At 32.7% G+C, this 72,089-nt stretch overlaps 1 protein-coding gene and 2 non-coding genes across 3 annotated transcripts; 1 reads left to right on the top strand and 2 right to left on the bottom strand.

Annotated features, from left to right (window-relative positions):
- The first annotated feature begins 43,845 nt into the window (after nucleotides 1-43,845).
- TRNAQ-CUG (transfer RNA glutamine (anticodon CUG)) lies at nucleotides 43,846-43,917 on the top strand. Its single transcript has one exon. It is a non-coding gene; the product is annotated as a tRNA-Gln (tRNA).
- Nucleotides 43,918-44,610: 693 nt separating this feature from the next.
- On the bottom strand, nucleotides 44,611-48,392 carry LOC139861706 (PP2A regulatory subunit TAP46). The gene is made up of 9 exons (XM_071850188.1): nucleotides 48,178-48,392; nucleotides 47,973-48,095; nucleotides 46,824-46,910; nucleotides 46,604-46,711; nucleotides 46,235-46,411; nucleotides 45,941-45,976; nucleotides 45,777-45,848; nucleotides 45,295-45,581; nucleotides 44,611-45,136 (listed from the first exon to the last, which is right to left on the bottom strand). The coding sequence occupies exons 1-9, from the start codon at nucleotides 48,271-48,273 to the stop codon at nucleotides 44,872-44,874; spliced, it is 1,251 nt and encodes a 416-aa protein (XP_071706289.1). The 5' UTR covers nucleotides 48,274-48,392; the 3' UTR covers nucleotides 44,611-44,871.
- A 15,460-nt stretch (nucleotides 48,393-63,852) lies between these two features.
- On the bottom strand, nucleotides 63,853-63,959 carry LOC139865066 (small nucleolar RNA R71). The gene has a single exon (XR_011764596.1). It is a non-coding gene; the product is annotated as a small nucleolar RNA R71 (small nucleolar RNA).
- Nucleotides 63,960-72,089: the final 8,130 nt, after the last annotated feature.

Below are 72,089 nucleotides of genomic sequence, written 5' to 3'. Positions count from 1 at the left end.
TCATTTATCTCTTCGCGCTATCTATATTACATCATAAAAGAAACTATTTTAGTTTCTAAATTCTGAAACATTCGAGTTTAAAATAGGAATATTTTTGAAGTAGTGTTGGGAGCTGAAGCATGAGTTAGTATAATATAATGACACTTGATCAACGTGAATATATTACAGTAATTCATGCTGAGTTTCTAAATGGAACGTGATGATTCACAGATCATAACGTCATCATGTGTCATGTTACACGACTTTTATATTCTCTTTAACCTCTAAAATATCAAGAAAATATTTCTTGATGATTCGGTCTTTTCTGAGGTATTCTAGTAATTTGACAAGTCAAGATCGTGCCATTACAATTTCCTTCTTACAACATTAACAATGTTCATTCTGAAATTCATATCTGCGAATTATGGACCATTATAAGCGGTACTTACTCACAAGAAGAAGAAACGAAAGGACAAAAACTCTGAAACAGAAATTGGGGTATAAATCGCATCAAATAAAAGAAAACATTAACTGGAGATAACAATGATTATAGAAGATAGAAACAGGGACATAAAAAATATAAGGGAAGATATAAAACCCAACAACAACCCAGAAACTATAAACCATATATATCGATGCATATAGCAATATAAAGACACGGGAGAACTAAAAACACTATAAAACCAAGTGTATAGTAAAAGTAAATAGATTCTTCCGGAGGCAGGTGAAAAAGAAGAATGACAGATATGAAAGTTAGAAGTATATCAAGAATTAGAACCGGATGGAGCATATTGACGAATAATTCAAAGTATGAATTAAAGAAGAAAGAATAGAAGGTGTGAATTGTAAGGAAACGAAGGAGGTGGATATATAGTAAAATATCCGACAGAGCAATCAAAATAGATTATCGCATTTAATCAAAGCGGATCCTAACTTCCTTAATTACCGAAGAACCAAATCTTATTACGACGATTTCTCTAAATTCCTTGAATTCCGGAAATCAACCGTGACTATGTCATTGGCTAAAAAGAACGTGCATTTACCCATTTCATTCTTTTGTGATAACTTCACTCGTACTCTTCACAAAAATCAAATTGCTTTATCAATATTACTTGACGATAATAAAACTATAATTTCCAACTCGTATACGTCATGAAAACATACTTATTGTCAGCCATGACCATCCCATTCAAATTTCGGGACGAAATTTCTTTAACGGGTAGGTACTGTGACAACCCGGAAATTTCCAACCAAATTTAAACTTTTTCTTTATATTATTCCGACACGATAAGCAAAGTTTGTTAAGTTAAATCTCAAGAATTTTAAATTGTGTTCATACATTCATTATAACCTCGACCAAATTCCGACGATTCACGAACCGTTATATATAAATAAATATGTATATATATATATTATAACTTGAGAATATTAATAAAGTATTAAACGTATAATACTTTATATGAACGTATTTGTTTCAATATGTTTATCGATGGAATTAGAAGATAATATCAAATGATTGAATTATTAGATACATTGAATTTATGGCTACGAGTCCCTGTTAGGAGGTCCACTTTGATTTAGGAAACCTTTCCCTTTTAACCATATTCGGAAAATGGTAAAGTAATTTTACATATAAGAACAAGGTGTCAACTAACGAGAACTAGACAAGAGTTAGTGAAGATTGCTATTTGATTTTCAATTCATACCTTACAACATTTTTCTCGTGATGTTAATAAGATAACTATTATGACTATCATTTTAAAGTTGAAATGTGGAATGTAAATAACTTAGATATTGGGTATCAACATTTTTCATTAAAATGATTTCATACGTTTATTTAACCTTTGAACTTTATCTCATGCTTCACCAATAGACTGTAATTTAAAAACTTGAAACCTATTATGAATGTATATGATTCTACTTTTCTAAAACGTTTTATGATATAACGATTTCCATTATTTTAACCTTTAAACAAAATGATTCTTAAATATATTTAGTTTTGGAAAACAAAATTATCATATTTATTTGATTTAGTTTCAAACGTATAAAAACGTTTTCAGTTTAAAAAGAACTTTATTATTAAAACGTATATAACTTTTATAAATATCTAGAACCACTTTTGACAACTCATTACTTAACCAGTATGATAAAGATAACGATATTTATATTTTATTTTATTAAATATATATAACGATTTAAATTAATATTATATATATACGCGTATTATACGTACATAGTTTTATACTTTTACTATACTTAAACTTTACCTTTACTTTATTTTTACTTTACTTTAACTTTAATAATTCACTTTAATAATTCATACTTTAATAATTCACTTTAATAATTCATACTTTAATAATTCACTTTAATAATTCATACTTTAATAATTCACTTTAATAATTCAAAAATCTATTATAAATAGAATTCAAAAGGTTTCATTATTTTATAGAAACTTGAAAATATTTTTCTCTAAACTCTCTCAATCGATTTACATATATATATTTACTCCGTATTATTTCAAGATATTATTAGTATACATAAAATATTACGACGGAGTGCTGTCCGAGTGATTTCGAAATTGTTTTTCGAGCGGGATAAGGCTAAGGAAATTATGGGTTATAGCTATGGAGGTTATGGGTATGGTTCGGGAGTATTGCTCGTGAGTCAAACTAGTGTTTATCATCTCCGTTGCGTCTACGTACTTTTCCTGCAATATTGAATCTCAATATTGATACGTTCGTGAATCCGAGGCCAACCTTGCACTTGTTCAATGATGTTATATGTATTTTTACAACGAAATACAGTATGGTGAGTTTTCATAGCTCCCTTTTTAAATGCTTTTGCATTATATATTTTTGGGCTGAGAATACATGCATATTTTATAACTGTTTTACGAAATAGGCAGAAGTACTAAAACTAATTCTACGTGGGTTTAAACCAGAAATATCCCCTTAGCTTGGTAACTATAACTACTGGTGTATGAATGGTAGGCGCGAATCCTAAAGATAGATCTATTGGGCCTGACAAACCCCATCCTGACTATGGGATGCTTTAGTACTTCGAGGTTTATATAACACACCTGATTCGGTGTACTTTCAGAGGGTAAAACATGAACGTTAAGGCTTGTTACCAGGTGCCTACAACTTATAGAATGCTTTTTATACACTTGCGAGTGTATGGTTATTTATGAAACTGAAATCTTGTGGTCTATTACAACTATTGAAAATCATTATTTATGATAAAACTATGAACTCACCAACCTTTTGGTTGACACTTTAAAGCATGTTTATTCTCAGGTGTTAAAGAAATCTTCCGCTGTGCATTTGCTCATTTTAAAGATATTACTTGGAGTCATTCATGGCATATTTCAAAAGACGTTGCATTCAAGTCGTTGAGTTCAATAGAGATTATTATTAAGTAAATGACAGATTAGGTCATTTATAGTTGAATCTTATGAAATGGTATGCATGCCTGTCAATTTTTGATGTAAAGAGCGTTTATCTTTTAAAAACGAATGCAATGTTTGAAAAATGTATCATATAGAGGTCAGATACCTCGCGATGTAATCAACTATTGAGAATCGTTTATAATGTATATGAACGGGTCCTTTCATTGAGCAAGATGGGGTAGTGTGGTGTATATGTATATACATATGTGTTAAGTCCTTTCGTTTCGTTGCTTAATCCTTTCCGTTTTATAGTATGAAGACGAGAAACGGACCTGAGAACAATGAAGGGGGTACGAGCGAGGATGTCGAGTTTACGGCCAAGGTTGAGGCCATTATGCAAAGGCGTCATGCGGCCTTCCTAGAGGATGTTAAGAAGATGTTCTTGGATTCGATTGACGAATAAGTAGTCAATCTAGTCAAGGAACAAGTTAAGATTGTTCTTAAAGAGGATAACGCTGGAAGGCGAGACTTCCACTATAAAAACTTCAAAGATGCTCAACCTCCCACCTTTGAAGGTGAGCGAGACCCACTCAAGAGTGCTCGATGGATCTCCGATATGGAGGGGGCTTTTCGTACTAGTGAGTGCCCTCTCGATAAAAAGACGAGGTTTGGTAGTAGCATAATGAGGGGTGATGCCAAGTTGTGGTGGGACGCGAAAATCCGACTTTATGGCAAAGAACAAAGTATGAGTTTAACGTGGGACGAGTTTAAAGAAGAATTTTTCAAGGAGTACCGAACTTCGGCCGATCTTTCAAAACTTAAGGACGAGTTACGTACTTTAAGGCAAGGGTCAATGGATTTGAACACTCTCAAGTCCACTTTCTTATCAAAGACTCAATTTTGCCCGGAGTATGACGAGAATGATCATATGTTGAAAGAAGATTTCTACCGAACCTTGAATGATAACTATCAAGAAAGGATTAGTAGGAACTCAGCGAAGACTTTTGATGAATTGTTTGATATCGCTAAGGGTTTTGAGTCGCTTACTCCAAGAAAGAGTGACTTCACCTTTGGCAAACTAAAATTTGAAGCTACTAGCCACTCGAACAAGAAGAGCAAGAGTGTGACCGAGAGCGTCGGTAGTGTGAAAAAGGGGGCTTCTAGGATTTTTGGGCCCACGTGCTACAATTGTGGTCGATAAGGGCACTTGGCCCGTGATTGTACGAACTCATCTTCCAACAAAATCGTTTGTTTTAATTGTAATAAAGAAGGGCACAAGAGGCCGGAGTGTCCCGATTTGCATAACGATAATGTTAAGCGGCTAGAGAAGGCAGCGGGTACGGCTAGGGGTCGCAATTATTTGATGACCAATGAGAAAGCCAAGCAATCTAACGAAGTTGTCTCAGGTACTTTCATGGTTAATTCTAATCCGGCAAGGATACTCTTTGATAGTGGTGCAAACTTATCGTTTGGGTCACCAAAATTTGTGCCTAAACTTGATAGACCGTTAGCTAAGTTAAGTCGTCCGATAGAAGTTGAAATAGCGGATGGCAAGATGGTGCTAGTGGTTGATGTGTGTAAAAATTGTAATGTTGTGTTTGGTGCCGAAAACTTTAAAATTGATCTCATCCCGATGACTTTGGGTGATTTTGATATCGTTGTTAGTATGGATTGGCTCGATCATAATAGAGCCGATATTGCATGTCATGAAAAATCTATTCGAGTGAAGACTCCTAGTGGGGGAGAGTTAATTATTCACGGTGATAAATGAAGAAGACTTGTACCGATATGCACTTTTGCACCACGTCGTTTTCTTGTTAGTGGTGGCATGGCTTTTCTTGCCCATGTTGTTGATACTCGTGATGAGCCACCACCCATTCGTGAAATTTCGGTGGTTAATGAATTTGAAGACGTTTTTTCGGATGAGTTACTGGGTGTTCCGGCGGAAAGACAAGTTGAATTTCGCATTGAGTTGGTTCCGGGGCTACCCCCATTGCTAAAACTCCTTATCGTTTAGCCCCAACGGAAATGCAAGAGTTGTTAAATTAAACCCAAGAGTTGCTTGAGAAGGGTTTTATTCGACCGAGTGCTTCACCATGGGGCGCTCCGGTTTTATTCGTGAAGAAGAAGGATGGTAGTATGCGGATGTGCATCGATTATCGGGAGTTGAACAAAGTGACGATCAAGAATCGTTATCCGTTGCCTAGGATTGACAATTTGTTTGACCAACTCCAAGGTGCAACGTATTTCTCTAAAATCGACCTACGGTCCGGCTATCACCAAATGCGGGTCCGTGAAGAAGATATTGAGAAAACGGCTTTCCGAACGCGTTATGGGCATTTTGAGTTTGTGGTAATGCCTTTTGGTCTTACGAATGCACCGGCAGCATTCATGGATCTTATGAACCGAGTGTGCCAACCTATGTTGGACAAGTCGGTAATTGTGTTCATTGACGACATACTTGTTTATTCGAAGAGTATGAAGGAACATGAACATCATTTGCGGAGTGTGTTAAAGACGTTGTGGAAGGAAAAGTTGTATGCTAAATTCTTCAAATGTGAATTTTGGCTAAGGGAATTTCAATTCCTTCGTCATATTTTGAACAAAGACGGTATTCAAGTAGACCCGGGGAAGATAGAAACGGTGAAGAGTTGGGGACGACCGACTACGCCTACGAAAATCCGAAGTTTTTTCGGATTGGCCGGTTATTATCGTCGGTTTATCCAAGACTTTTCCAAGATTGCTTCTCCATTGACGAAATTGACGAGAAAGAACGCAAGATTTAATTGGGAGAACGAGCAAGAAATTGCCTTTCAATTGTTAAAAGAGAAGTTATGTCAAGCTCCGGTGTTAGTGTTGCCATAAGGGGTAGAAGACATGACGGTTTATTGTGATGCTTCTTTAAATGGGCCCGGGTGTGTTCTAATGCAAAGGGGTAAAGTCATCGCTTATGCCTCTCGACAATTAAAGGAACACGAAACGAGATATCCGACTCATGATCTTGAGTTGGCGGCGGTTGTGCATGCGTTGAAAATTTGGCACCATTACTTGTATGGTGTCAAGTGTACGATTTATTCAGATCACAAGAGTTTGAAACATCTTTTTGATTAAAGAGATTTGAATTATCGTCAACGTAGATGGATAGATGTGGTGAAAGACTATGATTGTGAGATACTTTATCATCCGGGTAAGGCGAATGTGGTCGCGGATGCGTTAAGTCAAAAGAGTCAACATCCGACGATACGAGTAGGGTCGTTACGCATGATTATTGCTAACGATTTTCTTGTAAAGCTTGGCGAAACTCAAATCGAAGCTTTTGTTAACAATAAGCATGATGAACGAATCGTGGCACAAACGGAGTTTATTACCTTAGGTCCGCATGGTTTGTTATCTTTTCAAAGAAGAGTGTGGGTGCCTAAAATGGGTGATCATCGACGAGTGCTACTTGATGAAGCACATAAGTCAAAGTATTCCATTCATCCGGGCATAACGAAGATGTATCTTGATTTGAGGAAGGATTATTGGTGGCCGGGCATGAAACGTGATGTTGTAAAATATGTTGAACAATGTGTTACATGTTTGCAAGTTAAGGCTGAGCACCAAAAGCCGTATGGTAAGTTACAACCGTTAGAAATCCCGAAATGGAAATGGGAGCACATTACCATGGATTTCATTACAAAGTTACCTAAGATGGCGAGAACCCAATTTGACTCGATTTCGGTAATAGCTGATCGATTGACGAAGAGTGCCTTGTTTTTTCCCATTCAGGAAGCGATATCATCGGAAACTTTGGCTAAGTTGTTTATCAAGGAGGTGATATTGAGACACGGAGTTCCTATATCTATTATTTCGGATCGAGATACCCGTTTCACATCTCGGTTTTGGGAAAAGTTTCATGAAGATATGGGTACACAATTGAAATTGAGCACGGCGTATCATCCTCAAATGGACGGTCAAACAGAACGTACGAATCAAACTTTGGAGGATATGTTACGGGCGTGTATTATTGATTTCGGTGGTAGTTAGAATGAGCACTTACCTTTGGTGGAATTCTCGTACAATAATAGTCATCATACTAGTATTGGGATGCCACCTTACGAGATGCTCTATGGGCGTAGATGTCGAACCCCGATTTGTTGGGGTGAAGTTGGTCAAAGAGAAATCGGGAGTACCGATTTAGTTTTAGAGACGAATAGCAAGATTGATATGATTCGGGATCATTTGAAAAAGGCTCAAGATAGGCAAAATTTGTATGCCGACAAACGTAGGCGAATGATCAAATTCCAAGAAGGTGACATGGTGATGCTTAAGGTTTCGCCATGGAAAGATATTATTCGGTTTCGAAAACGGGGAAAGTTAGCTCCTCGGTTTATTGGGCCATTCAAGGTTTTAGCTCGTGTTGGTGAAGTCGCGTATCGTTTGGAATTACCCGAAGAGCTTGCGGGGATCCATAATACATTTCATGTTTCTCATCTCCGTAAGTGTCTTGATGATTCATCATGGGTGCCATTAGACGAGCTTGAGCTAAACAATAAGTTAGAGTATATTGAGGAGCCGATTGCTATACTCGATGAGAAGGTCAAAAGGTTAAGAAATAAATAAGTGAGAACTTTTAAAGTTCAATGGCGTCGGAGTAAAGGTTTCGAGTTTACTTGGGAGCCCGAAGAATTCGTGTTGGTTTATCTTCCCTCTTGTCATGCGGCTTGGATCGCAAGGACGCGCTCTGATTCTAGTGGGGGAGAGTTGTAAGACCCTAATATTTATTGTACAGAGCTGTAAATAGAGTACATGAAGCATGGGTGACATTGTGTATTAAAACTGAGGTCAGAAGCCGAACTGGGCAAGGTGCGCTCAGCGCACACCTTTTGGTGCGCGTGGCGCACTGTCCACTGTAGCCGGGTTCTGCTTTTTTTATCAGATATTTTGATGGGCTTTTTGGTAATTTCACTTGGGGACGAGTTAAAGGCTATTAGATCAGTTTGGGGTGTCATAACTCCATTATCACCAACCTTATCCTTTTCCACTTCAATTTTAGAGAGAGGGAGAGAGAGAGAGATGCAATCCGTTCAAAGCTTCAATTCTGTGGTCAAGAAATAAGTGATGCTGATATGATCGAAAAAACTTTCTCCACAATGCATTCTGCAAACATAACTGTGCAAGAAAATTTAAGATTGTAAAATTACAAAACTTTTTCCAAACTTCAAACTTATCTCTTAGTTGCAGAGGTGAATAAAGAATTACTGATGAAAAATCAAGAATCTCGTCCTACCGGTGCACTAGCATTTCCTGAAGCTAATGCTATTAACAATAATAATAATAATAATAATAATAATAATAATAATAATAATAATAATAATAATAATAATAATAATAATAATAATAATATTAATAATAATAATAATAATAATAATAATAATAATAATAATAATAATAATAATAATAATAATAATAATAATAATAATAATAGAAGAAATGCACATGGACGAGGCCGTGGACAAGGTCGTGCCCAAAATCATCATCATGGAAATTACCATAACAATAATAAAAATCATAACTATGTTCGAAATCACCCTTATGGTAATGGTCGTGGTGGTGGTCGTGGTCGTAATGGTCGTGGTCATGGACAAAAAAATAATAATCCACAAAATTATAAAATCCAAACACCTTACAATCCCGCAAATCACAATGTTGAAGAAGGCTCTTCAAAGAATGTTGAAAATTCTTGTTACCGATGTGGTAAATTTGGCCACTGGTCTAAAAACTGCCAAACAAATCAGCATACTGTTAATCGGTATCAAGAATCCCTAAGGGAAAAAGGAAAAGAAGCAAACCTTGTAGATGACCTTGATACAAAAATCACTGAGCCAACTTGTGACTACATCAATGAATAAATTTCTAATATCTATATATATAGATATCCTATTATATGTTCGCGTTAAATAAATGGTTGTAGATTTTCAATCTACACCATATCTAGTTTACTACATATTTCCTTATTATGTGCTATCGTTTGTAACATGTTTTGAATGTAATATATTATGTACGCATTATTTGTTTCTCATATTTTTTTGAAGTTCATGATGTATACTGCTGGAGTAAAAAATCAGTCAAATGGTGGAGATATTTGTATTGAAGACAGTGGTGCTACTTACTGTTGGGGTACAAACCCAATCCCACATAGGAGGGAGATAAATTCCAAAGGCAATATATAAGTTAGTGGGCTACTCCCTCTATCACCAATTGGTTTTAGAGTGGAACTTCATTAGCTTATATGATTGTGATACTTGGTGGTTAATTGGGCTAAATAAAAGGATCCTACAAACTGGTATCAGAGCTATGGTGAGCCCAATTATAATGTAGAAGATAAATCCTCGGTCCCTTAATTTGCTAACGATAATGGAGCCATGATGCCTTATATTGAAAGTCTTCCTTCCCAAGGCATGGAAGTGCGGCGTGTCCCGATGGTGAAAGAAAAGTGAAAGAAAGAGATCGACGGTATAAGAGGCGTGTCCCGGTAGTGAATTAAAAGTGAAAGAAAAAGAGACCTGCGATATAAGATGGCGGGAGTATCGTTGAAGGGGAGGCTCGGTGATGTGGTCTTCGGTTTGAGGGGAGGATTGTTGAGGTGCAAACCCAATCCCACATAGGAGGGAGAAAAATTCCAAGGTCAATATATAAGTTAGTGGGCTACTCCCTCTATCACCAATTGGTTTTAGAGTGGAACTTCATTAGCTTATATGATTGTGATACTTGGTAGTTAATTGGGCTCAATAAAAGGATCCTACAGTTTCAATATGGACAAGGCAAAACCATTAAGTACTTCTATGGTTGTTAGATCACTCAATGTTGAAACTGATTCGCTTCATCCATGTGAAGATCATGAAGATATTCTTGGACCAGAAGTACCATATCTTAGCGCAATTGGAGCTCTAATGTATCTTACAAATTATACTAGACCTGATATTTCTTTTGCAATTAATTTGTTGTCAAGGTTTAGCTCAGCTCCTACCAAAAGACACTGGAATGGGATCAAACACATATTTTGATACCTTCGAGAAACTACTGATTTAGGATTATTTTATTCTAACAATTCAAAACAAGATTTGGTTGATTATGCAGATGCAGGTTATTTATCTGATCCACATAAAGCTAAATCTTAAACTGGATATGTATTCCTAAATGGAGGTACCGCAATATCATGGCGTTCTCAAAAACAAACACTTGTTGCAACATCATCAAATCATGCCGAAATGATTGCATTACATGAAGCTACTCGAGAATGTGTTTGGTTGAGATCAATGACACAACTCATCATTGATTCTTGTGGGCTAGAACGCGATAAAAGTCCAACAACTATCTATGAAGATAATGCAGCTTGCATAGCACAGATGAAAGAAAGGTATATCAAAAGTGACCGAACAAAACATATATCTCCCAGATTCTTCTCATATACTCAAAATCTTATTAAGGACAACCAGATTGAAATGAGATATGTTCAGTCAAGCAACAACTCTGCTGATCTTTTCACCAAAGCACTTCCAACTGCTATATTCAGAAAACACGTTCACAATATTGGCTTGAGGCATGCTCAAAGGATGTAAAAACTCAACGATGTCTACTTGAGGGGGAGTCAATTCTATGCTGCACTCTTTTTCCCTTAGCTAAAGTTTTTCCCACTGTGTTTTCTTTAGCAAGGTTTTTAACGAGGCAGTACTAGTTGCTCTTTAATAAAATTATCATTCAAGGGGGAGTGTTATGATAAGTCAATATGAATGATAGAATTTATTGTTAGCTAAAATTTGTACAGTAGAATTTTGTAGTATATATATGAGCACCATGTATGCCTCCAGGAGATGTACATCTCAAGATATAAACTTATCATATATCATATATTCTCTTTTCTTTTAAACATTTGTTGGTAGTCTATAGCCAAAACCAAGCCACTAATATATAAAGGGAGGGGGCTCACTCTTTTATAGTTAATGTCTATGGCCCACACGATGATGCTAACAAGAAAAAATTGTGGTCGAGTCTTGAAAATCTTGTAGGTAGCCGGGATATTGCGTGGGTTCTATGCGGGGATTTCAACGAGGTAAGGAATGATTCGAAAAGGCAAAACTGTGAATATATCGAAAGGCGAGCCAGGTGGTTTAACGAGTTCATAAATAAAACAAAATTGATCGAACGTGCCTATGGGTGGAAGAAGATTTACTAGAATCTGCGATAACGGAATCAAATTTAGCAAACTTGATAGATTCTTAGTTTTGGAAGAGTTTAGTGAAATCTGGGGCGATCTCTCAGTGTTAGCATTGGAACAAAAATTATCGGATCACTGCCCTATCGTCCTTCGAGATAGAACCATCGATTTCGGGCCGTAACCAACAAAGATATTCGACGAATGGCTTGAGTTGGAAGGGTCGGATAAGATAATTTGTGACAACCCGGAAATTTCCGACAAAATTTAAACATAACTTTTGAACAAAAATTCGACGATTCACAAACGCTTATATATAAATATGTGCCTTATAACCTGAAAATGTTAACAAAGTATTAAACATATAATACTTTACATTAAATGTAATAGTATTAATATATGTAAATATTAATATTTAATGCATTATTATATAATCTATGTTATATATTACATAAATATATAATATGTAATATTAATTAAAAGTTAAATTATAGTTATCATTACAAAAATTAAAGATATAATTATTATCACCACTAATATGATTAATATTATTATCATTATTAACATTTTTAATAATAATAATAATTATTATTATTACTACTAATTATAATTAAAATTATCATTTTTATTATTAATATTGTCATCATTATTTTTTTACCATTAATAATAATAATAATATTATTATTATTATTATCATACTTGATATTAATTATTATTATTATCATATTTATAATTATTATTATTATAGATTTATTAATATATTTATAATAATATCAATAAAAAATATAAAGAAGTCAAAAGTAGTACACTAAATAAATATATCTGTTTTTTTTAGATCACGATCCGGTTTTTGATTTAATAATCCCTTGTGATCCAGCATCTTTATCTTCTGATATATATTAGTCTCCTAATTAATTGTTAATTCATCTACTGGTTTTAAATTTGTATCCTATCGATTTTTTCTATAAAACAAGAGATTTCTCTGTGTTATTATCGAAATCTCACAATTCTTAAATCTCCATTATCAATTACATCTTCTGATTTAAATTAAACAGATATATTTTTTTTCTTCTCGTAAACCTCTGTTCTTGAGCTTTTTAGCCAACCCTCGAATTCGATCACCATTTGAAAATGTAAAAATACAGTCTTGTTAGGAATCTTATACCTAATCTACCTGCAAAGTTTCACAATCCAATTCCTTTTATTGAATGAGAATTTTGAAGTCAAAGTTTTTGAAACAAAAAGTCAAACAATATTCTTCAATTAAATTCGAATTTCCTGTTACGATTCAAGTGAAATTGAGGATTGAGAAAGATTCTAGGAAGGTTTTAAAACGTACTTCATGAAGAAATTGTAAGCTAAAACGTTACCAATTGCAAAAATCAAATTTAAAAAAAAAAAAACAGTCGCGATGCTGTGCAGGCAGCTTTGATTTTATTTTGATTTTTTTTTTCAATTGATTTAAAAATTCGTTATTGTTTAGTCATTATTATGTGGAAGTATCTAAATCTTGTTTTGAAAAATTGATATATTTTTTCGATTTCCAAATGAAGAAGATGGAACTTGTTTTATTACGGGTTAAATGGAATTTAAGTTGAGTTTAAATCAGAAAGAAACAGATGGAAGGATGGTTAAGGTGTTTTAGTGTGAGCGAGAGGTCTAGGGTTCGAGCCCCATCGTGGGCATTCTTTTTTTAAAAAAGGGCTTTCTAAGGTAGTCTCACTTTCTTTTATTATTATTATTATTATTATTATTATTATTATTATTATTATTATTATTATTATTATTATTATTATTAGTATTATTATTATTATTATTATTATTATTATTATTATTATTATTATTATTAGTATTATTATTATTATTATTATTATTATTATTATTATTGTTGTTGTTGTTGTTGTTGTTATTATTATTATTATTATTATTATTATTATTATTGTTGTTGTTGTTATTATTATTATCATTCATTTATTATTAATATAATTATTAACATAAGTATTAGTTATTATTATTATTATTTATTATGCTAATACTAAACTCCATATTATAATTATCATTAATATGATTATTATTATCATTACCATTATTATTACTAATAATACTGTTAGTATTACCATTAAAGTTATTAGCTTCATCATTACTAATAAAATTATTATTTTTATTACTAAAAGTATCATTTTCATTATTATTATCATTATTACTATCATTTTTACTAATATTAATTATTATTACTATCAATAATATTATTATCATCCTAAAATTTATTATTATCATTGCTATTATGAAAATTAATATAATATTACCATTATTATTATTATAATTAACATTAGTATTGTTATTATTAAAATTATTATCGTTATTATCATTTATACAAAAATTAGTTAGTTAATCACTAGCACACCTAGTAAATTAGTAAACGGGTGTTAGATGGGTTAGTGGATGACCCGAAATGGGTGTGTTGAATTTAAATTAGTCAAAGGGCTAATGATTGACCTAGTTGGGAAATATGGGTATGAAATACCCTAATTGTGTAATAGTTAGTGTTGTTGGACCTTAATCACTAGCTTTTAAGTGATTAACGATGGTCTTGACCCTTAAGGGGCGGTTTTGGTGAAATTGGGGCATTTAATGCATTTAAGTCATTAAATGCACATGAGTGAAGTGTTGGTATTTAGTCCAACAAGTTTGTTTGTTGATCGAGTACTTATTATATTAGGTACCTTGCTTTGAAGCTTGTGGAGGTATAAATCGTCACCAAATCGTTAAGGTGAGCGGAATGATTATATGCATATGTATGTAATGTATTTATTTTTATGCTATGGTATGAACCAAAGAGCCGGTAGTGCCATAGTATGTGCGTTGTGGTATGATGTGAACCAAAGAGCCGGTAGCGTCATAGTACGTGTGTTGTAGTGTGAACCAAAGCGCCGGTAGCACTACGGCACGAGTTGTTAGAGTGTGAACCAAAGAGCCGGTAGCACTTTAACGCGAGTATGACTCGGGTTGTGATGTGAACCAAAAAGCTGGTAGCATCATAACCGATGCGTATGGTGTGAACCAAAGAGCCGGTAGCACCATGACGCGAGGATGGATAACCATGGTTGTGTATTGTTTTGTAGCATATTGTATTATGTCATTTATATGTTATTGATTACGCTAGTAGCGGTTTGTTAGAGATTATTAGCTTTGTACTTGAGATGGTATGCTAATTGTATTGCTAGCGTGTATGCGGTATATGTGTAAGTGATTGCAAGTAGGTATATTATATATATATCGGTATAATTATTGCATTCACTAAGCTTTGCTTACCCTCTCGTTGTTTATCTTTTTATAGGCTCCGGCGGAGACAAGGGTAAGGGCATTCGTTCGGATTAGAGATCCCATTTGTTTGTTAGGGGACGCTTTTGGATGTTATAGCTTTTGGAGTTCGATCGAGATTTGGGTAGTTTAACCCCAAACACCATGCTCATAGTGTCGTTTGGAATTTAAACTAGTGTGGTCGAAACTCAAACTTTTGTATGAAACTCGTATTACGGCATATGTGGGCCCGGTTTCGTAAAACTTATTTTATTATTGAATCGTGTGAGTTTTAACTATTATATCATGTTGTGAAAAGCGTTTCGTCTAAATATGTCGGGAAGTGGGAGATCTTTATTTGAAAATGAACAAAACCGGACAGAACTGAAATTGGCCTGTGCACGCCGCGTACCCTGAGGTGGTGCGCGTGGCGCACTATTCTGAAATAAATAAAAAAAATATTCTTTCGCGTGTTCAGTTGGTTATTGGTTTGGATTGTTACAAGTGGTATCAGAGCATGGTCTAAGGGATTTAGGCGACATGAGATAGGTGCCTAGACTTAGATTTATTTGTGTATGCGCTTTATGCGGGACTTGTAGGAGACGGGTCGGGCCGGGAGTTGATTAGTGCTTAGGTTTATGTGAGCTAACCTTGCGCTAATTGTTTTGTGTTGTGTTAGCAACCATCAAGCGAGATAGACGTTGTACTAGCAAGTTAATGCGACGTGCTCGCGTAACAATGATTATCTACCATTGTTACGGGTTCAAATCGTGTTAAATAAGCGATGTACGACGATTGTTGAGCAATATGGGGTAGTGTGGTGTATATGTATATACATATGTGTTAAGTCCTTTCGTTTCGTTGCTTAATCCTTTCCGTTTTATAGTATGAAGACGAGAAACGGACCCGAGAACAATGAAGGGGGTACGAGCGAGGATGTCGAGTTTACGGCCAAGGTTGAGGCCATTATGCAAAGGCGTCATGCGGCCTTCCTATAGGATGTTAAGAAGATGTTCTTGGATTCGATTGACGAATAAGTAGTCAATCTAGTCAAGGAACAAGTTAAGATTGTTCTTAAAGAGGATAACGCTGGAAGGCGAGACTTCCACTATAAAAACTTCAAAGATGCTCAACCTCCCACCTTTGAAGGTGAGCGAGACCCACTCAAGAGTGCTCGATGGATCTCCGATATGGAGGGGGCCTTTCGTACTAGTGAGTGCCCTCTCGATAAAAAGACGAGGTTTGGTAGTAGCATAATGAGGGGTGATGCCAAGTTGTGGTGGGACGCGAAAATCCGACTTTATGGCGAAGAACAAAGTATGAGTTTGACGTGGGACGAGTTTAAAGAAGAATTTTTCAAGGAGTACCGAACTTCGGCCGATCTTTCAAAACTTAAGGACGAGTTACGTACTTTAAGGCAAGGGTCAATGGATTTGAACACTCTCAAGTCCACTTTCTTATCAAAGACTCAATTTTGCCCGGAGTATGACGAGAATGATCATATGTTGAAAGAAGATTTCTACCGAACCTTGAATGATAACTATCAAGAAAGGATTAGTAGGAACTCAGCGAAGACTTTTGATGAATTGTTTGATATCGCTAAGGGTTTTGAGTCGCTTGCTCCAAGAAAGAGTGACTTCACCTTTGGCAAACTAAAATTTGAAGCTACTAGCCACTCGAACAAGAAGAGCAAGAGTGTGACCAAGAGCGTCGGTAGTGTGAAAAAGGGGGCTTCTAGGATTTTTGGGCCCACGTGCTACAATTGTGGTCGATAAGGGCACTTGGCCCGTGATTGTACGAACTCATCTTCCAACAAAATCGTTTGTTTTAATTGTAATAAAGAAGGGCACAAGAGGTCGGAGTGTCCCGATTTGCATAATGATAATGTTAAGCGGCTAGAGAAGGCAGCGGGTACGGCTAGGGGTCGCAATTATTTGATGACCAATGAGAAAGCCAAGCAATCTAACGAAGTTGTCTCAGGTACTTTCATGGTTAATTCTAATCCGGCAAGGATACTCTTTGATAGTGGTGCAAACTTATCGTTTGGGTCACCAAAATTTGTGCCTAAACTTGATAGACCGTTAGCTAAGTTAAGTCGTCCGATAGAAGTTGAAATAGCGGATGGCAAGATGGTGCTAGTGGTTGATGTGTGTAAAAATTGTAATGTTGTGTTTGGTGCCGAAAACTTTAAAATTGATCTCATCCCGATGACTTTGGGTGATTTTGATATCGTTGTTAGTATGGATTGGCTCGATCATAATAGAGCCGATATTGCATGTCATGAAAAATCTATTCGAGTGAAGACTCCTAGTGGGGGAGAGTTAATTATTCACGGTGATAAATGAAGAAGACTTGTACCGATATGCACTTTTGCACCACGTCGTTTTCTTGTTAGTGGTGGCATGGCTTTTCTTGCCCATGTTGTTGATACTCGTGATGAGCCACCACCCATTCGTGAAATTTCGGTGGTTAATGAATTTGAAGACGTTTTTTCGGATGAGTTACTGGGTGTTCCGGCGGAAAGACAAGTTGAATTTCGCATTGAGTTGGTTCCGGGGCTACCCCCATTGCTAAAACTCCTTATCGTTTAGCCCCAACGGAAATGCAAGAGTTGTTAAATTAAACCCAAGAGTTGCTTGAGAAGGATTTTATTCGACCGAGTGCTTCACCATGGGGCGCTCCGGTTTTATTCGTGAAGAAGAAGGATGGTAGTATGCGGATGTGCATCGATTATCGGGAGTTGAACAAAGTGACGATCAAGAATCGTTATCCGTTGCCTAGGATTGACAATTTGTTTGACCAACTCCAAGGTGCAACGTATTTCTGTAAAATCGACCTACGGTCCGGCTATCACCAAATGCGGGTCCGTGAAGAAGATATTGAGAAAACGGCTTTCCGAACGCGTTATGGGCATTTTGAGTTTGTGGTAATGCCTTTTGGTCTTACGAATGCACCGGCAGCATTCATGGATCTTATGAACCGAGTGTGCCAACCTATGTTGGACAAGTCGGTAATTGTGTTCATTGACGACATACTTGTTTATTCGAAAAGTATGAAGGAACATGAACATCATTTGCGGAGTGTGTTAAAGACGTTGTGGAAGGAGAAGTTGTATGCTAAATTCTTCAAATGTGAATTTTGGCTAAGGGAATTTCAATTCCTTGGTCATATTTTGAACAAAGACGGTATTCAAGTAGACCCGGGGAAGATAGAAACGGTGAAGAGTTGGGGACGACCGACTACGCCTACGAAAATCCGAAGTTTTCTCGGATTGGCCGGTTATTATCGTCGGTTTATCCAAGACTTTTCCAAGATTGCTTCTCCATTGACGAAATTGACGAGAAAGAACGCAAGATTTAATTGGGAGAACGAGCAAGAAATTGCCTTTCAATTGTTAAAAGAGAAGTTATGTCAAGCTCCGGTGTTAGTGTTGCCATAAGGGGTAGAAGACATGACGGTTTATTGTGATGCTTCTTTAAATGGGCCCGGGTGTGTTCTAATGCAAAGGGGTAAAGTCATCGCTTATGCCTCTCGACAATTAAAGGAACACGAAACGAGATATCCGACTCATGATCTTGAGTTGGCGGCGGTTGTGCATGCGTTGAAAATTTGGCACCATTACTTGTATGGTGTCAAGTCTACGATTTATTCAGATCACAAGAGTTTGAAACATCTTTTTGATTAAAGAGATTTGAATTATCGTCAACGTAGATGGATAGATGTGGTGAAAGACTATGATTGTGAGATACTTTATCATCCGGGTAAGGCGAATGTGGTCGCGGATGCGTTAAGTCAAAAGAGTCAACATCTGACGATACGAGTAGGGTCGTTACGCATGATTATTGCTAACGATTTTCTTGTAAAGCTTGGCGAAACTCAAATCGAAGCTTTTGTTAACAATAAGCATGATGAACGAATCGTGGCACAAACGGAGTTTATTACCTTAGGTCTGCATGGTTTGTTATCTTTTCAAGGAAGAGTGTGGGTGCCTAAAATGGGTGATCATCGACGAGTGCTACTTGATGAAGCACATAAGTCAAAGTATTCCATTCATCCGGGCATAACGAATATGTATCTTGATTTGAGGAAGGATTATTGGTGGCCGGGCATGAAACGTGATGTTGTAAAATATGTTGAACAATGTGTTACATGTTTGCAAGTTAAGGCCGAGCACCTAAATCCGTATGGTAAGTTACAACCGTTAGAAATCCCGAAATGGAAATGGGAGCACATTACCATGGATTTCATTACAAAGTTACCTAAGACGGCGAGAACCCAATTTGACTCGATTTGGGTAATAGCTAATCGATTGACGAAGAGTACCTTGTTTTTTCCCATTCAGGAAGCGATATCATCGGAAACTTTGGCTAAGTTGTTTATCAAGGAGGTGATATTGAGACACGGAGTTCCTATATCTATTATTTCGGATCGAGATACCCGTTTCACATCTCGGTTTTGGGAAAAGTTTCATGAAGATATGGGTACACAATTGAAATTGAACACGGCGTATCATCCTCAAATGGACGGTCAAACAGAACGTACAAATCAAACTTTGGAGGATATGTTACGGGCGTGTATTATTGATTTCGGTGGTAGTTGGAATGAGCACTTACCTTTGGTGGAATTCTCGTACAATAATAGTCATCATACTAGTATTGGGATGCCACCTTACGAGATGCTCTATGGGCGTAGATGTCGAACCCCGATTTGTTGGGGTGAAGTTGGTCAAAGAGAAATCGGGAGTACCGATTTAGTTTTAGAGACGAATAGCAAGATTGATATGATTCGGGATCATTTGAAAAAGGCTCAAGATAGGCAAAATTCGTATGCCGACAAACGTAGGCGAATGATCAAATTCCAAGAAGGTGACATGGTGATGCTTAAGGTTTCGCCATGGAAAGATATTATTCGGTTTCGAAAACGGGGAAAGTTAGCTCCTCGGTTTATTGGGCCATTCAAGGTTTTAGCTCATGTTGGTGAAGTCGCGTATCATTTGGGATTACCCGAAGAGCTTGCGGGGATCCATAATACATTTCATGTTTCTCATCTCCGTAAGTGTCTTGATGATTCATCATGGGTGCCATTAGACGAGCTTGAGCTAAACAATAAGTTAGAGTATATTGAGGAGCCGATTGCTATACTCGATGAGAAGGTCAAAAGGTTAAGAAATAAATAAGTGAGAACTTTTAAAGTTCAATGGCGTCGGAGTAAAGGTTTCGAGTTTACTTGGGAGCCCGAAGAATTCGTGTTGGTTTATCTTCCCTCTTGTCATGAGGCTTAGATCGCAAGGACGCGCTCCGATTCTAGTGGGGGAGAGTTGTAAGACCCTAATATTTATTGTACAGAGCTGTAAATAGAGTACATGAAGCATGGGTGACGTTGTGTATTAAAACTGAGGTCAGAAGCCGAACTGGGCAAGGTGCGCTCAGCGCACACCTTTTGGTGCGCGTGGCGCACTGTCCACTGTAGCCGGGTTCTGCTTTTTTTATCAGATATTTTGATGGGCTTTTTGGTAATTTCACTTGGGGACGAGTTAAAGGCTATTAGATCAGTTTGGGGTGTCATAACTCCATTATCACCAACCTTATCCTTTTCCACTTCAATTTTAGAGAGAGAGAGAGATTCTTGTGTGAGAATGCTCAAGCCAAGGAAGGAGGAGCTAGTTTTGGGTCTTAGCTCGAGTTCTAAAGTTGTCCATCTCCTCTCTAGCTACGTTTTGGTTGTAGTGGTATGTTCTAACTTGGATTTCCTTACTTTGATTTATGTATGGGTTAGGGTTTAGGTAAATGAAGAACATAAAACCCATATTTGGTGATTTTGGGCGTTCTTGGGTAAGATGGAGTCATGAAGACTCAATGGTAATTAACCTAGGGTTTCAAAGTGTTAAATGATGTTTATGAGTCCTAATTGGTTAGTTAATCACTAGCATACCTAGTAAATTAGTAAACGGGTGTTAGATGGGTTAGTGGATGACCCAAAATGGGTGTGTTGACTTTAAATTAGTTAAAGGGCTGATGATTGACCTAGTTAGGAAATATGGGTATGAAATACCCTAATTGTGTAATAGTTAGTGTTGTTGGACCTTAATCACTAGCTTTTAAGTGATTAACGATGGTCTTGACCCTTAAGGGGCGGTTTTGGTGAAATTGGGGCATTTAATGCATTTAAGTCATTAAATGCACATGAGTGAAGTGTTGGTATTTAGTCCAACAAGTTTGTTTGTTGATCGAGTACTTATTATATTAGGTACCTTGCTTTGAAGCTTGTGGAGGTATAAATTGTCACCAAATCATTAAGGTGAGTGGAATGATGATATGCATATGTATGTAATGTATTTATTTGTATGCTATGGTATGAACCAAAGAGCCGGTAGTGCCATAGTATGTGCATTGTGCTATGATGTGAACCAAAGAGCCGGTATCGTCATAGTACGTGTGTTGTAGTGTGAACCAAAGAGCCGGTAGCACTACGGCATGAGTTGTTAGATTGTGAACCAAAGAGCCGGTAGCACTTTAACGTGAGTATGACTCGGGTTGTGATGTGAACCAAAGAGCCGGTAGCATCATAACCGATGCGTATGGTGTGAACCAAAGAGCCGGTAGCACCATGACGCGAGGATGGTTAACCATGGTTGTGTATTGTTTTGTAGCATATTGTATTATGTCGTTTATATGTTATTGATTACGCTAGTAGCGGTTTGTTGGAGATTATTAGCTTTGTACTTGAGATGGTATGCTAATTGTATTGCTAGCGTGTATGCGGTATATGTGTAAGTGATTGCAAGTAGGTATATTATATATATATGGGTATAATTATTGCATTCACTAAGCTTTGCTTACCCTCTCGTTGTTTATCTTTTTATAGTCTCCGGCGGAGACAGGGGTAAGGGCATTCGTTCGGATTAGAGATCCCGTTTGTTTGTTAGGGGACGCTTTTGGATGTTATAGCTTTTGGAGTTCGACCGAGATTTGGGTAGTTTAACTCCAAACACCATGCTGATAGTGTCGTTTGGAATTTAAACTAGTGTGGTCGAAACTCAAACTTTTGTATGAAACTCGTATTACGGCATATGTGTGCCCGGTTTCGTAAAACTTATTTTATTATTGAATCGTGTGAGTTTTAACTATTATATCATGTTGTGAAAAGCATTTCGTCTAAATATGTCGGGAAGTGGGAGATCTTTATTTGAAAATGAACAAAACCGGACAGAACTGAAATTGGCCTGTGCGCGCCGCGCACCCTGAGGTGGTGCGCGTGGCGCACTATTCTGAAATAAAAAAAAAATTCTTTCACGTGTTCGGTTGGTTATTGGTTTGGGTTGTTACATAATGGAGATCTAACCTAGAATTGAAGAGAAGTCGTCTCTCTAACCACAAGTTGGGAAAAATTCTTCACCCACCGAAAGAGAAAGTCATCCTCCTCTCTACTACAGGGTAGAGAGATTGTCTCCGTGAGGACCTCCGACAAAAAAAAGGAAAAAATAGTATTACAAATAAAACCAAAAATAAAAACAGACGCCATGAAAATGGTGAGATTAAATTTTCATGGGTTTTAAAGTCTGCCCAGAATTCAAATTAGGCTCTAAGCGACAGTAAGTTGCCAATAAATCGACACTTGTTGTTGCCTCAATAAATAAAGCCAAAAAGGCATTGAGAACAGAACTCGAAAGGCATGCCACGTGAAAGTTGTTGCGCAAGCAAAAAGCCAACCAACGGTAAAAATCCAAACACAACTCATGCACCCGTACGGTAGACATCTCCAAAACCACATAACTAAGTGAAAACCAACAAACCTCGTAAGCAAAGAAGTTCGTCTTTAGCTATAGTGGCCCCAAGATGCACCGAACGATGCGAGGCACCTAATCATACATACATACATACATACATACATACATACATACATACATACATACATACATACATACATACATACATACATACATACATACAAACATACATTCATACATACATACATACATAAATACATACATACATACATACATACATACATACATACATAAGTATAGATACCTACGTCCATAAATATATACATAAATATATACATACATACATAAATACCATAAATACCTACATAGGCAAACATACATTTTTTAAAAAAAAAAAAATAGACAACACGTGTTCATTGGCCAACTCGACCCAACATGACCCCCCTCTAAACAAGCCCATATATTCACATTTTGAAACTTTACCCAATGAATCCGCCATCTTTGTACCTACTTCCTAATTAGGAGGAGGGATGGGGGTGAGGGTATATGCAAGGCACAATACTCTGAAAACTCATTATTGTAACTCTGTAAGCGATCTGATACACGTGCAATCAGAATGACAACCTATCATAACCATTAAGTTACAAATATAGAAAATTTAACCAAAAGTTCATTGACATCAAGAGCATAATGTCGGTCAAAAGAAACATCTTGAACTGATATTTAATTTTAATTGATATTTATAACGACTACTAAATAAAAGAGTGTGATTTACATTACCTGGATATTATCTCTTCTAGGATGATTTTGTGCACCTTTCTCAGGAACATTGACAACCTAAAATACATGACGCACTTTTACTTTTTATTAATTTCAACATGGCCATAATATTATTAATATATAATAATAATGATATATTAATATTAATCAATGAAAAGAAAAAGACATTTTTGTTATGATAAGTCAATATGAATGATAGAATTTATTGTTAGCCAAAATTTGTACAGTAGAATTTTGTAGTATATATATGAGCACCATGTATGCCTCCGGGAGATGTACATCTCAAGATATAAACTTATCATATATCATATATTCTCTTTTCTTCTAAACATTTGTTGGTAGTCTATAGCCAAAACCAAGCCACTAAAAGGTAGTTATAAACTCCTAAATTATAACATGTTATCAGCACGATTATCTCAACATTTATAATATGGTTGACTCTGCCACCTAAATAATATATGGTCGGTTATACCACCTAAATAATATATGGTCGGTTATACCACCTAAATAATATATGGTCGGTTATACCGCCTAAATAATACATGGTCGACACTGTCGCCTAATTATCTTTTATGTATACTAACATTTATTTCTGTATACTAACATTTACATTTATGTTATCTAACATTTATTTATGGTTACTTACACTTATTTATTGCATGCTAATGTTTATTCTTAAACTAAAGTTATGCATAATACGTTTATTTTTTATAAGTCATATCTTAATCTCCATATCTATATTAAATGTATTTATACTAAAAGTGTATATACTAAATGTATTTATACTAAACGTGTATATACTAAATGTATTTATACAAATCATAATTTATTAAACTTATTTAAAATATAACGGCAACATAACAGTCGTTAACGTCAACTAACGATGTTACAACGGTCGTATACACATAACGGTTGTTAACGTCAACTAACGACGTTAAAATGACTATATTTTTCAAATATAAATTAAACATCCTCGCTTTCACATTTTCACAAATCAATCTTCATTTTCTCAGATTAATACTCTCAAAAGTTTTTAAAATATGATTCATCCGATGATGATTTTCCCTACTGTATTAGTCATACTAAGTGTCATCCTTGTTGCTAATATACCAACGGATGAACCTATATTCTATCCTTCACTTGTGATTTTATCATTTGTAATTCTGCCATTATTCTGTTGTTTGCTACTTATGAATTTAAATTGATTTTAATTTTATGTTATTATTTGTCTATGAATAAAAATTGATTATGATTATGATTTATGTTGTTCATCTTTCTGAAAATAGAAAATGTCAAACTTATCAAAGCTTGAGTTTGATGCCCTAGACGTATCGGGAACAAACTACACATCATGGGTCATGGACGTAGAAATAAATCTTGGATCATTGGGTATTCTAAAAACTTTAAAAGAAAACAATACTTGTTCTGATCAAGATAAATTAAAATCAATTGCTTTTATTCGCAAACACATTGATATCACCTTAAAACATATGTATCTCACTATCAAAGATCTGCATGTTTTATGGGAAAGTATCAAGAGTAGATTCGATAATCAAAAGGAAATATTACTCCCAGCTGCAAGGAAAGAATGGAGAAATCTAAGGTTCCAAGACTTTAAAAAGGTAAGTGAATACAGCTCGGCCATGTTCAAGATCCGTTCAAAGCTTCAATTCTGTGGTCAAGAAATAAGTGATGCTGATATGATCGAAAAAACTTTCTCCACAATGCATTTTGCAAACATAACTGTGCAAGAAAATTTAAGATTGTAAAATTACAAAACTTTTTCCAAACTTCAAACTTATCTCTTAGTTGCAGAGGTGAATAAAGAATTACTGATGAAAAATCAAGAATCTCGTCCTACCGGTGCACTAGCATTTCCTGAAGCTAATGCTATTAACAATAATAATAATAATAATAATAATAATAATAATAATAATAATAATAATAATAATAATAATAATAATAATAATAATAATAATAATAATAATAATAATAATAATAATAATAATAATAATAGAAGAAATGCACATGGACGAGGCCGTGGACAAGGTCGTGCCCAAAATCATCATCATGGAAATTACCATAACAATAATAAAAATCATAACTATGTTCGAAATCACCCTTATGGTAATGGTCGTGGTGGTGGTCGTGGTCGTAATGGTCGTGGTCGTGGACAAAAAAATAATAATCCACAAAATTATAAAATCCAAACACCTTACAATCCCGCAAATCACAATGTTGAAGAAGGCTCTTCAAAGAATGTTGAAAATTCTTGTTACCGATGTGGTAAATTTGGCCACTGGTCTAAAAACTGCCAAACAAATCAGCATACTGTTAATCGGTATCAAGAATCCCTAAGGGAAAAAGGAAAAGAAGCAAACCTTGTAGATGACCTTGATACAAAAATCACTGAGCCAACTTGTGACTACTTCAATGAATAAATTTCTAATATCTATATATATAGATATCCTATTATATGTTCGTGTTAAATAAATGGTTGTAGATTTTCAATCTACACCATATCTAGTTTACTACATATTTCCTTATTATGTGCTATCGTTTGTAACATGTTTTGAATGTAATATATTATGTACGCATTATTTGTTTCTCATATTTTTTTGAAGTTCATGATGTATACTGCTGGAGTAAAAAATCAGTCAAATGGTGGAGATATTTGTATTGAAGACAGTGGTGCTACTTACTGTTGGGGTACAAACCCAATCCCACATAGGAGGGAGATAAATTCCAAAGGCAATATATAAGTTAGTGGGCTACTCCCTCTATCACCAATTGGTTTTAGAGTGGAACTTCATTAGCTTATATGATTGTGATACTTGGTGGTTAATTGGGCTAAATAAAAGGATCCTACAAACTGGTATCAGAGCTATGGTGAGCCCAATTATAATGTAGAAGATAAATCCTCGGTCCCTTAATTTGCCAACGATAATGGAGCCATGATGCCTTATATTGAAAGTCTTCCTTCCCAAGGCATGGAAGTGCGGCGTGTCCCGATGGTGAAAGAAAAGTGAAAGAAAGAGATCGACGGTATAAGAGGCGTGTCCCGGTAGTGAATTAAAAGTGAAAGAAAAAGAGACCGGCGATATAAGATGGCGGGAGTATCGTTGAAGGGGAGGCTCAGTGATGTGGTCTTCAGTTTGAGGGGAGGATTGTTGAGGTGCAAACCCAATCCCACATAGGAGGGAGAAAAATTCCAAGGTCAATATATAAGTTAGTGGGCTACTCCCTCTATCACCAATTGGTTTTAGAGTGGAACTTCATTAGCTTATATGATTGTGATACTTGGTAGTTAATTGGGCTCAATAAAAGGATCCTACAGTTTCAATATGGACAAGGCAAAACCATTAAGTACTTCTATGGTTGTTAGATCACTCAATTTTGAAACTGATTCGTTTCATCCATGTGAAGATCATGAAGATATTCTTGGACCAGAAGTACCATATCTTAGCGCAATTGGAGCTCTAATGTATCTTACAAATTATACTAGACCTGATATTTCTTTTGCAATTAATTTGTTGTCAAGGTTTAGCTCAGCTCCTACCAAAAGACACTGGAATGGGATCAAACACATATTTTGATACCTTCGAGAAACTACTAATTTAGGATTATTTTATTCTAACGATTCAAAACAAGATTTGGTTGATTATACAGATGCAGGTTATTTATCTGATACACATAAAGCTAAATCTTAAACTGGATATGTATTCCTAAATGGAGGTACTGCAATATCATGGCATCCTCAAAAACAAACACTTGTTGCAACATCATCAAATCATGCCGAAATGATTGCATTACATGAAGCTACTCGAGAATGTGTTTGGTTGAGATCAATGACACAACTCATCATTGATTCTTGTGGGCTAGAACGCGATAAAAGTCCAACAACTATCTATGAAGATAATGCAGCTTGCATAGCACAGATGAAAGAAAGGTATATCAAAAGTGACCGAACAAAACATATATCTCCCAGATTCTTCTCATATACTCAAAATCTTATTAAGGACAACCAGATTGAAATGAGATATGTTCAGTCAAGGAACAACTCTGCTGATCTTTTCACCAAAGCACTTCCAACTGCTATATTCAGAAAACACGTTCACAATATTGGCTTGAGTCATGCTCAAAGGATGTAAAAACTCAACGATGTCTACTTGAGGGGGAGTCAATTCTATGCTGCACTCTTTTTCCCTTAGCTAAAGTTTTTCCCACTGAGTTTTCTTTAGCAAGGTTTTTAACGAGGCAGTACTAGTTGCTCTTTAATAAAATTATCATTCAAGGGGGAGTGTTATGATAAGTCAATATGAATGATAGAATTTATTGTTAGCTAAAATTTGTACAGTAGAATTTTGTAGTATATATATGAGCACCATGTATGCCTCCAGGAGATGTACATCTCAAGATATAAACTTATCATATATTCTCTTTTCTTTTAAACATTTGTTGGTAGTCTATAGCCAAAACCAAGCCACTAATATATAAAGGGAGGGGGCTGACTCTTTTATAGTTAATGTCTATGGCCCACACGATGATGCTAACAAGAAAAAATTGTGGTCGAGTCTTGAAAATCTTGTAGGTAGCCGGGATATTGCGTGGGTTCTATGCGGGGATTTCAACGAGGTAAGGAATGATTCGAAAAGGCAAAACTGTGAATATATCGAAAGGCGAGCCAGGTGGTTTAACGAGTTCATAAATAAAACAAAATTGATCGAACGTGCCTATGGGTGGAAGAAGATTTACTAGAATCTGCGATAACGGAATCAAATTTAGCAAACTTGATAGATTCTTAGTTTTGGAAGAGTTTAGTGAAATCTGGGGCGATCTCTCAGTGTTAGCATTGGAACAAAAATTATCGGATCACTGCCCTATCGTCCTTCGAGATAGAACCATCGATTTCGGGCCGTAACCAACAAAGATATTCGACGAATGGCTTGAGTTGGAAGGGTCGGATAAGATAATTTGTGACAACCCGGAAATTTCCGACAAAATTTAAACATAACTTTTGAACAAAAATTCGACGATTCACAAACGCTTATATATAAATATGTGCCTTATAACCTGAAAATGTTAACAAAGTATTAAACATATAATACTTTACATTAAATGTAATAGTATTAATATATGTAAATATTAATATTTAATGCATTATTATATAATCTATGTTATATATTACATAAATATATAATATGTAATATTAATTAAAAGTTAAATTATAGTTATCATTACAAAAATTAAAGATATAATTATTATCACCACTAATATGATTAATATTATTATCATTATTAACATTTTTAATAATAATAATTATTATTATTATTACTACTAATTATAATTAAAATTATCATTTTTATTATTAATATTGTCATCATTATTTTTTTACCATTAATAATAATAATAATAATATTATTATTATTATCATACTTGATATTAATTATTATTATTATCATATTTATAATTATTATTATTATAGATTTATTAATATATTTATAATAATATCAATAAAAAATATAAAGAAGTCAAAAGTAGTACACTAAATAAATATATCTGTTTTTTTAGATCACGATCCGGTTTTTGATTTAATAATCCCTTGTGATCCAGCATCTTTATCTTCTGATATATATTAGTCTCCTAATTAATTGTTAATTCATCTACTGGTTTTAAATTTGTATCCTATCGATTTTTTCTATAAAACAAGAGATTTCTCTGTGTTATTATCGAAATCTCACAATTCTTAAATCTCCATTATCAATTACATCTTCTGATTTAAATTAAACAGATATATTTTTTTTCTTCTCGTAAACCTCTGTTCTTGAGCTTTTTAGCCAACCCTCGAATTCGATCACCATTTGAAAATGTAAAAATACAGTCTTGTTAGGAATCTTATACCTAATCTACCTGCAAAGTTTCACAATCCAATTCCTTTTATTGAATGAGAATTTTGAAGTCAAAGTTTTTGAAACAAAAAGTCAAACAATATTCTTCAATTAAATTCGAATTTCCTGTTACGATTCAAGTGAAATTGAGGATTGAGAAAGATTCTAGGAAGGTTTTAAAACGTACTTCATGAAGAAATTGTAAGCTAAAACGTTACCAATTGCAAAAATCGAATTTAAAAAAAAAAAAACAGTCGCGATGCTGTGCAGGCTGCTTTGATTTTATTTTGATTTTTTTTTTCAATTGATTTAAAAATTCGTTATTGTTTAGTCATTATTATGTGGAAGTATCTAAATCTTGTTTTGAAAAATTGATATATTTTTTCGATTTCCAAATGAAGAAGATGGAACTTGTTTTATTACGGGTTAAATGGAATTTAAGTTGAGTTTAAATCAGAAAGAAACAGATGGAAGGATGGTTAAGGTGTTTTAGTGTGAGCGAGAGGTCTCGGGTTCGAGCCCCATCGTGGGCATTCTTTTTTTAAAAAAGGGCTTTCTAAGGTAGTCTCACTTTCTTTTATTATTATTATTATTATTATTATTATTATTATTATTATTATTATTATTATTATTATTATTATTATATTATTATTATTATTATTATTATTATTATTATTATTATTATTATTATTATTAGTATTATTATTATTATTATTATTATTATTATTATTATTATTATTATTGTTGTTGTTGTTATTATTATTATCATTCATTTATTATTAATATAATTATTAACATAAGTATTAGTTATTATTATTATTATTTATTATGCTAATACTAAACTCCATATTATAATTATCATTAATATGATTATTATTATCATTACCATTATTATTACTAATAATACTGTTAGTATTACCATTAAAGTTATTAGCTTCATCATTACTAATAAAATTATTATTTTTATTACTAAAAGTATCATTTTCATTATTATTATCATTATTACTATCATTTTTACTAATATTAATTATTATTACTATCAATAATATTATTATCATCCTAAAATTTATTATTATCATTGCTATTATGAAAATTAATATAATATTACCATTATTATTATTATAATTAACATTAGTATTGTTATTATTAAAATTATTATCGTTATTATCATTTATACAAAAATTAACATTTTTGCTATCATCAAAACTATATTATTATTATTTTTAAAACCTTATTATGATTATTATCATATTTACTACTAGCATTATTATTGTTTTTACAAAATAATGCAACTATTTATTCATTATCATTATTAAGATCATTTTATCAAACAAATACTTATATATGGAATATATATATATATATATATATATATATATATATATATATATATAGGAATATATATAACAATTGAAATAATATATACAAACTTATTCGATTACAAGTATATGTGTTAATTTATATACTTGATATATGTTCGTGAATCCGAGGACAACTCTGCACTTGTTCGGTGCCATCATACTCGTAAAATACGAAATACAGTATCGTGAGTTTTCATAGCTCCCTTTTTATATATATTTTTGGGCTGAGAATACATGCGCAACTTTTATAACTGTTTTACATTTAGACACAAGTACTCAAACTTTTATGCTATATACATGCTTTGTCATGCTAAATCCCTACCGTAATATCGTTAATTGCTGAGGTATAAGATGCAAACTTAGTTATTGTGAGTAGCGCTACTGAGAGTGACGTCTCTAGTCAGTTAACCGTTGGTCTTTGACTACATAATAATGATTCAACAACACGAATAACAAGTGTCACGGGGTAACTTTTGTTTAGTCGCGATATTACAAATTCAGCATTACTTTTAGATTGATATTTCTATATCAATCAACACTTTATATTGATATTTCTATATCAACTTTATTAAATCTTGTGGTCTAACACTATTATTGAAATCATTATTTATGATAAACCTATGAACTCACCAACCTTTTGGTTGACACTATTTAGCATGTTTATTCTCAGGTCTTACATAATGCTTCCACTGTGTATTTGCTAATTGAAAGCAACATTTCAACGAGTCATTCATGGATAATTTGAAGAACTTGCATTTGCTAATTTGATGATGATTGCTTGCTATGCTTGGAGTCTTCATTACGTATCATATCAATTAAAGACATTTAATGCATTGTTTATTAAATACAATGTAATCTATTTATCTTCCGTTGCAAAACTCAATAAAATGTCTCATATAGATTCGTTCTCATTTATACAACTGTGATTTGATATAATTAGTCACAAATATCTCAGGCCCTATTTGGGGGTGTGACAGATTGGCATCAGAGCAGTTCGTTGTAGAGAACCAGGATTGCATTTTATGTGTGCCTTATACAATTAGGTACCTTAGCAATGTAGGACTACAACTTTCCTTGACTACAGTGCCTTTAATTGTTGCCTTTAACTGTTAAATGCTACACTATACCGTAGTAACTTTACTTATCTTAGAATGTCGAGCCAATCTAAGAACTCTGCTAATTCCCTTCAGTATTATCCAATTACGCCACCGCATCTAAATGCGACACTATGATTTATGAAATTCTTGACATTCTTAAGTCATCTATCATCGTTTGTGTATTACATATGTATTACATGAAATATTATCCATGAATTTTGAAACTCCTATATTTGTTAATACTCATACTCAAACGTATATAACTCCCTGTTATATATCACGTACCTATATGCCTTATGCCTTTATGCATCGGTTTACGAACCGGAAAATGTCATTGGGTTATCACAGTATACGAATTGAAAGTCTTTAAAATCGAAAGATTATCATATTACATACTTATCGTTTTATCTCGACACGTCATACTGCCATTATTGGAGTATAGACAAATCATATTTTATTATATCTTATCATATGTATCTCAATAGATTTTGTCTAACACTTTTTCTAAATTTCCTCCGTAAGTTACGGAAATCTTTTTGCTACATGTACGTATTCAAGGAGAGGAATATATCATTCAGTATTCAACACCCACTCGTATCAAAAATCCTAATTCCAAAGTATTCAACACCCACTCGTATCAAAAATCCTAATTCCAAACACATAATATGGATTTCTCACTTGATTCCTCGAGCTCCACAGACAGCGTAATCGAAATAAACGAACCAATCAGCCATCATCTATTTTGGATGAATTGGGGATGGGTTCGTAGTAAACTTAATCAATGGAGACAAGAAGAAGGTGATCCCTTCCACCAACCGAATTCACCTCTTGGTGAAGAACCTGAAGCACTTACCGGCGAACCCGTTCGGGACACTATTTTCACCCTCATTTCTAGGATATCCAGTCACGAATATATAATATCCAAAATTCTAGATCTTATTCATCCATTTGTCCGAACCACCAATCATCCCGGAATAATAGAAGAAGTCAACGAGCTTCGCACTCGAGTAGTGGCTCTGGAGAATATGGTGTGAAACCTACGAACACCAGCAGTGGCACCAGTAGCATAACCAGTACCACCAGTACCATCAGCATCACCACCAACATCATCAGCTTCACCAACAATAACATCCGCATTTCACGCCTCAACATCACACTCGATACCTCAAACATCAACATCATACGCCCCATAGATACCAAGGAATATTAGTAATAATGATTTAAGATGTATTGACTCATCCTTCCTGAAGAATTATATATGTATACTTTATAGAATGGAACAATAATAAATCTTTTCGTTCTAAGCTATTACGTGTGAATCTTAACTAGTATGTACTACTTGGTTAATTCATATCACTAATATGCTATGATGTACATCCTTCGTTAATAACTTAACAATCGTTAATCACTGCTTCAACACAATAAACTCCATTTCATAATAAACCAAGTGTATTATTCGAATACATGTTTGATTGTATACTTTCATTTTCGATGTACTCGAAACTTTATAGAAAACATTATTCGTGCCTTGTGAATTTCACAAGAATTCCACGAGCACCAACATCATATACCAAGGTATATCAATAACAATGAACAATGAAGCATTGATTTATAACTTCATTAGCGAAATATTCCGCGACAATTATGAAATCTCTAAGGTTTTGGAGATTATTTATTCTCGTTTCACAGCGAATCAAATGAGCTTAATATTATATTAACTCATTAAAATCTATATTATATCTGAAGAATACATATATGAACGTATATCTTCATAAAGATTGTAATTCTTTTGTACAAACTGTTAATTGTGAAAATATTTTAACGGGTAGGTAATACTCGAGAAATATTTTTATATCACATTAATATGTTACATTGTACATCCTTCAAATTTTGATTCAATAATCAGTAACTATACTACTTACATCCACATATGTATCCGTTCACTAAAGAACAACCATTTTCATACAAATTCAATTACATATTCTGATTTTGACATATCAGAATCCAAGTAAAGCTTTAGCAAGTGTTATCTTCCTAAAGATCACTACATTCATGAATTATATTCAATCGTATTCTATGATGAATTATCACATCAAACCACCGAACTTACCATTCCTTACTTTTGAAATTTACAACATGTCTTCGTCAACCGTTAGATCCATTGATGGATACATCTTACGCTTAAACATTTTAAATTCAAAATTCTTGAAAACATCCTTTGTATCTTGACGATCACAATAAGCGTTTAATCATCTAAAAACAAAATTTCTTGAAACCATCTCGGATTGATAACTGATGATTCAAATATGGCTGCATTAAATGCAGAGAAAACATTGTAGAAGGTCTTAAGGGCCAAAAGTTTGATGATAAAGAATGGTATAAACTCAGATTTGGAACTGAAAAACGGATTGAGCAAACTATGAAGAAGGCTGTGGACAAATCACAAGGACTAAACCTATACTCAAGGAATCCAGATTCTGATGGAAATTACAGAAGACATATAATCTCCTTACACATTCTAAATCCTTACAGAAGAAATTTTCTCATTATCATTCGATCTTAGAAACTCTAAGATATCATCATATCTTTCGTTATCAATATCCTCTATATTTCTGAAAATATCTTCATAACAATTCTTGTTCGCAATTAATTATCTCTTTGCGATATCTTTATCATATCATAAAGGAAACTGTTTTGGTTTCTATATTCTGTAAAATTCAAGTTTAAATTATAAATGTTTTGAAGAAATGTTGAGAATTGAAGCATGAGTTAGTATAATATAATGACGTCAGGCCAACGTGATTATATTACAGTAAGTCATGCTAAATTTTTAATGGAAGATGATGATTTATAGACTTTATAATCATCATTTGCCATGTTACACGACTCTTACATTCTATTTAACCTCTAAACATATCAAAAAAATATTTTTCTTGATGATTCGGTCTTTTTCGGATATTCTGGTAATTTGACAAATCAAATCGTGCTATTACCCTTCCTTTCTACTTTATATATTATGATCATTCGAAACTTCATACCTACGAATTCTAAGGAAAAATATAAAGCCCGATAACAACACTGAAATTACAAACCGTGTATATCAATGCGTATAGCAATATAAAGACACGGAAGAACTAAAAACACAATAAATCCTAGAGCATAATAAAAGTAAACAGACTTCTCTGGTGGGAGTCGAAAAAGAAGGAAGATTGTGGCGATAACCAATATAAGGTCAAGAACAAGAACTGGATTGAGCATATTAACAAATCTTTTGGAAGTATGAATTGAGGAATAAAGTATAGAAGTGGTGAAGATAATGAAACGGAAGAAGCTAATTTATAGCAAATTTCCAGACACATCAATCAAGGAAATCCACCACATTTAATTAAAGAAAATCCTAATTTCCTTAATTACCGGAGAATCAAATCTTATAAAGAGTATAAAGATTTCTTTAAATCCCTTAAATTCTGGAAATCAATCATGACTACGTCAAAAGTTAAGGCGAACATTTATTCTTCTCATTCACTCTTTTACGATAGCTTTGTTTATACTATTCCTATAATCGAATCGTTTTATCCATATTATTCAATAGTGATAAAACTTTATTTTTCAACTTATATTCATCATTACAATATTCTTGTTGTAAACAACGACGATCTCTATCAAATTTCATGATTGTGATATTAACGAACTCCTATCTATTTGTCTGCCCTAATATTGCGGCATAAACGCTCAAAGTTTTAAATGAGCTCAATATTATTCATAACACATTTCATGTGTTCAGTTTACTGATATGCTTGTATAGCACCATCATCCCTTTGAGGATAACCTAGTCAAATGACACTCTTGTTATTCCTTTGAATTACCTCTGCATTAATAATAAAATGCACTTTATAGAAGAACCTATAGAAATCATGGTTTATATGATTTAAACGCTTGAAACAAAATAATATACAATCCGTTGGAATTCACGCAAGGCCCCAAGCATACCAGGGAACGTGAAGACCAAATAAAACGAAAATATCCTCCCCTGTTTACAAACAACGTCGATTGATGGCAACAACTAAATTTTGGGACGAAATTTCTATTAACAGAGGGATACTGTGACAACCCGGAAATTTCCGACAAAATTTAAACCTAACTTTTGAACAAAAATTCGACGATTCACAAACGCTTATATATAAATATGTGCCTTATAACCTAAAAACATTAACAAAGTATTAAACATATAATACTTTACATTAAACGTAATTGTATTAATATATGTAAATATTAATATTCAATACATTATTATATAATCTATGTTATATATTACATAAATTTATAATATGTAATATTAATTAAAAGTTAAATTATAGTTATCATTACAAAAATTAAAGATATAATTATTATCACCACTAATATGGTTAATATTATTATCATTATTAACATTTTTAATAATAATAATTATTATTATTATTACTACTAATTATAATTAAAATTATCATTTTTATTATTAATATTGTCATCATTATTTTTTTACCATTAATAATAATAATAATAATAATATTATTATTATTATTATTATTATTATTATTATTATTATCATACTTGATATTAATTATTATTATTATTATTATAGATTTATTAATATATTTATAATAATATCAATAAAATAATATAAAGAATTCAAAAGCAGTACACTAAATAAATATATCTATTTTTTTTAGATCACGATCTGGTTTTTGATTTAATAATCCCTTGTGATCTAGCACCTTTATCTTTTGATATATATTAGTCTCCTAATTAATTGTTAATTCATCTACTGGTTTTAAATTTGTATCCTATCGATTTTTTCTTCTATAAAACAAGAGAGTTCTCTGTGTTATTATCGAAATCTCACAATTCTTAAACCTCCATTATCAGTTACATCTTCTGATTTAAATTAAACAGATATATTTTTTTTCTTCTCGTAAACCTCTGTTCTTGAGCTTTTTAGCCAACCCTCGAATTCGATCACCATTTGAAAATGTAAAAATACAGTCTTGTTAGGAATCTTATACCTAATCTACCTGCAAAGTTTCATAATCCAATTCCTTTTATTGAATGAGAATTTTGAAGTCAAAGTTTTTGAAACAAAAAGTCAAACAATGTTCTTCAATTAAATTTGAATTTCCTGTTATGATTCAAGTGAAATTGAGGATTGAGAAAGATTCTAGGAAGGTTTTAAAACGTACTTCATGAAGAAATTGTAAGCTAAACGTTACCAAATGCAAAAATCGAATTTAAAAAAAAAAAAAAAACAGTCGCGATGCTGTGCAGGCTGTTTTGATTTTATTTTAATTTTTTTTTTTCAATTGATTTAAACATTCGTTATTGTTTAGTCATTATTATGTGGAAGTATCTAAATCTTGTTTTGATAAATTGATATATTTTTTAGATTTCCAAATGAAGAAGATGGAACTTGTTTTATTACGAGTTAAATGGAATTTAAGTTGAGTTTAAATCAGAAAGAAACAGATGGAAGGATGGTTAAGGTGTTTGAATGTGAGCGAGAGGTCTCGGGTTCGAGCCCCATCTTGGGCATTCTATTTTTTAAAAAGGGCTTTCTAAGGTAGTCTCGCTTTCTTTTATTATTATTCTTATTATTATTATTATTATTATTATTATTATTATTATTATTATTATTATTATTATTATTATTATTATTATTATTATTATTGTTGTTGTTGTTGTTGTTATTATTATTATCATTCATTTATTATTAATATAATTATTAACATAAGTATTAGTTATTATTATTATTATTATTTATTATGCTAATACTAAACTCCATATTATAATTATCATTATCATTAATATGATTATTATTATCATTACCATTATTATTACTAATAATATTGTTAGTATTACCATTAAAGTTATTAGTTTCATCATTACTAATAAAATTATTATTTTTATTGCTAAAAGTATCATTTTCATTATTATTATAATTATTACTATCATTTTTACTAGTATTAATTATTATTACTATCAATAATATTATTATCATCCTAAAATTTATTATTATCATTGCTATTATGAAAATTAATATAATATTACCATTATTATTATTATAATTAACATTAGTATTGTTATTATTAAAATTATTATCGTTATTATCATTTATACAAAAATTAACGTTTTTGCTATCATCAAAACTATACTATTATTATTTTTAAAACCTTATTATGATTATTATCATATTTACTACTAGCATTATTATTGTTTTTACAAAATAATACAACTATTTATTCATTATCATTATTAAGATCATTTTATCAAAGAAATACTTATATATGGAATATATATATATATATATATATATATATATATATATATATATATATATATATATATATATATATAGAAATATATATAACAATTGAAATAATATATACAAACTTATTCGATTACAAGTATACGTATTAATTTATATACTTGATATAGGTTCGTGAATCCGAGGACAACTCTGCACTTGTTCGGTGCCATCATACTCGTAAAATACGAAATACAGTATCGTGAGTTTTCATAGCTCCCTTTTTATATATATTTTTGGGCTGAGAATACATGCGCAACTTTTATAACTGTTTTACGTTTAGACACAAGTACTTAAACTTTTATGCTATATACATGCTTTGTCATGCTAAATCCCTACCGTAATATCGTTAATTGCTGAGGTATAAGATGCAAACTTAGTTATTGTGAGTAGCGCTACTGAGAGTGATGTCTCTAGTCAGTTGACCGTTGGTCTTTGACTACATAATAATGATTCAACGACACGAATAACAAGTGTCACGGGGTAACTTTTGTTTAGTCGTGATATTACAAATTCAGCATTACTTTTAGATTGATATTTCTATATCAATCAACACTTTATATTGATATTTCTATATCAACTTTATTAAATCTTGTGGTCTAACACTATTATTGAAATCATTATTTATGATAAACCTATGAACTCACCAACCTTTTCGTTGACACTATTTAGCATGTTTATTCTCAGGTCTTACATAATGCTTCCGCTGTGTATTTGCTAATTGAAAGCAACATTTCAACGAGTTATTCATGGATAATTTGAAGGACTTGCATTTGCTAATTTGATGATGATTGCTTGCTATGCTTGGAGTCTTCATTACGTATCATATCAATTAAAGACATTTAATGCGTTGTTTATTAAATACAATGTAATCTATTTATCTTTCGCTGCAAAACTCAATAAAACGTCTCATATAGAGTTGTTCTCGTTTATACAACTGTGATTTGATATAATTAGTCACAAATATCCCAGGCCCTATTTGGGGGTGTGACATAATTAAAGATACATGGAGCAAAAGTCAGGAGGGTAGACGCTTTGATTGCAATCTGAGAAACAAAATGAAAAGTGTCAAGCTAGCCCTTAAAGATTGGAGCAAACAAACGTTGGGGAAAATCGATGTTGAAATTGAGGAGCTAAATAAAATGGTAGCTGACTGGGAACAAGTGGCCGAAAGCAGAATGCTTTCAAGTGATGAAAGAGACAGTTGGTTAAATGACAGGAAATCGTGGATCGAGAAATGTAATATGAAAACAAACATGATGAGGCAAAAGTTAAGATCCAAATGGGTTATCGAAGGCGACGCCAACACCAAGTTTTTCCACTCTTCGATGAGAAGGAGATATGCAAAACGCAACATCCGAGGGTTATATTTAAATGGTATTTGGAATGAGGATCCGATAGACATCAAGCAAGCAGCAGCAAACCACTTCATGGGGCTCTTCAAAAAGAGAGATGGTAGTACCAGAATGAGGCTGTCAAACGATTTTAACCTGACTCCTTCAAATCTTCTTACGGCTGAACAGTCCGCGACTTTAGAATAGAGATTTACAGAAATTGAAACCTTCGAAGCGATAAAAGATTGTTGTAGCTCGAAAGCTTCGGGGCCGGATGGGTTCAAATTCACTTTTTTCAAACTTCATTGGGATCTTATTAAGGAAGATATTGTCAATGCCCTAAATTGGTTTTGGGAAAATTGTGAAATCTCCAAAGGGTGCAACGCCTCATTCATCACCCTGATTCCGAAGAAAAATGATCCTCTAAATTTGAACGACTTTCGACCGATTAGTTTAATAGGAAGCTATTACAAAATCCTCGCGAAAGTCTTATCAAATAGAGTTAGGAAGGTCATCCCCCAGCTTATCGATGATGAGCAAAGCGCTTTCATAAAGGGTAGATACATTCTTGATGGCGCACTTATCGCAAATGAATCCATCGAGTATCTCAAGAAAAATAGGAGGAAAAGTCTTATGTTCAAAGTAGATTTCGAGAAGGCTTTCGATAGCCTAAGTTGGGATTTTCTTCTTGAAATGATGAGAAAAATGGGGTTCGGCGACAAATGGAGAAAATGGATACTTGCTTGCCTAGAGTCGGCATCAATATCCGTTCTAGTCAACGGATCGCCTAATCATGAGTTTAAACTCGAAAGAGGAGTTCGACAAGGTGACCCGCTAGCACCCTTTCTTTTCATTATTGCAGTGGAAGGCCTAAACCTCCTCACAAAAAAAGCCGTAGATTGTAAACTTTTCAAGGGGGTTGAGATTGGCTCTGATAAGGTGGTGGTATCCCATTTGCAATACGCGGATGACACCCTATTTCTCGGAGAATGCGGTAGACAAAATTTCAACAACTTGATGAAGTTACTTAAATGCTTCGAGAGAGCTTCGGGTCTTAAAATAAATTTCCAAAAAAGCAAAGTATACGGGATCGGGGTGGTAAAGGAAGAGGTAGATCGAATGGCTGATCGTGTTGATTGTAAAGTTGGTGAGTTCCCATGCACATACCTAGGGTTACCTATAGGGCAAAACATGAATCGAGTGGAGAGTTGGAAACCCGTCATTGATAAATTCAACTCTAGGCTTGCGGATTTGAAAACTCGAGCGATCTCATTCGGTGGAAGGTTGACGCTAGTAAATTCGGTTCTAAATAGTTTACCGCTATATTACTTTTCCCTCTTTCGTGCTCCGTCGAGTGTCCTTAAAACCTTAGAGAGTATCAGACGAAATTTTTTTTGGGGCGGGACGGGGGACAACTCAAAAATAACGTGGGTAAAATGGGAGGATACTCTCTTGCCTTATAGTGAGGGAGGTCTAAACATTGGGTCTCTTTGCGGGAAAAACTTAGCCCTCTTGGGAAAATGGTTTTGGCGTGTCAAAATCGAGTCACATTCGCTTTGGGTCAAAGTTTTGAAAAGTATTTACGGGCCTAACGGTCTACTCATTCCTCACGGTTCAAATAGGCCGAGAGGGAAGGGTAGTACATGGCTTAACATTGTGCGTGCAGGGTGCAACATCGAAGAGATTGGGGTCAAACTTAGAGCCTCCTTTGTCAAAGTGATTGGCGATGGCAGCTTAACACAATTTTGGAATGATCCGTGGTGCTCTGATATTCCTTTAAAAGATATCTTCAAACGGCTTTATCACCTTGAAACGGAACCGCAAGTCACTGTTCAGAATCGATTATCTTGGGACAGAAGTACGTGGTCAGCAACGTGGTCTTGGCATCGTGATGTTACGGGTCGAGCTCTAGATGAACTTCGAGAGCTTCCTGATTTAATCAGCGGGTATACAAAACAGGATAGGTGCTTGGATGGTTGGCATTGGAAGTTTGCAACAAATGGTACTTTTACAAAAAAAAAATTGGCGGCTTTGATCGAGGAAAAAACACTGTTCGATGGAAGAGTGAGACAAGAAACTTTAAAAAATAATCTAGTTCCGGGCAAAGTCGAAGCTTTCTGGGAATTGATATTTCCAAACACTCTTTTTATAAATCCACTAACATTTTACTTGAATTCCTAAAATACCCTTATCTTGTCTTCAAGGGATTCTAAAGTCAAAGTAAGTAAATTATTAAGTTTTTTTTTTTTTCCTTATATCCTTTAAACCATTTCAGATCAAAAGCGTGACTCCATCTTTCACATCAACATAATCCAAGCATGAATTTAATTTTGTATCCACAAGCTTAAAAAAATAACATCAACAACTTGAAAAGAAGCCCTAAAACTGGAGGTGAAAATAACATCAATAACATCGACCGTTTCAATCGACACCACCGCTACCAAAATTTCGAAATACCACCAGCAATCAGAAACACCCTCTAATTTTAGTGGAAACGTACAATAGTGAGGGATTCATAATTTTGGGGACGGCTTGTGCTTGCAATTGTTTGAGAAATTGAAATAGCTATACGTATTGATCGTATTGAAAATGTAGAGTTCATATTTAGAGTAGAAATGGTGATTGGGGTGAAAAAGTAGAGTTCATAGTTACAGTAGAAATGGTGTGTTACTTTACGAAGATGGAATGATAAAATAGATAGTTGGGATAAGGGATGTACAGCGATGAGAAAAGGAAATATATTTGTGGGGAGAAAGGGTAATTTTGGTAGCACGGTATAATATTGCTGGATTTATAAAAAAGGTAGTTGAAAATATCACCTACCTTTTCTTATGGAAAGTTCTAAAAAAGCGTATTCCAACGCGTGTCCAATTGGATAAAAGAGGAGTCGTCTTAGACTCCATATGTTGCCCCGTGTGTGGCGATGGAGTCGAAACGATTGATCACTCTTTAATCCTTTGTAGACACGCTCTCGATGTGTGGGAAAGAATTTTCAAGTGGTGGGGCATAGGTCCGGTTATAAACCTAAGTGTTAATGAAGCTTTTCGAGGGGATATTGGGCGAACGATTTCTCCTTTGGGTTCTAAGCTATGGCAAGCAACGGAATGGACTTGTGCTTATCTACTATGGAACAGCCGCAACCAAAAGGTTTTCGCGAATAAGAGTTGGAACGGACCTTCGGCTCTAATGGAAATTCAGCTTAAGTCCTTTGAATGGGTGTCTGCTCGCGTCAAAAATGTGAAGATCGAATGGCTAACATGGCTACATAATCCGAGTTTTTACTTATCTTAGTCTACTAGCTTTGTATTGTTGGTGTATTTATTTCTTCTGCTCCTGTTTATTTTTTCTTAGTTGCTGTCTTTGCAACTACTTATATGTTGCGGCTAAAAATGCCTGCTTCCAGCTCCTGTTTCTGTTTTGTTTAATGGGTTTGGGCTGCCTTTTCAGCCCTCTTCGTGTTTAATGAATAGCCTGCTTTTCGAAGAAAAAAAAGTTAGTTATAAACTTCTAAATTATAACAATTTTACAATTCCTTCCAGCATCTTTAATAATGCATGCCGCACACCCTCACCCGAGACATCTCTGCTAATATTAACTTTAACAACGTACAAATTAAAAAAAAAATTATCTTGTCACGTGTTTACAATACGCAATTCGTTTACGTTTTTACCTATGAAATTAGTATGACAATTACCTGTTAGTATATTTATTTACAGCATCAAATCATATATACGAGTATCTAGACTAGACTAGACTAGACTAGACTAGAGTAGATCTAGATGTTATAAAAATATATATATATTTTTATTTTAAAAGAAAACTTGGTATGAAAATATAACTCCCAGATTTATTTATATTACCAAATTACAATATAAACTAGTGAAATGACCCGTGAAACCACGGACTTGTTTAAACGAAACAGTTTAATGATATGTTTTAGATATTAAATGAACGTAAATGATAAAGTTATTTAGTCTAATAACCCGTGGAATCACAGAGGCCGACTAAGAAACTCGTCAGCTGAACATTTCATCAAACACCTAAATGCATATTAAACAATCCACATCCAATCATAAAAGATAATATTGGTTGTCATTTTATTTTAAAAGTGTAAATTAAAATATAAATTTAGAATTGGTTTCCTTCTGTTTAGCTTTTGTACCTTCTAGTACTCAATTCAAAATAATTAATTAAAATAATTTAAAATTATTTAATTTAATAATTAAAATAATTATTAATAAGATTTAATAATAATAATTGATTAATAAGATTTAATTTTATTTTAAAATTATTTAAATTAATGACATCACCCACCATGCTTAGATTTTTTTCTTTTTTCTTTATAAAGGAATTAGTTTAATAATGACATCATCATTATAGAATTTTAATATTAACTGTAGATGGTAACTACGATAATGATTCTCTGTTTTATATACACAAGTTTGAGCATTGTAACAAATTGGTTCTATGGTCTAGCGGTTAGGACATTGGACTCTGAATCCAGTAACCTGAGTTCAATTCTCGGTAGAACCTTAATTTTTTTAAATTTTTATTGTGACTTTACCATTTTACCTGCAATTTTTCAGGTTGGCTACATCATCATGCACTTCTTAAGTGTCAAGTCCCATACTATTATGCAAGAACATTCTAAGCGGGTTGTGTATAGAGCCAAAAGTAAGTTAATTATGAGTCGATATTTACATTCATCTCCTTGTCGGACCTAATGGTATATGGTGGATGATGATAATGAGCTGAATATTTTTAGTGAGTTACACATTGTAGTCTTACAATCTCTGTTTTATGTGACATGTATTGGAAGAAATTAGTGTAACATGCCACCTTCATAGTTATTCTTATAAATAAATAATCCAATGATGTCAATAGGCTGTAAAAATGCTTCCACCTGTTTCTGCTCATCCTCCTCTGTGAACCCAATGCATAAACAATCGTATTACATTATTACTGTACTAGTAAATACTCCACTCCACATGTTTGATCTGTAAATGATTGAAGAAAAGAGAAAAACTGATGGTGAAGAATGAGTTGCTATCATAACGTACAAGATCCCAGCTTCATAATCGGCCACCCTGTCTCTATCTTGTAGCAGTTTAATGTGATTGGGAGCAGTATAGTTGGGTTGGGTTGGGTCCGATTGATGGGTTACCCAGGAAATACACGAGATTCTTTATTTTTCTTTTGTCTTTAAAAGAAAGATTTTGCATCTAATAGAAAGACATCTTTTCCTTTGAAACACTGCCATACACAAAACTTTGTGATGCACCATCTTTAATATTTGTTTATTACAGTATTATTTATCATTCAACATACAAATAACCTTAATTAACGGTACACATATCATTTAATGAATCCTTCAAAGGTGTCCGACGACATGATTTGTACATCATGGCATGAGATACCTACCAGATCAATAAGTAGTATTTGGAAGTAATTCAGTTTGGGCAAAGGGCAGATAGATATCTAGGTAGCCTAGCCACAAGGTGTGAGCTTCGAATTTCCTGCACCACGAGGGTTTTCATCTTTCCAATCATCGAAAGCTCTTGCATTGTCCTGAGCAGCTTCATCGTCTTCGTCTTCATCATCATCATCACCACCCCCTCCTGCTCTTGGCTTCCACTTGTCATTGTGCCATGAAGAATTGGCTTCTTCAATCATCTTACTTGTTGTCTCTTGCCATGTATTCATCATCTCCATCTCCTTCAACCCAGCTTCTTCTATGCTCATCGTTGGCATTCTGGTGGTAAATAAATAAATATATTTCAGAGTGTGTCATAATAAAGTAGTAAACAACATCATGTTCAACAGATAAAAATTGAAAGCAGCAAATGTTATTGCAAAGATAGGTTACTTTTGTGAATAAATCAAATATGATGATGATGATGATGATGCTACCTGTGGCTAGGTTGGAAAACCTGTGCAGCAATCCTTTCCCTTTCACTAGTTATGTTTCCACCAATAAGACTAGCTGGTCCAAACATGAGCGGCGACTGTTGGTGTTTGTGATCATGTGCTTGTGAAACTTTAGCTCTCCCCTCCAAAACATCTTGAGCAAAAGTAGCACATGTAATAGGTACTGCTGCTTTCGTGTATCGAGCTCGAGCAGCAGCATTGCGATGCCAGTCTTCTACAGTCTTGGCACGTTCTTCAAGAATGGTCTCTGAAAATTCACTGTTTCCTTCCTGCAGTGCACGCATTATTTATTGGCTCACACTGATTATCACAATAACAAGTAGTATTTATTTTTTATTATAATCAACCAGAATCACATATTTTGGCATTCATTCATACAAATTCCAACTTTGGTATTATTGATCTTAGCTGAGATAGACTTAGATGATGATACGCTATACTCAGCTCCTATAATAAGATGTTACCTGCTCTTGCTTTTCCTTTATTGCAGAAAGCATTTCTTCCTCTTTTTTCAGCATTTCCTTTAGATCAAGAGCCTACAATGTGATTTGATCACACAATGATTGATTATCAAAGAAACCAAAACAAAATAAAATAAGGGAGTTAAGATCCATGGACAATAATTAACCTTGCAAATAGCCAACGTGATTGTGGTAAGCCATGCCTACAAATTTACAGAAGAAAAATTAATGAATTTTAGTTCAAACAAGCAAGCGACAATAAACATCTTACAAGGTTAAGACAAAAAAAAATGCACTAACGTATTTGGACATATAGCGCATATCTAAAAGTACATGTCACAGTATAAATAAACAATATTCAAAGATAGAAGCATTAAGTTTGTAGTATCCTGTGCTACATCAGCCTATATAGATAGTTGTGTTATAATATTTAAGGAGACAAATCATGCAACAAAGCTCACCTCTCTTTCTTCATCCCCGTCATCATCATCTGTAACGTCATCATCTCCAGTAGTATCAACATCAACAGGATTAGTTGATAAAGCGGAAGCTTTAGTTGAGCGACCACGCCGTTCCTTTCGTTCCTTTATTTCTAACAGCTTTGACTCTGCAGCACGTTGGCGCTTGAACCGAGCAATCTAGATAGAACCAACTCAAGTTATCACCTTTAAGTTGTTGGAACATATAATAATAATAATTAATAATAATAATAATAATTACATGAGAGGCAAGGAGTATACTTCAGTAAGCCATGTAATGATTTATGTAGACTTCAAAGGTAAGCTAATTTTTTTTTATATGGGAACATATCAGCAAACATTTAACACTACCTTTATAGCCCTCTTATCTACAACCGCATTCTGACCTCCTTCTTGTGCAAATGCTTCCAACTCATCTTCAGGTAGAAGCTCCATAGCATCACAGAATGAAATAAATTCCTAGAAAGAGGATTAAGTCAAAGTTACGCATGTATATATCTTCAATTGAAAAAGGCTGCATCATATGTTCTACAGTTATATCTTGAAGTTTTTTTATAACAAATGGCAGTACCTTCAACTTAGCCTGAGAAACCTTCAAACTCTCTATTCTGTTACTGTATCCAGTCTTCTCTGTCAATTCAGCAAGATAAAATGGCACCTGTTCCCATAACAACAAGTCATATTCATTATAAATTCCCCAAAGCAACAACGAAAATATCTTTTTATATGAAAGAGCACCCTCATTCAATCCTACTTGGACACCAAATACATACAGGAAAAGTTTATAATGACAGATGCTTTTAGCATCCAGTAGAAACAAGTTAACCATATAAGCCGGGCTAAAAGAAGTTGTTGAGGTATGCCAATAGCAAAGACAAACAATGAGCTTAAGTAAATTTGAAAATAGGACGCCTTTTGTCTTATCCAAGAAGTAACCTATAATTGTTTCATGACGATAATATAACCCCCCCCCCCCCCCCCCCCCCCAAAAAAAATATACCTCCTATGTAGGAGAGTTCTACTATGCAAGTCTAGAATGACATTCCATGTTTCCACCAGACCTACAATGATGAGAGCTATCTTATAGAAGCGAGTAGAAATGAATTATGAACCTGTAAAAAGTAGGAGTAACAGACAATCTAGGACGGGTGTCCTGTTTTGTATTGCACAAGCGTTCATACACTGATTGACCACTAGGTCACATAAAATTGATCTAATCTACATCATTTCACCATTTACTGTTGGTGCAGATAAGAATAATTAAGGGAATGTTTGATAAAACAGGATGATAAATCGCCAAATGGTTCAAAATCTGAATCATTTAAATCACTCTGATTGAAATTGGTTAATAACATGGTTGATAATAACTCTAAATGAACTATGTGAATGACATAAAATCAATGTATTAACCTTATAAAGGAACTGAAAAAAGGAATATAATTGTTTAAGTAGTATTCGGATACTGAGTATAATTTAAGGATTTTTTGCTTTTTATAAAAAGTGCTAAATGGTTCAAATAGTATTTCAACTTCAAATGGTTCAGCATCATTGTTGAATGGTTAAGCACTCAACCATTCAATTAAGAAGTCATAAAAACGCACCCTTAGCCTGAGAATGAAAGATATCACATATAGTAGTAATTTATACTATAACATAATAATACACACAAGGTATAAACAATACAATGGAGTTTATAGCACAAATATACTGTAATAATTACCAAAATATACTTGAGATTGGTAGTGGTGATCTCATCCTTGGTCTCGTTAGTTGAAAATAACCCTAATTTGCTAATCATTTCCTCGCATTGGTGTAATGCTTGGCAGCCCTTTGCCAAGGTCTCCTACATATAGCAAAATTAAAATCATACTAGTAGATTTATGAATATATAAACAAAGCTGTTGATTAAATACACACGCACAGACCTTGTCGACGGTGGAATCGGAAGAAAGGAGGTGAATTTTTCGAGCCTGATCGAAGAGAGCCGGCAGAGACATGTCTTCCATTTTCAGTGAGCCCATCGCCGATCGGTCAATCGATACTATTCTTTCTTAGCTGGAAACTGAAAGTGGAGAAGATAATAATAATCGCTTAAAAATCGGGCTTCAATCGTGAATCAAAAGAGGGAAAAAAAAAAAAAAAACTAGGGCTATTACTCGTATTATCAGTAAAAAGCACCGACTTACGGTGTGCCGTGAACAATTTCGTATCTTGGCTTTATTGTTTAATTAAAATTAATAATTAACTACAGTACAATATTATATTAGAGTATTTGTATATATATATATATATATATATATATATACTAAGTACTACCTCCGTCTCATTCCAATAGATCAGTATTCCATTTTGGGCTATCACATTCTGATAGTCCACTTCCATAAATAGAAAGAAAAGAATATATTTCATTGGTGGATCTGAAGAGAGAAGATATTTCATTGGTGGAGAAATGAAGTTAGTGGGATTTCCTAAAACTGTGTGTTTTTTGTCTGTGGACTATTAGAATGAAACGGAGAGAGTAATAGACAAAAAACGGTTTCACTATTTGGAAAAAGGGGACGGTACCCTGGAAAAATTTTATTAGATCATAAAAACAAAGTACAAAAGGGGCGGGTGTTTTGAAGTGACCACCCGAAACACTTACACAATAAAACCCTACACTATAAAAGTAAAACTATACATTCAATAATTGCCTAGAAAATGAAAATACATAATCTAAACAACCACCAATACCAAACACACATATATAAATCAAATAACAAACCATACCTGCCAAATATGACTTGCACTTGATCTTCTCTTTAAGCTCATATGTCCACTTGCAATCATCATACACTTTATTCTTGAAGTCTTGATCATCTTTTGTCTTAACATCTTCATAATCTCTGATCTTTATATCTTGAATCAATAAACCTTTAGACTTCATAAAATCTTCAATTCCCATAACCAAAGCAAAGAAACCAGCCTTCAAATTATCAACAAAATGAGACCAAGCTAGCAACCTGCACACTATAACAACCATAGTGACCTTTATAACTTTTTTATATTTTCTTTTTCCTTTATAATTCCATACATGAATTACACAGAACATTCCCCTGGTAGCAACATAAACATCGAAACACCATAAAATCCAAGTAAACCAGGGCCACCAATCTGAGCAGAACCATGAGAACCAAAGGAACCAATACACCATAGTGGTAACAGCTATCATCAACGAGACCAAAATCAAGATTAAAAGTAAACCAACATGATAAACAAGAAAACTACATCCCCAATTCAAGTTCATCAGTTGACTACCTAACCCTAATTCAGTCACCAAACTACTTACCACTAAAATAAAAATAGGGATAAATGTCATAATCCAAACAAAGAACAAGATTACAACATAAACCCTAGGACTAAATATCATCACTACACTTAACAAGTCCATAAAATGGTAAAAACCACAATAAGATGTTTGACCAGCAAAAGTCAAACTTGCATAAAATCCAATAATAAGGATAAAATACCACCACCATACAACCACAATACCAATGACAGTCAACATCCACCAGGAACACATTAGAGAGTCAAAATGGTCAACTTTATGAAATTGAACAACCCAACACCAGTCCAAGTCAACAGAAGACCACTAAACCCTAAATAGTCCACTAGACTACTCATTGGCATATAAATACAGTATAAACGGTTTCACTATTCACCAATAGTAACTAGGGGTATTTTCGTCATTTCACTTTTTTAACGATAAAATAAACTGTGACGACCCGTGAATTTTCGACCAAATTTAAACTTAATCTTTATATGATTTCGACACGATAAGCAAAGTCTGTAATAATGATGTTTCAAAAACTTTGAACTGTGTTCATGTAATCATTTGACCTTTGACTATGCCCGACGATTCACGAACAATTGTTTGTAGATAAATATGTATATAAATATAAATAATTTGAATTAATAAACTACACATTAATCAATTAAGAATTTGAAAATGCAAATTTATATTTAGAATTATTAAGTTGTTATCAAAATAAATATATGTATATATATATATATATATATATATATATATATATATATATATATATATATATATATATATATATATATATATATATATATATATATATATATAGGGGCAGGATCAATGGGGAAGTAACCAATCGGGGGGAAGCGGGGGGAAGCAAAAAAAATTTTCGTTTTTTTTGAATTTTTTTTTTCCGGCATCAAGATCACACGAAAATATGAACATTTAGAAGAGACACTTCGTGATGAATGTTATTATTTAGGCTGGAAAACGATCGACAAAAATAACATTCAAGATAATATTGTTCGTGAAGAATATGAACGTTTTTTTTTCATGTTTTGTGAAGTAAAATTTAGCCCGATTTAGGGTTTAGGGTTTAGGGTTTAGGGTTTCGTGTTTTGGGTTTATTTCATACACCCAAAACACCAAACTCTAAACCCTAAACTCTAAACCGTTCGTCTTAAAAACTCAATCTAAATCCTAAATCTAAACCCTAAACCCTAAATTTCTAAACCCTAATATCTAAACCCTAATATCTAAACCCCAATAGCTAAAACCTCAAAATACGCTCGAAAAACACGATAATTGTTATATATTACTTCTTCGAGTGTTTTCCCGCCAAATTAAAAACATTTATCACAAAGTGTCTCTACTAAATGTTCATATTTTCATCTTATCTATAATGTTCGTGAACAAAGTTTTTTCAAAAAACGAAAAAAAAAAAAAGTTTTTGCTTCCTCCCGCTTCCCCCCGAATGGTTACTTCCTTCTTGATCCTACCACTATATATATATATATATATATATATATATATATATATATATATATATATATAATATATATATATATATATATATATATATATATATATATATATATAATCCATCTTTGAGTATTAAATATTTAGTGAAAATATATATACTACATAATCAATAATATGTAATAATAATATTTAATATAATAAGTTTAATTATAATTAAATTATAGTTATTATAGTAGTATTATTGTTAAATTTTTACATCTAATTAGTATTATTATTAAAAATGAAAATGGACATATATAAATAAATTGATATATTATTAATACTAATAGTATTATAATTATAATTAGTATTATTATTTGCATTTCAGTAGTATTATTATTAGCTTTATTATTATTATTATTAGTACTAATATTTAGAACATTAACAATAATAAATTTATGAACTACATATATCATCAAAAATATAAACAAGTATATATAAATATATATGTATATATATACATATAATATAGATATATAATTAAATACAAATACAGATTATATTTATACATAAATATATTTACAGTTAAATATAAATAAATACAGTTATCCAAAATTAAATATAAATATATTACGAAATTCAGTTTCAATCCATTTTCAATCTGTAGTGATTGATTCTCCTGTCTCCTAATTGATTCAAAGTCATAAGAGGTTCACCATATACCAACAAAAGTGGTTTACAATCACATTCAACTTCCATTATTTTTTTTTAAAATTTCGGTACCTGGTAAATTAAGCTGTTGACTACCATATACAAGAACAAATCAAACATCATCTAACATTCACTCATCACCTAACATTCACCCGATCACCTTCTTTATTCCTCAACAATTTCTTGTACTACTCGACACCAATCACAACCTACACATGAATAACTAAAAACCAAACATCCATATATGCAAACTGCAGTCTTTTACAACCACTAACCTGCAACAAGCATCGAAACCTACTGCCTTTTTGTTCCTGCTTCAGTTCAGTTCGAAGACCCAACCAACGAAGATCACCTACAGACCAGCACCACCTTCCCTTTTCACACCATCATCAAAGTACCTGCAATAAGAATGCTGTTTTTGCTGTAAAACCATCATCACAACATCCTACAACCTCCTGCTGCTGCTACACTAAGAATTCTGTTTCTATTTCCTTTCATTCGTTAACTGCTGCAAAAATCAAATATATTACCAATGCCCTTTTCTTTCTGTTCGCCATTATTACTGCTGTAAGTACTACAGCTTTTACAGCTACAACTATATTTTATTTATCATATTTCCTGGCAAGATAAATCAATTTCACCTTCATTTTTCAATCAGAACCACAATCTTGCTACCACTATTGAAAACAACTATATTTTATCAAATCATACAGATAGATTACACTACAATAAATCTGAATAAATTGATTTAAAACTTACAATGAATGATGATGATTGATAAAAATATTCAGTTATATAAATAGATAAATAAATAAAAAGAATACCAAATACCTAGTTGATTCATTACAGAATCGATTTCATGGTCGATTATTGTTTAATTGATAAAATCTTGAATATTATACGATGTGGTGCTTAAACTCTTCTTTCCAATTTAAACAGACATCAACCCAAACACCAAATGATACTTCGATTATCTGTGGTTGTTCGATAGCTATGATAAGTAGGACTGATGAAGACGATGGAATGATGATGATGATGAACCAGTGATCTACGGAGCAGCGATGATGGCTGATTAATTGATTGATCTGTTGATAAATTGAAGAACCCTAAATCGTATTACCTCCCCTGCGTTTTCTCTCTGCTCTCTCTCTCGATCTGTTTTGGAAATCAAACAAAACGCGTATATGTATTTAGGTATAAATATGATTCTTATTATTATATTATTATTATTATTATTATTATTATTATTATTATTATTATTATTATTATTATTATTACTACTAGGGTTATTAATATTATTTTAAGTATTAGCAATTTAATTATTATTATAATTAGTATTATTATTAGAATTATTACTATTATTATCAATATTATTATTAACAAGTATTATTATTATTATTATCATTATAATTACTAATATAAGGATTAATAGTATTATTATGGTTTATATTATTGAAATTACAAGAGTTGTTAATATTATTATAGTTATTAGCATCTAGCATTTTGATTAATTTTATTTTTATTATCATTGTTATTAGTATTATAAGTATGTTCATTTTTATTAACATTCTTATTATTTTTAACATCATTATCATTAATATTAAAAGTATTTTTTATTATTAAAACTATCACATTTATTAAAATCATTATTATTATTACTCTCATTATTATTATTATTACAACAAATATTATTTATATAAAATATTATTTCCATATCTATACTAGAATTACATACTTTTATATTCTTAAACAAAAATGTTACCTTTAAAGTAAGTGATACACAAAATATATACACAAATTAAATATATAAAATATATAGTTTAAGTTATAATATACGAAATTGTTCGATTGCAACTATGTATATTAATAAATATACAAACGATATAGGTTCGTGAATCCGAGGCCAACCCTACACTTGTCCATTGTCGACATATGTATTTTTACTACAAAATACAATTGGTGAGTTTCATTTGCCATTTTACCCTTTATATTTTTGGGCTGAGTATACATACGAAATTTTTTATAAATGTTTTACGAAATAGACACAAGTACGTGAAACTACATTCTATGGTTGAATTATCGAAATCGAATATGCCCTTTTTATTAAGTCTGGTAATCTAAGAATTAGGGAACAGACACCCTAATTGACGCGAACTCTAAAGATAGATCTATCGGGCCCAACAAGCCCCATCCAAAGTACCGGATGCTTTAGTACTTCGAAATTTATATCATTTCCGAAGGAGGATCCCGGAATGATGGGGATATTCTTATATGCATATTGTGAATGTCGGTTACCAGGTGTTCAATCCATATGAATAATATTTTTGTCTCTATGCATGGGACGTATGTTTATGAGAAATGGAAATATGAAATCTTGTGGTCTATTAAAATTATGAAATGATTATTTATGTTAAACTAATGAACTCACCAACCTTTTGGTTGACACTTTAAAGCATGTTTATTCTCAGTTTTGAAAGAAATCTTCCGCTGTGAATTAGCTCATATTAGAGACATTACTTGGAGTTATTCATGGCATATTTCAAAAGACGTTGCATTCGAGTCGTTGAGTTCATCAAGATTATTATTAAGTCAATTATAGTTAGATGTATTATGAAATGGTATGCATGCCGTCAACTTTCGATGTAATGAAAGATTGTCTTTTCAAAAACGAATGCAATGTTTGTAAATGTATCATATAGAGGTCAAGTACCTCGCGATGTAATCAACTGTTGTGAATCGTTTATAATCGACATGGACTTCGTCTGGATGGATTAGGACGGGTCATCACAGTTGGTATCAGAGCGGTGGTCGTAGCGAACCAGGTCTTGCATTAGTGTGTCTAACTAGAAGTCGTTAGGATGCATTAGTGAGTCTGGACTTCGACCTGGTCTGCATGTCAAAAAGTTTTGCTTATCATTTCGTGTCAAAAATTACTTGTTTATCATCCTTAAAGTCTAGACACGTCTTACTACTGCTATTGCATAGACAGTGTATAGATAAATTCATATCTTAGTATATCTGTTGTTGTTACTTTGCCTGACAGCTTCCGTAGATTCCTCCGTAACTTATGGGATTTTAGTATATATTTGCATATGTAAATTATGTATTGCAAGGTACTAATCTACATCCTATAATCTATTTCTTATCGAAAATTCTTCATCTGATTGTACGGGATGAATCCTTCAACCAGTTCGAGTCCCTTAGATTCCGATAACTATTCCGATAGTTATTCCGACAGCTATTCCGACATAGAGTTTCACTCGAGCTCCGAAAGCAGTGTCACCGGAATGAATCAACCAATCAGCCATCCCCAATTCATCTGATGGTTTCGTAGTCGACTTAATCAATGGAGACGTGCAGAAGGCGATCCCTTCCACCAACCGAATTCACCGATTGGCGAAGAACCTGAAGCACTTACCGGCTAACCTATCTGAAACACCATTTTCAGCCTCATTTCCAGGGTAGCTCGTCACGATTATATTCTATCCACAATTCTAAACCTTATTCATTCACTCGTTCCTACCGACAATCATCCCGAAGTTATAAAAGTCAACGAGTTTCGCGCTCGAGTTATAGTCTTGGAAAAAAAAATGGTGCAAAATTTACCAGCTTCAGCAACATCAACATCATCAACAGTACCACCAGCAACAACATAAACCACAACAACACACGCCTCAACATCACAATCTATACCTCGAACTTAATCATCGTTCTACGTATCGTCGTACATCTATTATCTTCATTCTTCACGGCGATTATGTAATCTCTACAGTTTTAGAGATTTTTCATTCTAGTTTCAACTGAAAATCAAATGAGATTGATGTTATATTAACTCATTAAATCCATGATTACGTCTGAAGAAAATATATATGTATATATGTTTTCATAAAGATTGTAATTAAAATTTTTATTGTACAAACTGTTAATGGTGAAAATATTTTAACGGGTAGGTAATACCCGAGGAATATTTAGATTTCACATTAATATGTGATACTGTACATTCTTCAATTCAGATTCAACCATCATTAACTATACTACTTACATCCACCAATATACGTATCCGTTCACCAAAGAATAACTATTTTCATTCCAATTCAATTTCATATTTGGATTTTGACCTATCAGAATCCAACAAGTGGCATAATGAAGAAAACATTTGACAAAATAAAATTTGTTAGAAACAAACAAATTAACTATAAAAAATTCTATTAAGAATCTACACTAACAAAATCCTAGCTAACTGTTCCTAGCTAACTGTTAATTCCGTATTACATTTTAATTAACGCAATTTATTTATCGCAATTTAATTATCGCAATTTTATTTCTCGCAATTTTATTTATCGTCATTTAATTTCTGTTATTTACTTTACGCACTTTATTTATCGTCATTTAATTTCTGTTATTTATGTTACGCACTTTAAATATCGGGACACGTATACAAAGTTTTGACATATCATATCGACGCATTTATATATATTATTTGGAATAATCATAGACACTCTATATGCAGTAATGATCGAGTTCTCTATACATGGTTGAGGTTAATTCTATAATAATATATATAATTTGAGTTGTGATCGAGTCTGAGACATGTACACGGGTCACGATACGTATTAATTAATTCGAATATTGTATATTAAATTAAATATGAATTATTGGACTGTCAACTGTGGACTATCAACTATGGATTGCCGACATTGGACAATTAAAATGAATTAAAATATTGTTTATAACATATGAAACTAAACAATTCTTCAAGTTTGCCACTTGATTTCATCTTAAACCTCATTTGTATCTTGACGATTACAATCTGCGATTCAAACCTTTCATAATTCTTGAAAACACTTCAATCGATAGGATGAACCAACCGCACTTCATCTACGGAAGGAAAGATTTATGCATATAGTTATGCACCTGAAAAACTCTCGGAACCTGAGTAAACGTTTGACACATAGCTGTGCTAATTCCTTTAGCGTTATTATTACCGAAAATAACTTTGCAACTCATGTTCGAGATAGCCAATTTTGTCACAGCTCCAGCAAGTCAACTTCAACTTTTCGTTCGAAACAACCTTATTAACACCTTGATATATATGCGTGCTCATTTATTGTTACCAGTGAACCTTTTATATTCCACCATATTACCATCAGCGTTTAATCATCTAAAAACACAATTCTCCTAAAAACACCTCGAATTGATAACCGACGATTCAGATATGGCAGCATTAAATGCAGACGAAGCAATAAAATTGTAGAAGGTCTAAATGACCAAGAGTTTGATGATAAAGAATGGAGTGTTGCGAACGCTCGATATAAAATTTGGTACTGAAAAACGGATTGAGCTAACCATGAAGGAGACCAAGGACAAATACAAGGACCAAATCCTATATCCAAAGAATTCAGATAATTCTGTATCCACTGAAATCCTTAGAGAATATCTTGCTCTGTACTCATGTTAAAATCTTGCGGAAAATTTTACTTCATCAACCTTCGAACTTAGAAATTCCAAAATATCATCATAAATATCTTCGATATTTCTGAGGATATTTTCATAAATATTCTCGTTCGAAATTATATACCTCTTCGTGCTATCTGTAATACATTATACTGGAAAATTTCTGTAAAATCTAAGTATAAATTATGAATGAATTGTGGAGAAGTGTTGGGAATTGAAGCATGAGTTAGTATAATATAATGACGCTTGGTCAACGTGATTATATTACAGTAAGTCATGCTGAGTTTCTAATAGAACGTGATAAAGGGTCACAGATCATACCTTTATCGTGAACTATGTTACATAACTCTTTCATTCTACTTAACCTCTGAACATATCAAGAAAATATATTCTTGATAGTTCCATCCTCAGGGATTCTAGTAACTTGACAAATCAAATCGTACTAATGCATTCCTTTCTGGTTAGAACATTATAATCATTCAAAACTCTATATATACGAATTCTGGACCATTATTCGCTTGACTTGGGGTCGGGAAGAGAAAACAAGAGCATGGAGCTCCGAAAAATAAAGAAAAATATAAAGCCGATCACAAACACAGGAATTACAAACCGTGCATATCAATGTTTATCACAACATAAAGACACGGGAGAATTAAAAGCATTATAACCCCAAGGGCAAAGTAGAAGAAAACGGATTCCTCCGGTGGTAATTGGAAAAGGAAAATGATTGTTATGATAGTGAGGATAAGAACAAGAATCAGAACTGGATTACGCATTTTCACAATCTTTTGAATTTAGGAATTGAGTATAGAAGTGGTGGAAAATAATGGAACGGAAGAAGTTCATTTATAGTGGGGATACCAGATAAAGTAATCGAGACAGATGATCGCATTTAATTATAGAGATCTTAATTTCCATAAATCCCGAAGAATCAGATCTTATAGATTTTCAAGATTTTCTTTTAAATCCCTTGAATTCCGGAATTCAACCAAGACAACCTCAAAAGTTAAGATGTACCTTATTTTCTAAATTCAACAGTGCTTACGTCAAAAGATAAGACGAATCTCTATTTCTTTATTTCACTATTTAGTGATAGATTCATTCGTACACTTCGAGTTATTGAATTGTTTTATCCATATTACTCACTAATGATAAAATTCTATTTATCAGCTCATATTTGTCATGAAAGCATTCTTATTGTTAGCCATGACAACCACACTCAAATTTCGGGACGAAATTTCTTTAACGGGTAGGTACTGTGGCGACCCGTGAATTTTCGATCAAATTTAAACTTAATCTTTATATGATTTTGACACGATAAGCAAAGTCTGTAATAATGATGTTTCAAAAACTTTGAACTGTGTTCACGTAATCATTTGACCTTTGACTATGTCCGACGATTCACCAACAATTGTTTGTAGATAAATATGTATATAAATATAAATAATTTGAATTAATAAACTACACATTAATCAATTAAGAATTTGAAAATGCAAATTTATATTTAGAATTATTAAGTTGTTATCAAAATAAATATATGTATATATATATATATATATATATATATATAATCAATCTTTGAGTATTAAATATTTAGTGAAAATATATATACTACATAATCAATAATATGTAATAATAATATTTAATATAATAAGTTTAATTATAATTAAATTATAGTTATTATAGTAATATCATTGTTAAATTTTTACATCTAATTAGTATTATTATTAAAAATGAAAATGGACATATATAAATAAATTGATATATTATTAATAATAATAGTATTATAATTAGTATTATTATTTGCATTTCAATTGTATTATTATTAGCTTTATTATTATTATTAGTACTAATATTTAGAACATTAACAATAATAAATTTATGAACTACATATATCATCAAAAATATAAACAAGTATATATAAATATATATATGTATATATATATACATATAATATAGATATATAATTAAATACAAATACAGATTATATTTATACATAAATATATTTACAGTTAAATATAAATAAATACAGTTATCCAAAATTAAATATAAATATATTACGAAATTCAGTTTCAATCCATTTTCAATCTGTAGTGATTGATTCTCCTGTCTCCTAATTGATTCAAAGTCATAAGAGGTTCACCATATACCAACAAAAGTGGTTTACAATCACATTCAACTTCCATTATTTTTTTTTAAAATTTCGGTACCTGGTAAATTAAGCTGTTGACTACCATATACAAGAACAAATCAAACATCATCTAACATTCACTCATCACCTAACATTCACCCGATCACCTTCTTTATTCCTCTACAATTTCTTGTACTACTCGACACCAATCACAACCTACACATGAATAACTAAAAACCAAACATCCATATCTGCAAACTGCATTCTTTTACAACCACTAACCTGCAACAAGCATCGAAACCTGCTGCCTTTTTGTTCCTGCTTCAGTTCAGTTCGAAGACCCAACCAACGAAGATCACCTACAGACCAGCACCACCTTCCCTTTTCACACCATCATCAAAGTACCTGCAATAAGAATGCTGTTTTTGCTGTAAAACCATCATCACAACATCCTACAACCTCCTGCTGCTGCTACACTAAGAATTCTGTTTCTATTTCCTTTCATTCGTTAACTGCTGCAAAAATCAAATATATTACCAATGCCCTTTTCTTTCTGTTCGCCATTATTACTGCTGTAAGTACTACAGCTTTTACAGCTACAACTATATTTTATTTATCATATTTCCTGGCAAGATAAATCAATTTCACCTTCATTTTTCAATCAGAACCACAATCTTGCTACCACTATTGAAAACAACTATATTTGATCAAATCAAACAGATAGATTACACTACAATAAATCTGAATAAGTTGATTTAAAACTTACAATGAATGATGATGGTTAATAAAAATATTCAGTTATATAAATAGATAAATAAATAAAAAAAATACCAAATACCTAGTTGATTCATTACAGAACCGATTTCATGGTCGATTATTGTTTAATTGATAAAATCTTGAATATTATACGATGTGGTGCTTAAACTCTTCTTTCCAATTTAAACAGACATCAACCCAAACACCAAATGATACTTCGATTATCTGTGGTTGTTCGATAACTATGATGAGTAGGACTGATGAAGACGATGGAATGATGATGATGATGAACCAGTGATCTATGGAGCAGCGATGATGGTTGATTAATTGATTGATCTGTTAATAAATTGAAGAACCCTAAATCGTATTACCTCCCCTGCGTTTTCTCTCTGCTCTCTCTCTCGATCTGTTTTGGAAATCAAACAAAACGCGTATATGTATTTAGGTATAAATATGATTCTTATTATTATATTATTATTATTATTATTATTATTATTATTATTATTATTATTATTATTATTATTATTATTATTAAGTCAATTATAGTTAGATGTATTATGAAATGGTATGCATGCCGTCAACTTTCGATGTAATGAAAGATTGTCTTTTCAAAAACGAATGCAATGTTTGTAAATGTATCATATAGAGGTCAAGTACCTCGCGATGTAATCAACTATTGTGAATCGTTTATAATCGATATGGACTTCGTCCGGATAGATTAGGACGGGTCATCACATAAACAACTTTCGTAAAAGAACCAACCCTTCAATGTTACCAAAAGATGTCAGAAAAAAATTCTTTTTTACAAAAAATCAGCTTTCTTTTTTTTTCTCTCTTTTCTTCCTCAACGATAAAAGAGGCAACTTTCATAAAATGAACAACCCTTCAATGCTACTAAAAGATGCCAAAAAACATTCTTTTTTACAAAATAGATCAACTAACTTAAAAAAAAAAAACTAAAAGAAGCAACTTTCACAAAAGGAACAACCCTTCAATGTTAGATGTCGAAAAAAATTATTTTTTACAAAATAGATCAAGACTTTTTTTTTAACTCGCATTCAAAACGGAGGTCCCGGCGCGAAGCGAGAGCTCCACAACTAGTTAAAATTAAAAAACATAATTATAACTATGGGATAAGTCCACATGGATTGTACCATAAGTAATTGATACTACTCAAATTAGTCATAACTTTAGTCGTAATATCACGTCCTATTGTTGTTTATTTCGTATGTAAACATAGTATTTTCGTTTGTATTTCATATTATTGTAATATAGTCTAGAATCATTGTAAACTTGAAGAAATATGGAAGATTATGTATGATTCAACTCAGAGATCCAAACCAAGACCAGAAATCCAAGAAAAGTGAGGTGCGCTCAGTGCACCACTAAAGGTGCGCGCAGCGCACAATGCAAGATTTTGATCAGAAGTTTTCTTGGCCAAAACCAAAGTGCGCCAAGCTATGTGCGCGCCGCGCACAGTAGTGCGCTCAGCGCACCCCTCCGCGCACTTTTACCAGAAAAGCATATTTGAACGTGCGATGTCGAGCTGTAAAGAAAAAGTGAAGTAGGTGAATTTGCGCGCAGCGCACTCTCTTTGGTGCGCTTGGCGCACTCTCTTTGGTGCGCTTGGCGCACTCCACTTTTCAACCACTATTCAGCTTATTTAATTCCATTTCCAGCTTCATTTCAAGAGCATCAGTTTCCTTTCTGTTGAGAGACTAAAACATACGAATCAAAGTAATTCTTGGACTTATCAAAGTGCATCCAAGCACTCAAATCATTGAAGAATCAAGGATCATTCAAGAGCTTCATCCAAGATTACTCCTAAAAGGTCAATCTTGTATTTACAATGAATTCTATCTTTGTTACTGTTTTGTTTAAGTTTTCAAGCATGATTGTTGGCTAGTCCATTTTATGTTCATCTAGATAAATAACCGAAATGTTGAATGTTTACTATTGATTGATTGTTATTATGCACGATAGTTTGATGTTTGAATACAAGAACCATTCTTGTTAAGTTTAATCCTTTCGATTCAACTAGTTGATATGTTCATTTGATTAAGAAACATCATCTTGTTAAGTTAATGTATTGATTTACACCTAGTGACATATGTTTATCCGTCTTTTACCAAAAGGGATAAGTTGAGTTCAAATGGTTAATTTACATAAGAATGTAAGAACGACTCTTGTAGATACTTTGAAATAGCTTAATTAGTATGTGTAATTGTCTAGGAGAATGACCAATTCCTTAGAATCTGTTATACACACTTTCAACTACCTAGTTCCATTAATTAACATGTGTTAGTGATTTGCCTTATCTAGTGACATTTATAGGGATCTTATTATAACACTTAGTTAATTACTTGGGTTGGGTGAATTGAGCATTTAACCGGACCAAGGGAATGAACTAAGTTAAACCTTTAGTTGATATAGGAGTGGATCATGTACAACACACCATTGACTTGATCATTCTTCAAGTTTTCAAACTAGTTGAATTAGTTGATTACAAATAGGAGGTCTTAGATGACAAGAACACCACTTGCGTCGTGTAATCCCGTTTGAGTGTTTGCGCAAGACTACTCTTGGTGAACCAATTAATTAGTTCTCGTGCATAACCAATCAATCCGATCTTAATCCTAAATAACATTCAACATTAAGGGTAAAAAGTCTAGATGAGCATATTTCCTTAATTTGATATCAAAACTATCTTTTTACTTTCATAAACTTAAAATACCAAAAATATTGTCTTTTAATCTTATTCATCACTTGATTCGCCCATCGTAAAAGGGCAAACCAAAATATCTTGTAATTTATTATTTTATTAGTTAATCACAATTTAGTTTATAATCCTAATTTGACTTAGATATTGTCTTTGGAACGATACACGGATTTTACCATCTACTATACTACTACACGATCAAGTACACTTCCCGTTAGTGTGTAGTAATCTTTAATCGGTATTTTTTCATACTATTTCATACAACAATTCATATATCACATTTTGCACATCAAGTTTTTGGCACCGCTGTCGGGGACAGTTTTGTGTCAAAATAGAATTATTAACTAATTTGTGATTAAGTAGTTTCTTAATTCTTTTTAAATTATTAATAGTCTTTGATTTTTAGACTTATAGAATCGGTGCGTTTAATAATTTTGTTAGTTGTGTGATTGACAGATTTTAGATTGCATATGCCACATACCCGAAGTTCAGATTCTCCATTACTTAAACCGCTTATAGAACATGATAGAAAGCTTGGAAGAATTCCAAAAGAAGTACTTAAACTTTTTGAATCTTCATCAAAGCAAGAAACTTTTGATTTAGAATCAAGTACAACCAAGCCAAGATATTCTGAATTTGGTGAACCTGTTCATCCTCCGAATTTTGAAATGGAAGGAGAGGCAAGACCGGTGGTACCAAGACAATCAATGGCGGCAAAGATGAAGGCAACCCGAACCGGACAAGGAAGTGAAATTACTCAGACACCTGGTGAGGTAAAATTTGAAATAAAAGGACCTATTCTCCAAATGATTAACAACAGATGTCAATTTGGTGGTGGTCCGAATGAAGATGCAAACGAACATATTCATCTTTTTCAAGAGATATGTCTTCTATTCAAACTTCAACCGGACACTGATCAAGCCATATTTTTAAGACTTTTCCCATGGACACTCCACGGAAAATCACGGAGTTGGTTAGATTCATTGCCCGAGGCTACGATAGAAACTTGGGATGGTATGTTGGAAAAATTTCTTAAGAAATATTTTCCAGCTTCTAAGTTCGCGAGACTCCAACAAGAAATTACCCAATTTTGTCAAAAGTCGATGGAAACCTTGTATGAAGCATGGAATCGATTTTCCAAAATACTAAGAGGTTGTCCAAACCATGGTTTGGATACCTTCCAAAAAGTCCAAATCTTTTGTGATGACCCGAAAATTTCCGACTAAATTTAAACTTTATCTTTATATTATTCTGACACGATAAGCAATGTTTGTTAAGTTAAACCTCAAGGATTTTAAACTATGTTTATACATTCATTTAAACCTCGACCAAATTCCAATGATTCACGAACAATTAAATGAACATATATGAATATGTATGTATATGTGTATATGTTATAAATTGAAAATGTCAACAAAGTATTTAAACGTATAATGCTTTATATGAACGTATTTGTTTCAATATGATTATCGACGAAATTAAAAAAAATATATATTAAATGATTGAATTATCAGAAACATTGAATTATGATTACAAGTCTCTGTTGAGAGGTCCACTATGATTTGAGAAAATCTATTCCTCTTAACGATATTCGGAATAATTTGTAAAGCTATTTATAAATAAAAATAAAAAGTGTCATTTACGAAAGTTAGACAAAAGCTAGTGGAAAATTGGTTTCCATAATATTCTATTAATCTATTTTCAAACGTACAAAAACATTTTCAGTTTAAAAAGAACTTTATTATTAAAACGTATATAACTTTTATAAATATCTAGAATCACTTTTGACAACTCATTACTTAACCAGTATAATAAATATAATGATATTTATATTTTATTTCATTAAATATATATAACGATTTAAATTAATATTATATATATTTATACGCGTATTATACATACATAGTTTTTATACTTTTACTATACTTTAACTTTACCTTTACTTTACTTTTACTTTACTTTAACTTTAATAATTCACTTTAATAATTCATACTTTAATAATTCACTTTAATAATTCATACTTTAATAATTCACTTTAATAATTCATACTTTAATAATTCACTTTAATAATTCATACTTTAATAATTCACTTTAATAATTCATACTTTAATAATTCACTTTAATAATTCAAAAATCTATTATAAATAGAATTCAATAGGTTTCATTATTTCATAGAAACTTGAAAATATATTTCTCTAAACTCTCTCAATCGATTTACATATATATATATATATATATATATATATATATATATATATATATATATATATATATATATATATATATATATATATATATATATATATATATATATATATATATATTTGCTCTGTATTATTTCAAGATATTATTAGTATACATAAAATATTATGACGGAGTGATGTCCGAGTCATTTCAGAATAGTTTTTTGAATGAGTCGAAGCTAAGGAAATTATGGGTTATAGTTATGGAGGTGATGGGTATGGTTCATGGGTATGCTCGTGAGGTCAATCTAGTGTTTATCATCTCCGTTGCGTCTACGTACTTTCCTGCAATATTGAATCTCAATATTGATACGTGAGCACTCATAACTTAACTTTTATATATCAATAGCGTATCCCTGACTAGTGCTCGAGTATATAGGATTATGCATGCTTGTACATTCGATATTGTCCTTAGATAGGTTTGTTGAATTCTGAATTAGATACATATGCTACTGAGATAGGATATATGATATGCATGTCATTAGAAAGCTAGCGAAAATTATGAACTTTTCATTTAGATATCGAATGGTTTCGATGAACGGATTAGAAGTTATAGTCAACTGAATTTTAGTATTATTGTTAAAATGATTATTATTACTATCGTCGTTATTATTTTAATAGAAATATCATTGTTATTATAAAATATCATTATTACTATTATGTTAGTATTACCATTTTATCATAATACCATTTTTAGTAAATATAAATATTGTTATAGAATAATAATAATTATTATTACAAAATAATACAACTTTTACTTATTATTATTATTATTATGATCAATATTATTTTATCAAATAAATAGGGGATACAAAGATATTTTTCACCACGCGTAATATAATTACATTAATAATACTTACCACTATAGTTTTACGATATTAAGTGAACTTTATAAATTTTACTACTTAAGATATATAAAAGTATATATTATATATAAACGTTAATATAAATTTTTATTAATAAATGACTTTTATTATTATAAAATCTAATAAATATATTTAAATATATAAAACGACTATAGTTAAGTTATATAATAAACACGTATAAATTTTAGAAGTCATTTTGGGTCAAGTTGACTTTTGTTGACTTTTGCATATTAGTCTCGAGCATTAGGATTGTGGTACACTATGACTTGACCAAAAATTGTTAGACAAATATTGGCCAACATATAAATATATATAATTAATATAGGTTTGTGAATCCGAGGCCAACCTTGCACTTGTTAAATGACGTTATATGTATTTTTACTACGAAATACAGTATGGTGAGTTTTCATAGCTCCCTTTTTAAATGCTTTTGCATTATATATTTTTGGGCTGAGAATACATGCATATTTTATAACTGTTTTACGAAATAGGCACAAGTACTAAAACTAATTCTACATGGGTTTAAACCAGAAATATCCCCTTAGCTTGGTAACTATAACTACTGGTGTATGACTGGTAGGCGCGAATCCTAAAGATAGATCTATTAGGCCTGACAAACCCCATCCTGACTATGGGATGCTTTAGTACTTCGAGGTTTATATAACACACCTGATTCGGTGTACTTTCAGAGGGTAAAACATGAACGTTAAGGCTTGTTACCGAGTGCCTACAACTTATAGAATACTTTTATACACTTGCGAGTGTACATATATTTATAAACGAAAATCTTGTGGTCTATTAATATATTGAAATGATTGTTATGATAAACCTATGAACTCACCAACCTTTTGGTTGACACTTTAAAGCATGTTTATTCTCAGGTATTAAAGAAATCTTCCGCTGTGTATTAGCTCATTTTAAGGATATTACTTGGAGTCATTCATGGCATATTTTGAAAGACATTGTATTCGAGTCATTGAGTTCATCAAGATTATTATTATGTCAATTATAGTTGGATGTATTATCAAATGCTGTGCATGCCGTCAACTTTCATTGTAAAGAAAGTTTGTCTTTTAAAAACGAATGCAATGTTTGTAAAATGTATCATATAGAGGTCAAATACCTCGCGATGTAATCAACTATTGTGAATCGTTTATAATATATATGAACGGGTTGTAGTGACCCGAACTTTTCCATGTTTATATATATTAATTGAGATTGATATTTACATGATTAAATGTTTCCAACATGTTAAGCAATCAAACTTGTTAATACTTGATTAATTGAAATAGGTTTCATATAGACAATTGACTACCCGAGTTGACCGATGATTCACGAATGTTAAAACTTGTAAAAACTATATGATGACATATATATGGTTATATATATAGTTAACATGATATTATGATAAGTAAACATATCATTATGTATATTAACAATGAACTACATATGTAAAAACAAGACTACTAACTTAATGATTTTGAAACGAGACATATATGTAACGATTATCGTTGTAACGACATTTAATGTATATATATCATATTAAGAGATATTCGTACTTCATAATATCATGATAATATAATAATTTAAAATCTCTTTTGATATTATAAACATTGGGTTAATAACATTTAACAAGATCGTTAACCTAAAGGTTTCAAAACAACATTTACATGTAACGACTAACGATGACTTAACGACTCAGTTAAAATGTATATACATGTAGTGTTTTAATATGTATTCATACACTTTTGAAAGACTTCAAGACACTTATCAAAATACTTCTACTTAACAAAAATGCTTACAATTACATCCTCGTTCAGTTTCATCAACAATTCTACTCGTATGCACCCGTATTCGTACTCGTACAATACACAGCTTTTAGATGTATGTACTATTGGTATATACACTCTAATGATCAGCTCTTAGCAGCCCATGTGAGTCACCTAACACATGTGGGAACCATCATTTGGCAACTAGCATGAAATATCTCATAAAATTACAAAAATATGAGTAATCATTCATGACTTATTTACATGAAAACAAAATTACATATCCTTTATATCTAATCCATACACCAACGACCAAAAACACCTACAAACACTTTCATTCTTCAATTTTCTTCATCTAATTGATCTCTCTCAAGTTCTATCTTCAAGTTCTAAGTGTTCTTCATAAATTCCAAAAGTTCTAGTTTCATAAAATCAAGAATACTTTCAAGTTTGCTAGCTCACTTCCAATCTTGTAAGGTGATCATCCAACCTCAAGAAATCTTTGTTTCTTACAGTAGGTTATCATTCTAATACAAGGTAATAATCATATTCAAACTTTGGTTCAATTTCTAAAACTATAACAATCTTATTTCAAGTGATGATCTTACTTGAACTTGTTTTCGTGTCATGATTTTGCTTCAAGAACTTCGAGCCATCCAAGGATCCATTGAAGCTAGATCCATTTTTCTCTTTTCCAGTAGGTTTATCCAAGGAACTTAAGGTAGTAATGATGTTCATAACATCATTCGATTCATACATATAAAGCTATCTTATTCGAAGGTTTAAACTTGTAATCACTAGAACATAGTTTAGTTAATTCTAAACTTGTTCGCAAACAAAAGTTAATCCTTCTAACTTTACTTTTAAAATCAACTAAACACATGTTCTATATCTATATGATATGCTAACTTAATGATTTAAAACCTGGAAACACGAAAAACACCGTAAAACCGGATTTACGCCGTCGTAGTAACACCGCGGGCTGTTTTGGGTTAGTTAATTAAAAACTATGATAAACTTTGATTTAAAAGTTGTTATTCTGAGAAAATGATTTTTATTATGAACATGAAACTATATCCAAAAATTATGGTTAAACTCAAAGTGGAAGTATGTTTTCTAAAATGGTCATCTAGACGTCGTTCTTTCGACTGAAATGACTACCTTTACAAAAACGACTTGTAACTTATTTTTTCGACTATAAACCTATACTTTTTCTGTTTAGATTCATAAAATAGAGTTCAATATGAAACCATAGCAATTTGATTCACTCAAAACGGATTTAAAATGAAGAAGTTATGGGTAAAACAAGATTGGATAATTTTTCTCATTTTAGCTACGTGAAAATTGGTAACAAATCTATTCCAACCATAACTTAATCAACTTGTATTGTATATTATGTAATCTTGAGATACCATAGACACGTATACAATGTTTCGACCTATCATGTCGACACATCTATATATATTTCGGAACAACCATAGACACTCTATATGTGAATGTTGGAGTTAGCTATACAGGGTTGAGGTTGATTCCAAAATATATATAGTTTGAGTTGTGATCAATACTGAGATACGTATACACTGGGTCGTGGATTGATTCAAGATAATATTTATCGATTTATTTCTGTACATCTAACTGTGGACAACTAGTTGTAGGTTACTAACGAGGACAGCTGACTTAATAAACTTAAAACATCAAAATATATTAAAAGTGTTGTAAATATATTTTGAACATACTTTGATATATATGTATATATTGTTATAGGTTCGTGAATCAACCAGTGGCCAAGTCTTACTTCCCGACGAAGTAAAAATCTGTGACAGTGAGTTATAGTCCCACTTTTAAAATCTAATATTTTTGGGATGAGAATACATGCAGGTTTTATAAATGATTTACAAAATAGACACAAGTACGTGAAACTACATTCTATGGTTGAATTATCGAAATCGAATATGCCCCTTTTTATTAAGTCTGGTAATCTAAGAATTAGGGAACAGACACCCTAATTGACGCGAATCCTAAAGATAGATCTATCGGGCCCAACAAGCCCCATCCAAAGTACCGGATGCTTTAGTACTTCGAAATTTATATCATATCCGAAGGGTGTCCTGGAATGATGGGGATATTCTTATATATGCATCTTGTTAATGTCGATTACCAGGTGTTCACCTTATGAATGATTTTTATCTCTATGTATGGGATGTGTATTGAAATATGAAATCTTGTGGTCTATTATTATGATTTGATATATATAGGTTAAACCTATAACTCACCACCATTTTTGTTGACGTTTTAAGCATGTTTATTCTCAGGTGATTATTAAGAGCTTCCGCTGTTGCATACTTAAATAAGGACGAGATTTGGAGTCCATGCTTGTATGATATTGTGTAAAAACTGCATTCAAGAAACTTATTTTGTTGTAACATATTTGTATTGTAAACCATTATATAATGGTCGTGTGTAAACAGGATATTTAGATTATCATTATTTGATAATCTACGTAAAGCTTTTTAAACCTTTATTGATGAAATAAAGGTTATGGTTTGTTTTAAAATGAATGCAGTCTTTGAAAAACGTCTCATATAGAGGTCAAAACCTCGCAACGAAATCAATTAATATGGAACGTTTTTAATCAATAAGAACGGGACATTTCACGGGTCATTTCAGTTGGTATCAGAGCGGTGGTCTTAGCGAACCAGGTCTGCATTAGTGTGTCTAACTGATAGTCGTTAGGATGCATTAGTGAGCCTGGACTTCGACCGTGTCTGCATGTCAAAAGTTTTGCTTATCATTTTTGTGAGAATTGCCTGCTTATCATTCTTAGTCTAGACACGTCTTACTGCATTGATTGCATAAATAGTGTATAGACAAAATACATATCTTAGCGTATCTGCTAATCCATATCTTAGCGTATCTATTACTGTAAACTTTGCCTGACATATCACGTAAATTCCTCCGTAATCTACGAAATCTTTTGCGCTATATATATAGATATTCTATGTAATTAGAATACCACCCGATAGCCGAAAAATCATTTCATATCGAAAAATCCTTTATTCAATCGAACGAAATGGAATTCGTCATTAGTTCAAGTCCCTCGAATTCCGATATGAAATCCCACTCAACCTCCGAAAGCAGTGTGACCGGAATGGATCAACCAATTAGCCATCATCTATTCTAGATGAATTGGGGATAGGTTCGTAGCCTCCTCAATAATTGGAGACAAGAAGAAGATGATCCCTTCCATCCACCACATTGCCCTCTTGGCGATGAACCTGAAGCACTTACCGGCGAACCGGTCCGAAACACCATTTTCTCTCTCATTTCCAGAGTATCTCGTCACGATTATATACTACATTAAATTCTAGATTTTATTTATCCGCTCGTCCGAACCGACAATCACCCCGGTGTAATAGAAGAAGTCAACGAGCTTCGTGCTCGAGTAGTGGCTTTAGAGAATATGGTGCGAGGGTTACAAACACCAACAAATAACGAAGTATTAATTCATAATTTCAATTTTATTGAATAAATACTCCGTAAAAGTTATGTAATTTCTAAAGTCTTTAGGGATTATTCAGTTCTAGTTTCAACCGTAAATCAAATGAGTTTAATTTAATATTAACTCATTAAATCTATGTTACATCTGAAGAAAATATGCACATATATATTTTCATAAAGACTGTAATAATATCCTGTTGTACAAAATATTAATTGTGAAATTTTTTTAACGGGTAGGTAATACCCGAGAGATATATAAATTCAAAATTAATATGTTACATTTTTCGAATCTGATTAAGCAAATCATCAACTATACTCCCAAAATCTCACAACAATATACATTCTTGTATAGTAATCAAAACAACCATTCTCACCCAAATTTGATTACGCATTCTGATTTTGACAAATCAAAATCCAAGTCATGATTTAACAGAAGACATCACTCTTAGATTCCTACATATTTCAAAGCTATACTTTGGCTTCAAAACTGTGTTAGAACATCATATGTATATTAACGATTACAAACTGTGTTCAAACTCTCCGAAGTTTTCGAAGACACTTCAAACAATGAACAATCGAGATGATGATCCAACCACATATTACCCACATTTATGTACCTAAAAAGCTCTCGAAGCCAAAGTCATAGTTCGACGCGTATCCGTGTCAGACCCTTTGGCATTTATTAGTTAAAATGACTTTTCAATTCCTTTTCAAAGTAGACAGTTTTGTCACAGCTCCAGCAAGTCAACTTCGACTTTTCAGTCGGACTAGTCTTATTATAACCTCGATAGATACGTTGCCCTTTCGTCATCGTTACTGGGGACCTTTCATATCTCGCCACCTTAGCAATAAACTTACCAACAACTTCAATTATCTTTGACTTTTCAAAAAATCATTATATTTATTGAAATCACATCATTTACTC

Source organism: Rutidosis leptorrhynchoides, chromosome 8, assembly GCF_046630445.1.
Source record: "Rutidosis leptorrhynchoides isolate AG116_Rl617_1_P2 chromosome 8, CSIRO_AGI_Rlap_v1, whole genome shotgun sequence".
Lineage (NCBI taxonomy): Eukaryota > Viridiplantae > Streptophyta > Magnoliopsida > Asterales > Asteraceae > Rutidosis > Rutidosis leptorrhynchoides.
This window is presented reverse-complemented; position numbering and strand designations above follow the sequence as displayed.

What these genes read in the sequence shown, in the direction of transcription:
- LOC139861706 (XM_071850188.1), bottom strand. Translation starts at nt 48,273, where the DNA reads ATGGGCTCACTGAAAATGGAAGACATGTCTCTGCCGGCTCTCTTCGAT. An exon ending in TTTCTCAGGCTAAGTTGAAG is followed by an intron (nt 46,712 to 46,823) that starts GTACTGCCATTT and finishes TCCTCTTTCTAG; the next exon opens with GAATTTATTTCATTCTGTGA. An exon ending in TAAAGGAAAAGCAAGAGCAG is followed by an intron (nt 45,582 to 45,776) that starts GTAACATCTTAT and finishes CGTGCACTGCAG; the next exon opens with GAAGGAAACAGTGAATTTTC.